Source organism: Amblyomma maculatum, chromosome 1 (assembly GCF_055883805.1).
Source record: "Amblyomma maculatum isolate TAMU_Amacu chromosome 1, ASM5588380v1, whole genome shotgun sequence".
NCBI lineage: Eukaryota > Metazoa > Arthropoda > Arachnida > Ixodida > Ixodidae > Amblyomma > Amblyomma maculatum.
In genome coordinates, this window is record NC_139344.1 from 415297516 (window position 1) to 415369604 (window position 72089).

Consider the following 72089-nt stretch of genomic DNA (forward strand, 5'->3'; position numbering starts at 1 on the left):
TTTTACTGTCATGCGTGTTGAAGCAAGATAATGAACGGGTACCAGACTGGGCGCAAGCGCACATATGCACGGCCGTACCCATGCCTGCGCAGTAGGCAGGCATGGGCCCTTACATCACAGCAAATAAAGCTACAACAGCACGTGTCTCGCACTTACTTTGCCATGTCCGGTTGAATTTGGACGATTATTAGGCGTAAACACAGTGTCGTGCCGTGGGCACCGCAAGTACGAGAAAATTATGCGACTGGTGTCAGCAGGCAATACTTACTGGTCCCTGGATACGAATCCTTCTTCGTTCTCTACTGGCATCACAAAGTGACCTTGTGATTCGTAATCGTCTTCTGCAGCCGTGAATGAGCTTAGATAGATTGATGTATTGAAAGAAAAGGCAGAGATCAATCAGCGTAATCTCACATGAAGGTATTGTTTGTTTTTTTTTTTTACATTTCGTACAAACTAACATATTCATTTATTTATACCTCAAATGCTCCTGGTGGGGTATTACATGAGGGGTGGGCTTTTACAGTTCATTGGCGAGTCTTTCAATGAATTCTTTGAAGTGTGCTGGATGAGCGAGATGAACTGCATCGGCAGGAAGGCGATTCCAGTCCTTTGCTGTCTGGACGAATAAAGCATTTAGATGTGCAGTGGTATTTGCGGATGGCGGGTATACTACTTTATTGTGATTAAGTCGATGGGATACGCGGTGACAAGGCATGATTGCACAGTGTCCTAGTGATGAATGGTAAAATTTATGAAAAAGGCACAGCCGGGCTGTTTTGCGGCGTGATTGGAAGGAGAGGAGATTAGATTTTGTCTTCAAATCAGTAACACTTGAGTGATATGAGTAGTCTGAATGAATGAACCTTGCTGCACGATTTTGGATGGATTCGAGGGGAGGGAAAGGTTAGACTGGTGAGGGTCCCAAACTGCGCATGCGCATTCCAGTTTGGGACGGACGAGTGTTAAATAGGTCAGCAGTTTGACAGAAGGAGGTGAAAGTCGCAAGTTACGGCGTAAGAAACCAAGCGTGCGATTGGCGTCTTTAGCAATGTTAGAGACGTGAGTAGGCCTAGTGAGGGAACGGGTAATGGTTACACCAAGATATTTATAAGAGTCAACTGCGGAAATTTTAGAGCCAAATATATAGTACGAAGGTGAAGGAAAGGACTGTCTACGGCGGAATGTAATTAATGACGTCTTATTTGTGTTTAGGGACATGAGCCATTTGCTACACCAGGATTCGATGTAATTCAAGTCGTTCTGTAACAGTTTAGTATCGTTGCTGTTAGCGATAGGTCGATATATTACGCAGTCATCCGCAAATAGTCGTATGTTAGAAGTTATATCAGTAGCCAAGTCATTAATATAGATTAGGAAAAGTAATGGACCGAGTACAGTACCTTGTGGCACTCCAGAGGCGACGGAGCTTAAAGGTGAGAAAAATTCATTAGCGTGTACGAACTGCTTACGGTTAGTGAGGAAGTGTTCTATCCAAGTTAGAATGAGTGGGTCAAGGTTCAAACTTGAAAGTTTAAGTAGAAGCCGTCTGTGGGGAACTTTGTCAAAAGCTTTCTCAAAATCCAAGAATAATGCATCAACTGGTATGTTGTCATCTAGGTTAGAACTAATGTCATTATTAAATAGAGCTAACTGTGTGTCACATGACATTCTTTTACGAAAACCGTGTTGGTTAGGGTGAAAAAAATTTACAGATATAAGAAAATTTGCGATGTGTGTGTAGATAACATGCTCCATTAACTTTGAACAAATGCTTGTGAGGGATATGGGACGATAGCTATGGCGTGAAGATGGCGAACCTTTTTTAGGAACTGGAATCACCTTGCCTACCTTCCAGTCTTGCGGCAACTCTCCAGATGATAACGATTGCTGAAAGATATGCGACAGAATGATACTTGTGATATGTTTGGTGTTTTTTAGTAGTTTTGAGTTGATGCCATCAACCCCGGCTGAGGAAGAGACCTTTAAAGAATCGATTAGTTTCGCAATTCCGTTGGCATGAAAAGTTATGGGAGGCATGACAGGGTGATTGTGTAGCGGAAAATCAGGAAGTTCATCTTTAGACTCGTTTGTATAAATAGATGAAAATACGGAGTTCAGAACTTCTGGTATATCTTTATCAGGAATAGGATTATTTCGGTCATAGAGCAGAGATAAGTGATTGTTACGCGATGGATGAACAATTTTCCAAAACTGTCTAGGATTTGTCCGCAGCATGTTGGGCAACGTGCTGTAATAAAAGCTTTTCTTTGTTTTGGCGGCAAGTGTCTGAAATGTTTTGTTGATGGTGTGATATTTTTCCCACGAAACTGAGGTGTTTAATCGTTTAGCTGCTCGATATTACCGTTTCTTTTTGTTGTTCATTCGTTGTAGGGTAGCGTTCAACCACGGCGATGTGAGTCGTTCCGTAGCAGTTATAGTGGGAATGTATGTGGTGATAAGTTCATGCATTTTATTCTTGAAAAGCGACCAGTTAGTTTCGACAGAGCGAGTAGTGAAGTCTGTTAAGTACCACGTCGTAAACTCTGACAACTTATCATTTATGCATTCATAATTACCCTTATGATAGAGCGTTAGTTTCTTTTTAGCCTTTTTTTGTGCAAGGTAGCTGACATTGGAATGAAGCTTGTAATATTTTGTGATCCCTAATGCCGGGTAAGTACGTATGGGGCGAGACGTTGTCGGGGTGGGAAGTTAGTACCAAGTCGAGTATATTCGAAGAATGGTTATCTTCCCTAGTAGGGGCGGAAACAAGCTGTGACAGATTGAACGTGAGGCATGCGTTTAAAAATTCGCTTTCAGTGTTATTTTTGGCGATTGTTAATGTGACATCAGACCATGTGATAGCAGGAAAGTTGAAATCACCCGAAATAAGAACGGAAGCGTGGGGATATTGCGAAGTTAAGGAGTGGATAGTGTCGTAGAAGTGATTAGAAAACGAGGCATCAGCATCTGGGGGCGATAGAAGGCTCCGATGATGACGGGAGGGTAAGACATGTTGCACATTATAAAAACAGCTTCTAACGGGAAATTTATGTTAATTACGGCACAATGTAGGCTATGATGAGCAGCTATTAGTACACCACCACCTCGTCTATTTACACGATCGCGACGGAAGATGTTGAAATTTGGACGAAATGTTAGAATCTCGGAGTCATGGATAGTTGTGTTTAACCAGGTTTCACTTAATAGCACAAGTTTGCTGTCTGTTGTGTCGATAAGGTAGCGAAGTTTGTCAAGCTTGGCCATTAGGCTCCTTATGTTAGTGTACAGAAACGGAACGGCTTTGGTGCTTGAAATTGGGTTAGCTTTGGATTCTAGTTATGGGGTACGTGGGACGACTCTCTTCGTGGCATGGTTAAAAGAATAAGTTTCATTGTTAATAATGAGTTTCTCATGACGCAGCTTGAATTTTTTCGGTTGTGCCTTGCCGTATTCAACAAGATGTTTTCGCGCGGTACGGGTGTTGGGTGAGTAGTCCTGGCTTATGCGGTAATCTGTGTTTTTCAGCTTATTAGCGCTTGAAAGTATGTTTTCTTTTGTCTTGAAGTGAGCGAATTTCACGATGATAGGTCTAGATTTGTTGGAATCAAATTTTCCTAGTCTGTGTGCGCGTTCAATATCCATCGGTGTTATATCGATCCCAAGTTCATCGCTGCAAGGATTTATGATTGCGTCTTCGGACTGGGACCAAGATTCGTTTTCTTTATCGGTTAGTCCAAAGAATAGGATATTAGATCGGTGCGCCCTGTCTTCTGAATCATCCAACCGGCTTGTTAGTACTGACATGTCGTGGGCATTATCTTCAGCCAGGGCCTGGACATCTTCAATTTGGGTTTTTATTACTGCGATAGACGAAAATTCATTTTCGATTTTTGATAACCTTTGCCTAATGTCATCTAATACGGCGTCGTTTTGGGTGAGTTTAGTTTGCATTGCCTTTACTTCGTTTAAGATGGAGGCTTGACCTTCACGAATTTCCTTGAGAGCGGTCAAGATGTCGCCAGACGCCTCGATTGAAGACGAACGCATGGGAGGGCCGGGATTTATCTCAACGTCGCCAGCTAGTGCGAGCAATTCCAACAATATGTCTGCACAATCACGCATAATGTCAATGCAACAACAGGGGCTCGGCAGCACTAACAAGGCAGGGTGACGGGTACGCCGTGCGTATAGTGAGTACCGATTCGTTACCTGAAAGGTGAGGAGATGGCGGGCGTAAGATGACCGCATCGTTGCTGTGCTGCCGAGCCCACTGAAGGGAGTGATGGGATGGGAAGCGCTTTTAGGCGGCTGTGTTGATGTTGCTTTCGATGCGATGGCTAGCTTTCGGGGGGTGGAGGGTGACAAGCGCCGCGCCGACGTGTCCAGAGACACACTGGGGCAGCAGCGCAAAGTTTCCGCTGCGCAGTCCGGACCAGATGACAGGCCGCGCGGCGAGGCAGGAACGTCCGAATCGCCACCGCTCAGATTGGCAACCGGCCCCGCATCAGATTCGCCGACCAAGCAGTCATCGCCAGATGCCGGCAGAAAGGCCAGAAGGAACACTTGAAAGGTGAGGAGATGTCGGGCGTAAGATGACCGCATCGTTGTTTTGCTGCCGAGCCCACGTGGCCTTTGTGGCCTTCGTCGCACTAACAATGATTCAATCACATCAAACATTTTTCTAACTATGCCCCACCAATTTAAGAAATTATAACGTTAAAATTTTTATTAATCTTACTGTTTTTTAAATAGACCGTACTATGAGAAAATAGGGCAATACAAATTGATTCGGCTAGTATACGCCGCATCATGCGCAGGTATTCGCTACACCGGTAGTGAATCTTATATTCAGACGGGCAATAGTAATGATGGTTATTATGATGATATTAGAGCTCAGCGGCGTTGCTTAGCAGCAAATAAGAGAGGCTAAAGTGTTGACGAAAAGTGATTAGTTTCAGAAAATGTTAAAACAGTCTCTGAGCATGCATATTATTGCAAATGGCGTTTCGAAATCTGGTGTTCGCGCAACGAATCAGGTCAATGATTGGTTTGGTTTGGTTTGTGGGGTTTAACGCCCGAAAGCGACTTAGGCTATGTGAGACGCCATAGTGGAGGACTCAAAAATTTGGAGGACGCTTAAGCTTCGCCTTCAAGAGTGGAACGCAATAGCGTTATTGCACCTCGTTCGCACCGCCTGCTCATTCGCTCGGTATGCTCTTGAGTGATCTAAAGAAAGGAAAGACGCTTGATTCTACAACCCGTGAGGGTGCACGGCGAAACGTCAGGGTAAAGTCCCTTGATAATTTGAAAGTAGCGACACCCTCCTCCGCGCTGCGCTTTCCTCCTCGATTCTCCTCGCGCGGCGGCGGCGAGAGCTGCGCACGACAAGCTTTTTCCCCTTGACGTCCGCCGGCCGGCCGCAGCAGTGAGTGAAGCGCGAGCTTTTGGGCCAGGTCTGCGCTTCAGGAGCGCACAACTTTTTGAAAAATTGCGAGAAAAGCATTGAGAATGCCGAAAGTAAAGTTCATGAATTGATTGGTTTCTTCTTAGAACTGTTTGAATGGGGAATACTGATAAACAAAGCTTTCAGGCGAGTTCTGTGCTACAGACACTTTTTAAGTCTCATGATAAGGTTTTACTTTGTGCGCTTAATCTAGTACTGCTTCTGATTTTGTGTTTGTTTTTTTTAGAGCGTGAAATCGGTCACCGCGGTAAAACTTCGGAAAACGATCCAGGCTGGTGCTTTGAACTTCAAGATCAGAGAAGGTCAAAGCAAGACTTTGCTACTGTCAATTTTGCTACTGTCATGCTATCTCTCTAAGCATAGTATATCTCACGTGATCAACCATGAGATCGGATTACTGGTTAATTGTACATGTATTTCAGTCAATTACTGAGCCAAATTATTTGATATTTAGTTAATTGCAATTAGAATCTAAATTTTAGCTGCAACATCGAACCGTATACCATTGGAAAGCTTAGGCCAAGTGTAATGGCACTGTGCTAGTTAGCGACCCGCGATAATCTGCGTTAATTAGTTAATTTTGTATAAAACCAAATTTTGAGCTGTTCCTTGCTGCTTCGAGGCAAGGAACAGGTTTGCCACGGCAGTCTTGATATGATGCTGATAGAGGAATGAAATAATTTTATGAGTACGCGGCCCCTCACTGACTTCGCGTGTGGTTAAAAGACAGCAGGGTACACAGGGAGAAGTGGTGGGCCCTATTGCCGACACACTGAAGTTCTGGGGCAAGCATGCTGTGGTATCATGCGCTATGTAAAAGAGCTTGATTTCATTGAACGCAACAATCAAATAAAAAATTACAAGATACACATAGATCTTCAACGTGCGGAAATGAGAAAGCATATAACTGCCAATTCATTAACTATCGCTATCCTATCTATCACTATATCTACTAATGCCAGAGACCTATCGTAACTGTCACTAATCCGCAACGAACACTATCACCTTACTATCCGGGCCTATTACTATAATTTACTATTATTATCCGTAACAGTCACCATCATTACCTATCACTATTAATAACCATCACTATTTAATCTGATGCCGCCCCATGACCCATTGATATACTTCAATTTTCATTGACTTACGTTGTCAGTCATATCTCTATTATCTCATAATATCTGACGAGACAACTATACATTGACTTTTAATTCTTATACTTTCTTGTTTTCTCATAAATGGAGGTGGGAAAAGAGCAAGCCACAGAAATAACTGACTACTATCAGAGCGAGGTTCAGGTCTCTGTCGAGGAGGCTTCCTTTACTTCAGGACAGGTCGGTGAGAGAAAATTGATGGAACTGCGTTTGGCCTGTTTTTTTTTTCGAGTTCGTGTAATATTGGCGGCTCAAACTGGTCTTCAGCGAAATGTAGCTAGAACATAGAGCGATGAGTTAATCACTCAGGCTAGGTGAAAAAAAAAATCTTGCATACAATTGAAATGAGTAATATGTTACAGTGTTAAGAATTGTTGCTCACAAAATGTTCCCTTATTCATCATAACTATAATCCTTATTGATTGTTTAAGTTTCGTAAATACAGAAAATTGATGCAATGATTCCGGCTGATTTGACATCGATGGGATAACTTTTCTCGCAATAAATGAATACGCGGAATCGCGGTTTTAGAGCTCCAGCTTTCAAAGCGAAGGTAACCTGCCAACGCCTAGTAGTCATGTTCAAAGTGTAGCGTGTGTGATCATATGAACACCTCCTGCACATTGGCCGTATCCCTGATAAAACGAACGCATATTTTTTTAACCCACGCGTGCGTCGAAGCATGGCAACACGTTCAAGAATTTAAAAAAAAAAAAGTGCCGTACGACCTAACTAGTGCAGATTACCCGAAATACCTCGGGTTTACTTGCTAAAACGTTTTTCAGGGCCGGCATTAATTGCTCCCGAGTAACCGACGCACACTACAAGTACAAGCTGGAAAGGCTAGCTCCTCTACAAGCCCGAATTTTGATTTTTAGTGAAGGAGGCCAGGGATCCTAGCATAATCGCGACAAACGCAATCGAGAGACTGTAATTTTCCAGTTATCTCTGACCGCAAAAAGCAGATTATAGCGCCCTGTTTCTGACTGTACAGAAGTCGAAGCGTGTTAAATGATAGAGCCTTGGAACCTCGCAGAATATTCAGCATGCTGCAGAGGACAACCTTATTTTTATACAATGAACATGTTGCCGCCGCAAAAATATTGAGGAGCAAGCATGAATAAAAAACGCAGCGTCAGGTGACGCGTTAATACGGGGAGTGAGAAAGGCACTCGACGTCGCAAACAACTCTGTTCTTTCTAGGAATAAACGTCTTTCGACTAATCTTGTGAATCCATTGACTCGTGCGCAATCCGTCACGCTTGCCTTGAGATATCACGAATACCGCATAACCATCTTCAGGCCGCTTGCTGCAGTTGTACGCGCAACAGCACGGCATAGAGCTTGCACGCTGTAATAAAAGCACAGTTCGCAATATTCGCTCGCCGAGACTAGGAGAAAAATGGCGCGAAGGAAAAAGAAAACGAGGAAAACGCCGGACGCGTGTCGGTTTCCAAGGGCAACGGCAGGGAGGCCAATCGTCGTTCAGGAAATCGGGCGGAGAGCCGGCCTTCGGCGAAGGGGCGCGCAAGGGGCGAGGAGGTAGCGCGGCGGCGGCAAAGTTCAATCATTGGCGTAACTTTCAAAGTATCAAGGGGTTTTACGTCAGGGGCGAGTGGCGCGCCACGTGTCGGGGCAGCGCCGCACATTGAGAGGAGAGGTTCTTCTGTGTCTGCCGCAAGATGGCTCTGCATGTGCGAAGAGCGCAGAAGAAATGTAGCGGAAACGTACTTCGCTACTCGTGTAACTGCGACTTCTGTAAGTAACATGCTCATAATTACCGATATACACCGCAGTATAACGTTCTACGGCACGTTTCTAAGGCAACACCGCATTCACTAGAAGCGCTTTTGCACCGCTTTCAAGCATCGAACTCGTGGCTGAGTTCGATGCTTGATGAGTTCGATGAGTTTTACAAAGAACTTTAAAAAAGGAATTTCCATTAGACTCGCATGGTATTAGATACTTGCCAGTAGAGAATGAGTATGGGGTGCCATTCGACCTTATTATGCTAATGGCCCTCCACTGTATTTGGCGTTCGAGAATGGCAGGATACCATTACGATCCTGACGCACGGCCAGCACGGATCTATTATCGGGAAGCCATGAATAGATATATTGAAATTCAGAAACTTGCTCCTGAAGCTCCCGAGTGGCTCGGAAGATTGGAGCCATTAGTGACCCTGAGAGAATTTTAGCACGACGACGCCACAACCCACCTGGATGATTGTTGTATTAATGAATGCTCGTTGTGCCCTGTAAGTGGTTTTGTGTATTGTGCTACAGTGTACTAATTGTGCTGAAGTCAGGCAATAAAGAAAAAAAAAAGAACTCGTGGCTGAGTGGTAGCGTCTCCGTCTCACACTCCGGAGACCCTGGTTCGATTCCCACCCAGCCCATCTTGGAAGTTGCTTTTTATTTATGAAGTGCATGCCGGGATTTATCTCTCACGGCCGACGCCGACGACACCGGCTTTTCTGCGACACGAGCTCATTAACGCTACCGCGTTAAAAAGCAAGGCGATCGTGTGCTGTGCGATGTCAGCGCATGTTAAAGAACCCTAGGTGGTCGAAATTTCCGGAGTCAATGATTACACTTCTTTCAATAGGTAAGGCTGATGACAGGGAATAATACTTCGTTTTAAAACGTTCCTTGCCGTTATTTTGGTCAATAATAAACGCTTGGTATTATGAAATTCATCAGTAGCATGGTTTCACAATGCTGACACCAAGCGAGATGTGTACGTACATACATACATACACATCTATACAAACAAGTATGTATGTATGTATGTATGTATGTATGTATGTATGTATGTATGTATGTATGTATGTATGTATGTATGTATGTATGTATGTATGTATGTATGTATGTATGTATGTATGTATGTTGTTGTTTATGGGGTTTAACGTCCCAAAGCGACTCAGGCTATGAGAGACGCCGTAGTGGAGGCCTCCGTAAATTTCGACCGCCTGGGGTTCTATGTATGTATGTATGTATGTATGTATGTATGTATGTATGTATGTATGTATGTATGTATGTATGTATGTATGTATGTATGTATGTATGTATGTATGTATGTATGTATGTATGTATGTATGTATGTATGTATGTATGTATGTATGTATGTATGTATGTATGTATGTATGTATGTATGTATGTATGCATGCATGCATGTATGCATGTATGTATGTATGTATGTATGTATGTATGTATGTATGTATGTATGTATGTATGTATGTATGTATGTATGTATGTATGTATGTATGTATGTATGTATGTATGTATGTATGTATGTATGTATGTATGTATGTATGTATGTATGTATGTATGTATGTATGTATGTATGTATGTATGTATGTATGTGTGTGTGTGCGTATCGCAAATTATTCTAATATTTAATTGGTCATTCTTCGACAGCCGCCGACATGCGGCCTTATCACTGATTCTGACACGCGTATCAATTTTGTGTTTGTTTGACCATGGTCGCTGACGCGAGACGCAGCTTGATCAGTTTGTCGTGCAAGATGCGATGAGCTGTGCCTCGATTCCCGTAACAGGCGAAAGGCTTTAATGCCTAGATGCTGGCGGCAGAGGGTGTCCCCCTTCCTAAAGACATAGTTACAAATAAACATATAAATAAATATAAAACCCTTGTCTCCACCAGGAAGCGAACCTCTATCGCTTAGAGCCCCAACAGTGCAGTGGTAAGACGCCCGACTCCTGTGCTGGAGTTCCCGGGTTCGAACCCAACCACGGCGGCTGCGTTTCGATGGTGGTGAAACGAAGTTGCGTCCGTGTGCTGTGCGAAGTCAGTGCACGTTAAAGATCCCCAGATCGAAAGTACTCCGTAGTCCTCCACTACGGCTCCCCTTTCTCTCTCTCTCTCCACCTTCACTCCCACCTTCCTCCCTTCCTTCACGGCGTGGTTCAGGTGTCAACAGAGCAAGTGTAACAGATACTGCGCCTTTCCCTTCCTGTGAACCCCTTGGATCCCCAGCTGAGCGCTTTGCCAACTGCGCCACACCCCGGATCGTAAACCGTTGATCATAATTCTCCTTGTCTAACATAAGGATAGCTTTTAATTTTCTGTAAACGAATTATAGAACGCCGGTGGACTTTGATTCAGTCAAGGGAATGCTTGTTTTCGTCAAGGGGCGCGCCATGCACCGCCACGACTTGCCATGACATCACCAGGCGATTCATGCCTATACGTCGTTGATCCCGCTGAGCGTCTGATGCAGGCGTTTCAAATTACTTACAGGAGAGCAAAGGCGCAGTATCCCTCACAGTTCTCCACGGGCGCATCCACCACGCCCTAAAGGAAGTGAGGAAGGTGGAAGTGATAGAAGAGAGAGAGATAGAGGCACTGTAGTGAAGGGCTACGGTCCATCGTACTATATTGATTTTCGCCTCATCGCACTTTAGATGCCTAAAGTGCTTTTTAAAATTTTCTAGGCTGGCCTAGTCACCGTTTGCGGCTTTATCTGGATATTTTATCGCCGAATATATATTGAGCGTTTATCGGTATAACTCAGTAGTATATCGACGACAGCTGAGCACGATAGCTGCTACTACCACCACCGAGTTCAGTTCTTTCGTAAGAGCAAATCAGCCTTATAAAAATTTGATTGCTGTGAATGAATGAATGAATGAAAACTTTATTTCCACCGAAAAGGAGCCCTTCATCTCCCGCCCCCGGCACGCAGGCCGGGTAGCGGGTCAGGAGGGCCCCGCAGGCTGAGATCAGGTGAGGTTACAAGCACTCTTCCCGGCCTCAGCCGCCAGGCGGGTTGCGTGCCGCTGAACGGTGGGATCTCCGCTCCGCAGCCAAACCTCCCATGCTTCTCTACTATCAATGTTAATGCCGGCACCTGGGGAATCGGTGCATTGCCATATTATATGATCTAGCGTGCCTTTTTGTCCGCAATTTTTACATTTAGAATCTTCTTCCTCCCCGGTCTGTGTTAAAAAAACCCAGACAGGGCAGATGTAGTTATCGGCTTGTAATCGCCTCCAGATGCGTGCTTCATTGTTAGTGAGAGACCGATCTGGGGGAGGGTATACTTTTCGATCTAATTTGTAAGATTCTGTGATCTCAATGTATGTGATAGCGCAATCTTTAATTCCCTTGCATTGATTGCTGTGAAGATCAAGTCTCCTAATTTGTTGCCGACTGCATTGTCACCAGTACGTGACATCTGGTGGAGGTGCTGTCCTTCGTTTCCCGTTTTACCACTTCAAGCCAAGACCACAACCCTGTTCCTGTTACCCTGGAGTACCAGCCAATAGAGCAGCGAACCAGTCTCCGACTTCAAGGGCTCGAAGCCAAGCACGTTCTTCTGCTGGACCCTGTTCGACTCTGGAAAGCATCAACTTTTGCAATGGCCCAGTCAACAGCACCGGTTATTTTTGTTACGCCATGCGAATACTCCCCCGTCTTCCAAGGACTGCCCACTGAAGATGCGGAAGGCTGAATTAATGTTTCGACCTTTTAGCAGAATTCAATGGCTGGAGCGACAATGCGAAACTCAGGCAAGTCTACTTGCTCTTCAATGGACTGCCCGAGTCTGGTTTGAAAATCATGAGACTTCTTTAAAAGTATTGGGAGATATTTAAAATAGATTTTTTGACTGACTTTGGAAGTTGTTTCCGGAAAGAAAGAGCCCAGGCCCTTCTCCACTCAAGAAATCAGCTCCCAAATGAGCCTTTCCTGGCTTATATTGAGGAGAGAAAGCGTCCCTTCCGCCACGTTCCGATCCCAGCATGACAGAGGGTACCACGGTGAACCTGTTGATGCGCGGTGTGAAAGATCAGCGTTTTGCAGGTCTTCAGCGCCAGCTGCCAAAGAGTGTTGCAGAATTCTGAAGGAAGCAGCGAACATGGAAGGTACCTCAGAAGCAATTACGCGACTCTACAACAGGCCTCTTGAAACGCTGAATGCAAGCCACTACGACACCATATCGACATGTGGAGACAACCTCCTTGAAATGATTCGTCAAGTCCTTCGTGAAGAACTACGCCGACTCCTGCCGTCGAAAGCGCAGCCGCAGGTTGCGTCACTCACGGATGTCGTCCGTGTGGAAGTCCGCCAAGCATTGTGCGTTCCTCAGGCGATGGCTCCAAAAGCTCAAACGCAAGAAGGATCTGACATGCATTATACTGCTGCATTACGGGCTTTATCATTACGTCGTCCTGTGCCCCGACGTGACCTTCCAAGCCCTCGCCACTATTGTCCTGTTCCCGAAAGCCGCCCCTTGGTCCCCACCCGCCAAGCCTCCAAACGACCCTCAAGCACCGGGAAATGCGACGCCTGGAGGACTTCCAACAACCAACTACACTGCTTGCATTGTGTTAAGGCTAGACATATCTTCCTTCACTGTCCGTAGAGTGGTATCGGCCTGAGTGGTTTTGTTATCAACACCCCACGACCCTGTCCTGGCGAGCGACCACACGAAATCGACTTCTTGCTAAGCAGAGAGCACGTAGCTTCTGTGACGCTCCCCATCACCGTATCGGTCTCGCTTTGCGACTCGGAGGCGAAGCTACATGCAAGCAAGGTCTAGCCAGCACAGCCAGAGATGAGGTGGAAAACACGAAGATCCTTCGCCGCCGACGGCAAGTGACGACCAAGTAGCCATTAAATCGCTGCTCCACATGGCGGCAATAGCGACGAGAACATGACCGGACTACAAATTGACGCCGCTTTTCAGCGAAGTGACAACAGTGTGCCCCGGCCTGCAACCTTATCAAACGATGAAGCCGAGATCGAACGCCAAAGCCCACATACAATACGAGGACACGAACAAGTGGCCTCGAAGCTGTTGTCGACGGTCGCACGGTTACCGCCTTAGTGGACACCGGAGTCAAATATTCTGTCATCAGTGGGTCGTTTTCCTCCCCCCTCAAGTGACGACCCCTTGGGATGGTCCGCTAATCCGTACAGCTTGTGGTCGCCTTATTACGTCGGCGGGGCGATGCTCTGCAATGATTAGAGTAAATGGACGAACTTACCCTATCAACTTTGTCGCCCTACAGCAAGGCTTGCGCGACGTGATTTAAGGCATGAATTTTCTGAATGAACATAGGGCGATCATTGACCTTCGCTCAAAAATCGTCAGCCTCTCGACGGACAAATCTTCGACGGGTCACGTCGCTCTCGACATCTCCGGCGAAGAATTGACCTTGCCTTCGCGATGAAGTGTCATTGTCTCTGTGAGTACAGAAGTGGAAATCTCTTAAGGGGTCATGGAAAGAGACACCCAGCTGGTACTGGATAGGAGAACTTGGCAGCTCAAGACTCATCGCCGATTTTAGGAATCGACATGTTCAGGTGCTGGTAATCAACTTCACCAAAAAATAGCGGCATCTCAATAAGGATACAACGGTCGCCTTCTTAGACGAATTAGGAGACATCAGCGATGCCATAGCCCTTAACAACGAGCCCACGAATGACAAATTGACCAAGGCCACCATCCCAGCTTCGATAATAACCCAGCACTACCACGAAGCCACTTCGCCTACGACGAACTGCGGTTCCTAGGTCACGTCGTTAGCCAGGATGGTGTTCGGCCTGACCCGGAGAAAAAGCTGCGCTGGCAGAGTTTCCACAGCCAGCCGGCAAGAAAACTGTACGCAGGTTCCTTGGGCTGTGCGCTTACTAGCGGCGATTTGTCAGGAATTTTTCGCGCATTGCTGAACCGCCGCCGTAGCTTACAAATGCTGACTTACCTTTTAAATGGAAAGCACCGCAATATGATGCTTTCAAGGAACTTAAGCGCTGCTTACAATTCTTTTCTGTATTCGGACACTCCGACGAAAATGCGGAGGTCTAAACGCATACCGACGCAAGCAACGTTGGACAAGGCGGCATTCTTCAGAAATTTGATGTACAGGAAAACGTTATCGCATACGCTAGCCGTTCTATGTAGAAGCTGAAGCCAAACTATTCGACGACAGAGAAACAATTCCTTGATATCATTTTGCCTACATCAAAATTTCTCCCCTATTTGGGCGGCAAACTAAAAGATACACCCGCCCGCCTTGCACGGCGGAGCCTGCGTCTTCAAGATTGCGACATTACAATCGTCTACAAGTCTCGCCGCAAACAATCCTGTGCAGACTGCTTGTCAGAGGCCCCCGTTGACGCACCGCCGTAAGAAGATGCTGGATGCACCTTCTTGGGACCGGTAAGCGCAAGCAGCTTTGCACAGCAGCAGCGCTCGGGCCCTGAGCTGAAAGCCCTATCTGATTACATCGAAGGAAAGATAGCTTTTCGTCTTGCTTTTCTCAGGCGTAAGTTATTAATAACTGGCGTCTGAACAAAGCAAGACGAAAAGCTACCTTTACTCTTCACGATGACGTCATCGTTTAGGACAAATGACAATTGTGATTCGTCTTAAACGATGACGTCTTCGTGAAGATGAACATCGCAGAGAAAATAGCCACGCAGCTTATTGCTGTGCCCAAATACCTCAGACAGGAGATTCTACTCGCGCAACACGATGAACTTACAGCGGCGTCTCTCGGGTTTGCGCGCACATTGCACAGGATACAATAGAAAGATTACTGGCAATGGTTCCCTGCCGACAGTGCTCATTATGTGAAAACGCGCCATGAGTGTCAGCGCCACAAGACGCCCCCAGTCAGACCTGCTGGTCTACTGTAACCAATAGCACACTCTATTAAGCCCTTTCAACAAATGGGGATGGACCTCCTGGCCTCTTCTCAACTTCATCAGCGAGAAACAAACGGATCATCGTGGCAACCGACTACATGACCCCTCACGGCGAAGCAGAAGCCCTGCGAACTGTACCGCAGCAGATGTTGCTAAGTTTTTCGTTGAGTGAATTCGTCTGCGACACGACGCTCCTGAAACTCTCATCACGGATAGAGGAATTGCATTTTCGACGGAGCTGCCGCAGGCCATCTTGCACTACAACTAAACCAGCCACCGGAGGGCAACTGAACACTATACCCAGACCAAAGGACTTAAGGAGCGCCTCAGGAAAATGATCGCAGACATAATCTCAATGTTAGTCGACGCCGAACACAAGAAATGGGATGTCATCCTGCCGTATGTGATCTTCGCGCATACCACGGCCATCCTGTGACAACCAGATGGACTCCGTTCAAGCCTGAGTGCGGCATGAGGCCCACGACGGCGCTAGACGCAATGCTGCCGCACGTAACCGATGAGGAGAGCCTGGACGTTGCCGCCTACCTTCGCCGTGCAGAGGATGCCCGACGGCTTGCCCAGCTGCGCATAAATGAGCAGCACACTGACGCCTGACGTTACAACTTGCTGCGGCGTGACGCAGAGTACCGGCCGGAAGACCAAGTGTGGCTTTCGACGCCGATACGGCACCGCGGACTGTGTGAAAATCTCTTTTGGCGGCACTTTGTACCATAGAGTCCTTCGACGCATCGAAGAGCGTGACTACGAGGTCATCCCTGAAGGCCCGAGAGCTTTCCAAAGGCGCCGGATGCGCCCAAGGGCATCCATGTTATGCGCCTGAAACCTTCTTATGCGCGCAAAATTTGTCTTAAAATGTTGTGTTTCATTCACCTTTTTTTTGTGTTTATTTCGTAAGGACCGGGTTAACGCCTTTTTAAGGAGGGAGTAATGCTACAAACCATTCAAAAGTTTTTGTTAATTTTTCAACAGCCGCCGGCATGCGGCATTATCACTCTGATTCTGGCACTCGTATCAATGCTGTGTTCTTTTACCGTGCTCGTTGATTGAGACGCAGCTTCATCTTTGTCGCAGCATTTGCGCCGAGATGGGTCTCGAAGATGCCGCCCACTCTCGTGTTTCTGCAGTGTTCGTTGGTGCTACTCACCATTTCCAGCTTTATCTAGATGATTCCTTATCGCCTGTATATTGATCGTTTGCCGGTATGACGGAGCAGTAGATCAACGACCGCTGAGCTCGATTGTTGCCATCGCCACCGCCGAGTTGTTCTGTTCTTTCGCAGGCTAAGGTAAGCCCAATAAAGAGTAGACTCCTGTTAAGATCAAGCCACACAGATGAGCTTCAAAGGGTGTCTGCAACGCTATCTCCTTGATGAATGCTGATAAGGCTTTTGTAACTTGCACAGCCAAAGACCCATCCCACCGGATCAACGACGTGTTTTTACACCCAGAATTAAAAGCGGAAACATTCTGGTTTCTCCCCTGTGCCTATTTGCTGCTAGGCAAGTTGCACGAATATAGACAAACAAGGAGGCGCATTGTAGTTCGACATCAGTGGCCTTCTGAAGAGCTAATTACGCGGCCATTTGAGGCTCTTCAGGTAACTAAAGCGACACTGATGTGTACGCGCGTGCTTTTTGGGTTGATCATGAGGGTGGCTTCATTGTACCAATATTTATTCGCCTGGAGGTCTAAAAAAATGGCAAGCATCCTTTTTGCGTCCTTGTTGACCTACAACTTAAAGCGCCTTTTTGACAGTGCCAAGCTGGACTATGCTGCGCCCTCCATCTGTACGGCGATTTCGATTCGTGATAACTAACCGCAATAGATTTCCCTAGCTGCATAGCTATAAATTTTAGTTTCATTTTTAATTAGAAATATGTTTTTAATTTAACTGTCCCAATAACCACTGCAGAAGGCCGCCCCCTCAAAGGTCAGTCAATCGTCCATTTGTCGATCGTTTCGCGGGCTAAAACATTTCAAAGGCGCAATTGTGACGTCCATGTGTGCCGTATAATCCGTTTCAATCGCTCAAGGGTAGGCTCTTCAGAGAAACTCAAAGCATTGTGCTTTTACCTTTAGTGGAGAGCATTGGCTTCCTTTTATTGAGCAAAGTGTCGGGGTACTGCTTTTTCAGGTGGATCAACCGTAACAATGCGGGGAGGATGTTCGTCGCGATTCCGCCAGGGAAAAGCAACGCGAGCCGGAGGAAATCTTTGTTGCACAGAACAGATCGGTGATCGGCAATTTTTGAATGTAGGCCCTCAAAAAGAATTTGGGAAGTGTGTGTAATGCTTTCACTAACTATTAATTTGCCTTTGCTCCAGAGTGAGCCATGCGGTAAACTCTCGTACTGGGCTGGTTGTGCCGAAAAGCAATCACCAAACTCAAGAAGTGTAAGTGGAAAAACTTTGCATCCTTCCAAAGTCCTAAAAAATATCCAGGTAATTTTGTATCAAAATATGATGCAACCGTAAGCATTAAGGGTGGTGGTATACCATTTCGGATACTATGTAGCATCTGTCTGCTGCTGAAGCTGGAGACACGTTTCCGATTGGAATTTGAGCCATGACATATGCACATGCCATCAATCTTAAATGTAGGTCCATATTTAAACGAAAGACACAAATTTTGAGTCTTCCTTTCACCGAAACCTTGCCTAAAACAAAAGTGTATCAAATTGCGGAATGAAAAGACGAATATAATGGCGTTATCTCTCTACTTAGGGAAAGCTTGAGCATCCTGGAATTTTCCACGTATGTGGGCCTGCAGTGTGCTCCATTTAATTGCGCTTCCTCTATGTGCATGCTGATCACCTATGTTTGAACTACACCAACACTTTAGTTAAGTGATGGAAATAGGTGAGTAAAGTAAACCAACACAATATTTACGCAGTACTCTAGTTTCTAATAACACGTCTAGAAGACGAGAGGCGATTTCGAGTTCTTTCAGTAAGCAACTATTGCAATGAACATGTATACGCAAGCGTTGTTGCTAGAGTTCAAGCACGAGAGAAAATAAGAACATATTTGGACATTCACATGTATTTAGATATGTATGTCGGATTTTATGCTTTACCTTGAGCCCTGCAAACTACTCCTATGAGAGAGTAGACGCCTGGATGAATGACATATGTTTGGGATGCATTTAGTAGGAGCTATACGTTAGCGAAAAAAGAAGCGACGGGGCGGCGTGGCGACGGCTGCCGTAGTGATATCTGTAGCTCAGTGGGCAGCCCCCTTGGAAGTGAAGTCGAAAGCGATGCGTACAGTGAAGTGCTTTTTCGATTACTGTAGCACTCTCATCATCATAATCATCATTAGCCTGACTATACCCACTGCAGGGCAAAGGCCTCTCCCATATTTCTCCAATTAACCCTGTTGCTCTACGACTTCCTAAATAGCCCGCAACTTCCGCTGTTTTTTTTTTAAGTCTTACGAGGCTGTCTATTAGCCGAGAGAAAAGAAATATATTCTGCGGGGTAGTGGGGCAGCGGCAGCGGTGTTGACAAAGCGCTTGATTTTGCGGAGGCGAAGTAGGGAAGTAGGGAAGAGGAAGTAGGGTAGCGTACCATGGCTTAGTATAATACACCTGCAACATGTTCTTTCATCTCGTTGTGAGAGATCAAACTTTGTCTGACTTAAAGGTTGAGCGCAGCAATATTGAGAAACGACCACCCGTACCGCGTCGACTTCCATGTCATGGTGCACATGTACGCTCCTACGTAGCCCGCTATGAATCTCCTGCCCTCCATTGCTGAATGGCATACAATTTAATTTATTTGAATTTTGTGACAACCTGGAAGTGAACACAAAATGTCTACGGCAGAGTTGCTGAACAAGTGGCGATGAACGACATGATCTATTGCGCTTATTAAGGCGAAGCAGGTGGCTATGCCACAATACGAAAACGGCCAGCAGAACTTCGGCTGACTGGTCGGAGGGGGAACGTTCGGCCAACGAGTGGAATTTCTGAGGCTGGAGATTCGAGCGACGAAGCAAGCGACGCGGGCAAATACATAACACTATTGCCGTTAGCATCATCGTCTTCACGATGGCGAGTGCTTTCGCTAACTCGGAGCTCAGCCTTTCCTTGCACGCGTTCTCTATCTGGTGAAAAATAGCATCATTTGCGGTTACAACGTCTCACTTGGAGTGCCGTTCTCTTTAAATGACTTTTAACCAAATCAGATAGCCACAATATCACAGCCTCGAAGCTTGACACCACGTCCACTGGACGTCCCGCTCGACAGTATATTTTAAACGCTGCCGGACTAAGGCTCAGGAAGCACGGGCACTGTACCAGCGACTATATCGAAATAATGCATTTATGCGTGCTTTTTGTGCCTTTGGATGCTTCAGTGAAGCATTCATACCAAAGTCTCGAATATATTTAGGCAGCTGGATGCTCGGTTACAGTGAACATCTACCCTGGGACACTTGGGCTCACTGAACCACGCCATTCCTGAAGCAAGTGATTGAACCAATCTATTAGTGATGGTGAAGTGGGCTGGAGTTCTCCCTTATTGTCTTATGAAATAATAAAAAAAAACATTCATTCGGGGCGGGGAAGGGCAAAATATCTCTTAATATAGGTTTTTTTTTTGCCCAGGCTCTGCGTAGCTCATGGATGGCTACGCCACCTGGCAGAAACTACATATTATACTGTGCTGAGAGGAAATACCACAAAGCACAACTTCCATTGATATGCTTTTTATGAGAAGACATATCAAGCGTGCCTGCCCGTAACAACAAATATTTGAGCGTTTGGTGCACGGTTCGCTAGAAAGAAGCGCAATCTTGCTTTACTCATTTTAATTACTTTGGTCATTATATTTTGTTCAGAAATGTCCATAGCGCGCGTTTGCCTTTTGTGACGGGCTACTAACAGCAAGATCGCGACATCAAATTGTTTCCCTGCCAACGGTTTCTCAATGGAGTCGGAATGCAAAGAATGCTCCTTCGCTATTCATCGTGAGCATAACAGAATGCTGGCAAATCGTACGTATATATGCAGCTGAAGATAGTGGACAGCACAAACTAGTATGGTATTTCCTTTATCGTTACTCGTTCTGCTGTTGTTCTCCAGATATACGATGTCCTCACACGCCTCAGAATCTAGGTGGTCTGAATTAGTTCGCAGCCCAATAATGACTGCCGACTACCCTTCCCTGAATTTGAATCTTTAAGCCGCGCATACCTCACTATTAATGTAGCGTGACACTCGCGCTACTAGGAAAAAGGCGCGCTGCAAGGGGAGGCTTAACTAGAAATGGTTGAAAGTGTTCTACAGAAACCAGATAAGCTATAGTAAATATATTAGCAAAACCTGAAAAGGTCATTCAGAAAATAACACCCAACAAATTAGTAGATTCTTCAGGTTGCGATTATTGAACGGAACCTGTCTGCGCTTTCAATATCTGTGCGCAGTCTATAGGACAAGATGCACAGGAACTTAATTCATGTCAGATATGCACGCCCATGCTTTTTATGAAGACAAATTGGAAAGACCAGTTATATAATCTGGATTTATTATTCGGGTTTATGCGAATATCGAAAGCATGGACTATGTTTGCTGACATGTATAGGTGTTCAAAGTCCATAAGTTTACCAAACCTTGCAGCCCCTTGGATTAAATTTATGTAACGTTGGCTTTCATTATTTACTTCATTATTACAATAATATTTTAATCTCGTGTATGTGGACTATCATGGGTATGAAAGACAAAGTTGATGTTTTCATCAAGGTGATACTGGCTTGTACATATGGTTATCCGCCTACTGCTCTTTGCTATCAATATCTTCTAAGCGTAAAGAGGCACGTTTGTTTATTTCTGAAAATTCATTCAGCATCTGTCTACTTGAAGCACAGGAAAATGGGATGGTCTTCTCTTTCGTCTAAAAGTGGTCGCTTTACTTTCATTTTGCCCAGAAATCAAAAGCCATCAAGAGTGGCCGAGCCGCGATATTCAATGGTCTCCTTCGAATAGCCAGGATTCTGTCTTGCAACTGGCCACTCTTCCCCCTCGTCGTCCACTTCAACTGCCACAGCGGCACCAGAGGTCACATGGTTCATATTCAGCTGGTTGGCAGGTGTATTCTTGTATGCATCAATTCTGGGACGTGTTAATCCCAAGCGGTCTAAAAGGTCCTGTATACCTGCAAGAGTTTCGTTTACTGCGTCACTCTGTGTCGACGTCCTAATGAATGTTCCATTGATTTCATGGCGGTGACTTTGCCGCTGCCGTTCAACCGGCGTCGCACTTCCACGCATTAGGCGTCCGAAAGCGGCCATGTCAATAAAGCTGCCAAAGTCGATCATATCATCCGATGATTCTTCGTCAAAAACACCATTATCCCAGCTAGTCTCGTCGCTATGATTCAGCGAAACAAACGACGGCACCACCACATCAAAGGAGGAATGGGGAACATCCGAGATGAGTGGATTTTCGACTGTCGTCGCTGCAATGTTTGTAACCTGGGATGAAGCTTCCCCGACGCCGTCGTATTCCGCATCCAATGCACGAATATCGTCCTGCGGCGAATCGGTTAAAGACAACCCGTCGTCATTGTGATGTACGTCGAAGATGCTCCGACCCCATTCCGGTTCATTCGGTACCTCGAAGAACTGAGTTCCATTTGTAATGTTGAAGCGATCAATTTGGTCTGGATCATTCAGGCCCCGAGCTGTTCCAAATCCTAAGCTGCCTGCGGAAGAACAAATTGTATAGTTCAGTTTCTTTAAAAGCACCTCAATATCAACTTGGTCTGCAAAACGGAGATAAGTGCCTTGAAGAAGGGATGAAGCCGCAAAGGTATTAATCTTCTGTAAGCGCGGTAGTGTAGATGTTTTTGACTGCGAAACAGTTCACGTTGCCACTCTTACTGCATTTCTGTTGCCTTCTGAGGTGAGGGCCCTATCGGGATGACATGCTTCTCCCTTTTGCCTTCCTCTAGGGCATTTGCTACATTCTTAAACCAATAATTATGCTTACATTTGCAGTAACAATAAATCACTGCCCTAAGCAAAGGCAGGCGGGCTGTACAGTTGATTAAGTTCGAGCATTGTATAAAAAGCCACGAATTTCAAAATGCGCATACTAAGATTTTCACCGTACAATGTCACCTAACGTCACCGAAGCCATAAAAATCCAATCTGATGTAAATGATTATTCACTCCATTATGCTTGCAAGATGCGCCAATTAACTTGAAATTATCAAACAGTTTTCGCACTTCGAGTGTATAAAATAGACAATAAGCGATGTGCTAAAACATGAAAAGGTATTCGCTTTTTATCCTAGTCTTTAGTTAGCCATTTATTTAACTGCTGGGCGAGTCTGGGGAGCAGAGGAAACATCTAATAACAGCTGCGATCAGTGTAGTAACAGCATGCCTGTGCTATGCGCGACACAACTCGAGTTCGCTGCCTAAACGCCGTTAACAGGATCGCAGCTGCAAGCAGTAATATGGATAGCTAGAAATAAACAGAGTTGTGTACTCTACAGAAGTAGGAGTGCCCAACACTCCAAGGAGCAGGGCACCAGCAGGGGTAGCAGTACTCACACAGGATGTCCGCTACGCTGTCTGGAAAGAGGAGGTACGCGGCAGCGAGAGCAAAAGCGGTGAGCAGTAACAAGCACCAAAGCACCAGGCAACAACAGCAGAGGCTCCGTCCACTAGCCTCGCCTTTAGACGGAGACTCCTGTTCTTCTTCCTCTTGCGGACTTCTGGGCGCGAAAAAAAAGACAGACAGCTGTACACCATCGTGCGTCACCGAACAATGAATCATCGATCGTACGTGATCGAATATCATGGTATATAATATAGTTTTGCAAGAATAACATGAGGCTATATTTTATAAGATTTCAGCTTCTATTCGGCATCCATTTGGCCCTTCGGCATTATTTGAGCCCCGAAGCCACGGCTTTCAAGAGTCAGAGGTAAGCGACAGCATCACTGGCGCTCTACCGACCGCTCCTCATTTTGGCTGAATGACGCGGTCGTTGGCTGGCTGGTGTGTGCGGAGGAGGGCGATCGTTATAATGATGTTAGGTCTCGCCATTTGATGACATTTCTAACAAGTCGAAGGCTTTATACTTTCTTCTTCCTCCGGCATGGTGCCATCCGACAAAATAAAATTATAAATGTAAGTTTATGCAGCATGCACCATAGACAAACAATACAACCATAAAAATGCAGTATAGTGTTTTTGGAAGTATATGTGCAATAATTGTGACGTATTATAAGAGCTATTTCATTTCATATATTAATAGAACGAATTTGGGCTTCCAAGTTTTATTCAAGTTTTGTTTCTGCAGATTGTCTTGAGCTTACGGGCAAATGCGATGCCTTTAGAAAACAGACCTATGCGCTTTTTTTTTTTTCAGGGCGGCTCCAGAATAATTTAGAGTACCGATGAACAGAACGATAGAAACGGTATAAACTTTGACGCGGACAAATTTTGAACCGAACGTTGTTCTGCGCAAAGATGCAAAAATAAGTTTCCCACAGAAAACAACGGGATGAGTCATCGTCATCATCAGCCGGATTGTACTTACTGCAGGGCGAAGATTCCTCCCATATTTCTTTTTTATAACCCTCTCCTGTACTAGCTTCATCCGTTTGACCTTCTGCGATCTTTTTGCCTTCATCCGCCCAACTAAGTGTCTTCCGCGCCCTGTTACGCTTACCTTCCCTTAAAATACAATTGGTTACTCTTAGAGACCATCGGTAATCCTTTGAACCCCATGCCTTGCCCATGCCTATTTCTTCTTAAATTGGACTAAAATGTCAGTAACCTGTGCTATTTCTCTGACGCACTCTGCACGCTTCCTATCTCTTAACGTTACGCTTTCCATTTTCCGTTCCGTGGTCCTCTGCGTTGTCCTCAACTTAAATAGAACCCTTTTCGTTAACCTCCATGTTTCAGCCCCATAGGTCAGTACCGATAGGATGCGACTGCTATACACATTCTTCTTAAGTGATACCGGTAAGCTGCTAGCCAATATGCTTAAGTACTTTCCAAATGCGCTTCATCCCAATCTCCTTTTGCTAGTGATTTCCCTTTCGTGGTCCGGGTCTGCGGTCACTACCTGTCCTAAGTCGACATATTCGCCTACCACCTCCAACGCTTCGCTACCTATTATAAACGTCTGTTTCTTTCCCAAGCTTTTCAGCATTACCTCGGTCTTCTGCATATTAATGTTTAGGCGTACCTTCCTGCTTCTCCTGTCTAGATCATGTATCATTAGTTGCAGTTGGTTCCCTAATTTGCTTAACAAGGGACTGTTCTCAGAGAATGGCTTCAAATACGGGGTGATAACTTGAAAATAGTTACTGAGAAACAGTAATAATTGAGACAATACATTGATGTTTATGTTATGCGAGCACATTTGTTTCTCGAAACGCGGTCACAAAACTCGCCCAAAAATTATTGGTGCGTGACTTCTACTGTCTATTCAACAAAAAGTTGTCACAATTTCTAGAACAGTCTTGAACACAGTTTTCCGTATATTAAAAACCAAACAGTATATTCGCAGACGTAATATGGCCAGGGTGCTCGATTTTCGCTACCAATCCTCGAGCACGTGCCTCATTCGTTTTCATTTGACCTTTTCTGAGTACAAGACAAATTTCGGAAACGAAATTTTGGCATGTAATTGAAACTTGCGCAGGGTAGTATTAATTTGTTGTTAAAAGCTTTTTGCGTCTTTCCACATTTTTTAAAACATGTTCACAAACACACCCCATCGGTTTTAACTGCAACTGATTAATTACTGGTGAGCGTAGGAGAACCTTGAGAGGCATTGCTTCTCTAATTATCTCAAGGTTTCCAAACCAAGTTATTTCCAAACGAATATTACAGTATTCCGCTGGCAATTAAATTTAAATCCCAAAGCACCGATTTTCTTTGTGTGTTAACTACACGCTGATAGCACAGGGAAGATTTAGTAAATAAAGTTTGCGGGGCCTGTAAGCTTAGACGAATGCCAATAAAAATTCTGATTGCAGTATCTTATAGCATCCTCCAGTTGCCTGAACTTAAATGTATGTACCACAAACGTGGTGCCATCAACACTAGATGGAATAATCTACCAAGTAGCTATTAATCTACTTGTTTCTCATGTTGTTGGTCTTGTTTTTCAAGCGATTAGCAAGGCAAAATCCGAGTACGACGCAAAACAAACACCTTTTTTCTGCTTTTCCCTGCTTTTTCTAAGCACTTTAAATGTATTTAATGTTTTTTTCCTGTTTCAATACCAAGGACCCGGATTAGCCTCTTTTACACAGGCGGTCACTTACTCATCATCTTCCTGTTCTGGAGATAAGGCATCATCTAGCATCTTGACAACGTCGGCACCTTTGGGGCTGATGGCCGCCACAGGCTGGCCCCTCTGGTTAGCGCTGACATCGCCAGCCTCCTCGTTTTCTTTATTTTCTTTGTTTTCAGCTTTTTCCTTTTTGTATTTTTGCCTGCTCTCCTTCGTGTCATCCGTGGAAGGCGATGACCCACGAGTTGGTAGCGGTGTCACTGGAGACCGCGGCAGCGATGACAGCCCCAGGTCAGGGGAACCCCTGTGCAACTGCGAGTAAACAACGTTTACACAACCTCCGTGATATGCGCCTTTTCTTTGCATAATGAAGTTCATGACCGGTTACGTGTTATCAGGAATTTGAATTTCTCTACGTGTTGTGACCATCCTCATCAACACACTCTTGCATGCTCTTTTCCTGACTATCTTCGCCATGCGAGGGAAATATTTTCTTAAATCTGTCACAGCCGTTTTGCAGAATTATTCGATGAAATTAAGCTTATAATTATGCGTCCACATGCAGCGCTACGTTGCATGATAATTACATTCTTGCACTGATTTGTATTGTTTCCAGAGAAATGTCCTCCCTCTATTACTTCCTGGAGAGGGTAACCGACGTTCTTTGTAGTTGTGTAAAGTTGGTTGTTCCACACGGCTGAACAGGTCCATAAACAGAGCCTTGATAAAAACGACTAGTCCATCAGGACACATATGACGTGTCCAGCAAGAATACCTAGCAGGTTTTTGGTTAAGCTATTATCACATATGTGTTACAACACGTGTTACTATGAGCGGAATAAAATTTGCTGTTTAGAGGCCTGTCACGGTGCTTGCGTTTTTGAATGAAGTGTTGAGTTCTGCTTTTGGTCGCCAATAAAACACTGCAGTGCAATACATATAAGTCACTTGCGAAGGTACGAATAGTGCTCTTCTGTGTCAATGTCCAATGACCAAGCAAACAGATTAGATTCAACGTGAAGGTTTTATCTTACTAGCAGTCAAGCTGCTCTTATACGTATGTCAAGAAGTTTATATACTGAATACTTTGGCGCTAATTGCTCCCCTTGAAGCCGTTTAAAATGAACTGAGAATAGTCTCTAATAGACTCACGAGCGGCCTAGCTGACGACTCCCGGTGGTCGTCTGCGAACAAGCGCTCCAGGTTCTTGTCCATCCTCCGGCGAATGTAGTCCACCATGGTTAGCATCATCATGGAGGCCACCTCCTGCGCGGCGCTGGGCCGAGGCTCTGGAGGCGGAGGGGGTGGTGGTGGAAGCGGCGGAGGTGGAGGGGCGGCTGGGGCGTTGATCACGATTGGCACCGGCGGCCCACCCCCTCCACTTGGCATGGGCATCGGCACTGAAATCGGGATGGGTGTTGATACGAGCGTTGCCTGCAATATAATCATGAGCAAGTTGAGAGCATATCAACGCAAAAGAGAGGCCCCAATACTGTAGCCGTTAACCTCGTTTTCGATTGGTGTCATGAACAGAAAGAAAAAAAATGATATATACCAAAATAAAAACGTCTGAGTTCAGCGGAACGAGAAATCTCGGAAGAGGCAGTAGATTAAAGCATCACGTTCGTTATCAAGAGACTAAGCAGCCATTTAGACATACAGGAAAGTGACCGTTATTTAGTAAAGGCAAGAAGTGTATTTAAATTTTAGATGATCCTGATTTAAGAACAGGACTTCATAAGATTAGATTTTAGTTATTTCTAAACTTACTAAATCATTTATACACGATGCGGAATTCCTGTTCACTTCATATAGCTTATAGCTTATACTGAGCAACTTTGTAGGGCCATCCCGCATTACTCGGCGGCCGGGGGTGCTGGTAGAGAAAGCGGACGCTATGAAATGTTTTTAGCTGCAAACGAATAAGCTTACAATTGGTAAAATAAATATTCCCATGGGTGTATCTAGGTCTACTTGAGAGCAGTAATGGGAAAGCATTTTTCTTACTGCAGCTGATTCTGTTGCTGCATGTTCGTTTCGTTATCTTTCCTTTTTCTAACATCATTTTGCGCTCCAACTCAATGTTAATTAAATGCTCGACGCTATTTTTTTCTGCCCTCGCGACTGCAGCGTGACACTGCTGTGCTGGGGTGCTCTGTGTCGACATGGATTGATGGTTCCACGCATCTGGTTAATGTGAGACTCAAAGTCTTTGTTGTATTTTGAATTTTGCACGCGTTGGTTTCGAAACTATTTGTTTGACCACCATAAACTATGCTTAGAAAGAGCATTATTAAGTTTGTTCATTTTTTTGCAGCCGCTTTGCGGTTTCCCTCAACGCCCTTCTTTGTCGTTGCCCTACAGAAAAATCCAAGGTTCTCTCAGTAAGTTAACCTAGACTAGTGATTTGTACGCTGCAAGTAGTTAACCTAGACTAGTGATTTACACGCTCGTCTAAAGAAAGGAAGGATCGTGGCTTGTTCCAGGTGGTGACATGATATTTTTTGGTATTAGACACCTTTAGCAGGCCGTGTTGCGAGTTGCCGTCTGCGTTACTGCAGTTGCGAGATCCCTCCCACTGGAAATGCACGCGCGCTTCATTGGCCTTGATGCGTGGCAGCTCGCCTTAAGGGTGCCAGATGGCGCTAATTGCCCGTCAGCTAAGAGCATGTCTACTGTATAGGAATGAGTGCGGGAGCACAGCCGGTGGGAGGGAATCCGCAATTCCAGCAACACAGACCGCAACAAGCAACACGACTGCTAAAGCCATCCGCTAATGAAAGACAGTTTGCGCGGACGTGCTCTTCCGATAGTCTAATGAAGACATGCTCTGACGACACATCCGGTCCACGTCACTCACGAGAAGAGACATGTTTTCGCAATAAAACAAAACGATATAACTGAATCTCGACAATTACATTGAAAGCCTCACCCGAACACGCTAACGATTCAACACGCCCAGCATTGTTAACAGCATCATATCTTTGGTAAAGACTCTTTTTAGTAATTGTATTCTTGAGTGCAAAGAATGGCGGGCGTAGCTAGCCGACTGCTCTACGATCGTTCTCAACCCTTTCGCTGGTTTGGAGGAGGTGCAATCACAATCAGCTCTCAGCATTCTATAGAGAGCATCGCGTGCTTCCAGAAATATCTCAAAATATCGTAATCTATGTGGGAATGGTGCATAGTTTCTCGTCGTCTAAGAACGAACATAGTTGGTTTTATATATACAACACTTTGGTACAGCATACTTTTGTCTCCTTTAGCTTAGCGTGCTGCTGACAGAACAGCAACGACGCGATAATGTACATCTCAAGAGGAGTTTTTTTATCACTCAGGATCTCCATGCCGCCGTTCGCCAAACTTCCCGAGGCCTCAATGTTTCTTATGACCAAGGAAGTTTTTCCGGGGCGTTTTTCGTAGAAATACAGGGCGCTAGATAGCGATACGTGTAAAGCCCCTCAATAAATTAACTTCAAAATGTGAAGATTACCACCCGTCTCCTCTCCAGCGCTTTCCTTTGGCGTTCGACCAGCCCTTTGGCCGAGTGCCATCAAGTGTCTCCGCGCGCTTTGTTCTTGATTGTTGCGTGGGTTCTGTCTTTCCCCAGATGCAAAGGGACACGCACGCGGCACATATCGTCGCGTGTTTTGCTATGGCTCCCGCCTCTTTTGCGCTGTTTCTTTTTAATTTCTTCGTTTCAAAATGCCATATTGCTGTGCTTTCTGGTGCAGCACTCGTAAACAGTATGACATACGGTTGTTTATATTACCGTCCATGAATAGAGATGCTGCGCAGTGCAAGGTTTCGCCGCACCGAATCCGCAGGGTGCACTTCAACTTAATGCTATGGTAGCGGCTCTGTGAGCTAGGCGATCAATTGTTCATCTCTAACCTAATACGACGCCACACACTCTGCACGGATTTGTTAATTTTTTCGCCTTGACAAGTACCGCAAGCCCGCGCGTCATATTTGTCACTCTTTTCGCGTTAGCCATTGAGTAAGTATAGAATAAAGCAGTTGGCATTTAGCTACTCAGCCATGATTTCTGAGTTGTTGTCCTTGTCGCAAATGTAAGCTAACTGCATGTTTTGAGTGCGTCACTTCATTTAACGACACATTCAAAGCTTTTAGACGAACGGATAAAGCCACATATTTCGTGCTTTGCATTCGATTGGTGTGCTGTAGTTCTCGATTTCGCAAGCCACGCATGCAAGGGCTGATAGACCTACAGCTCAAAATGTAAACACATGGAAGACAACTGCTGCGCACTTCCGACGTTTACTTGTAGCTCGCAAGCCAGTCAAAGCCGCAAAAAAAGATATTCACAGACTGTTGCTAAATAGTTCTCGTCTGCCACCAAGTTACAATTTATTTAAAACATGCCACTCAGTTTGACCAATGGGTAACGGAAGCACGGAGGTGAAGACTTTTTGAACTGAGGTCAAAATCGCGTGCTTGTAGCCTAAGACACTGACAAATGAAACTTTTATCGAAAAATCCCTGTTGACATTCTCAATTGATGTTTCAGGAGCGAATATTATTTTAACGTGAGCACATTGCGACGGAATGCAAGCTCAAATGTTCTGATGAGACCCGGCGCCTCCTCCGGAGAGCATGCGCTAGCCGTGCACAGCGTAGGGGGAGCCACGGTCAAAATGCGAGAGGAGGAGCAGCGGCGCGGGAGGATGAGAGAGGAGATGGCGCTACATTAAGTTTTTTGAGGGATTTTATATATGTAGGTTCCACGGGGCTCCTGTTAGGTTACGACATTGCGGGTGATAGAGGAGGACGAACACTCGGATACAGTGCCACGTGGGAGAGCTAAGGAACGTCGGTATGCGGCCCTGGAAAGGCAGCGTGCCGAAGAGGCCGGTGAAGAACGGGCTGTACTTTCTGGCAAAACGCACAATGTGATTATTCGTAGCTTGGCAATTTGCGTAGCTTTCGCGTCCCGCCAGTGTTAGCCAACGTTCAATCACCAGCTAATGTTTTCTGACATTATTAATGTTACCGGGAAAAGGGTGCCCGATGAAGTGGTGTGCTCACAGACGATGACGACGACCGAGGAACGCGTGCATGACGAGGTGTGCTAGAAGATAACGACGAAGACAGAGTGGATGGTGGACGGTGCCTGAAGTCTTGGCGCCGAGTTCTGCCCATCGCAGCACAAGTTCCAATAAATAGTTCCCCGTAACATCTTGCTGGAGGTTAACAACATTGTTACGTGGTGACAAGCAAAGAGACGGCAAAACATGGTGACAGGATGAACGATAATTGTATGTCTCGCCTAGCGCGAGGGCTCCTCTCGCGCCACTGCCGATCTTCTTGATCGCAACACTTCCCGGGGCCACCGAGCGATCGTCCGGATCGTTTCGTTGAAGTCGATGGGGACGTGATGGTGTAGATGATCAAGAACAGATAGAAGAGAATGATGTGCTTGTCACCATGATAACGATGAACATGATGCTTGGGTGATCTGCATCCCCTGGAGCTGTTCAACAATCTGCCATCAGAATCCATGGGACCGGTGGCTCGAGGTCGCGACGAGCGGCTGGGCGGGAGTTGCGTGTACAGGTCCGGTTCCTGTGGGTTCTTCGGGTTTTTCGGGTCCCTCGTCTCTTGTCTGGTTAGTCTGTCTGTTCTCCTTGTCTTCAGATCCGGGCTGGGGGATGAGCTGTGGTATTTGATCAGGCCTGGGCAGGAAGGGCATGGGCTAAGCTTCTCGGCGATGTCCCAGGGCCCTCGGTTGATGGTCCTGGCTTACAGATGACGCTGATGCGCCAAGGAGAGGATGGAGATGACACACCCCGCACCTCCATCAAAATGTTACGCGGTGACAAGCAAAGAGACGGAACAACATGGTGACAAGATGAACGATGATTTTGTCTGGCCTAGGGCGAGGGCTTCTCTCGCACCACTGCCGATCTTCTTCACAATAATATTAACGGAACCCTCTTCCCTTATGCCTGGCCCCACGTAGCCGCGTTGCATTGAAGTGCTTAGGTCATTCAACTGCTGTACCCAAGAATGCGGAATCAAATGCCAGCCACAGCGGTCGCTTTTCGGTGGAGATAAAAAGGCGCCCCGGTGCTGTGTGTTAAACAGTCCTCTGCTGCCTTGTCGCGCATACTCTGAGTCGCTCTGGGACGTTAAATGCTATAAATCGAAGCCAGCCAAACCAACCACTTAGCGGCGAAAGGTATCCGATTTTGATTAAATGAAAGGCGCAACGAAATGTCCTCATATGTCTTGCGCACGACTTGCTGCCGGGTATCATCGCAGTAACAAGCGGATATATATCCATGTGATATCTACCTTAACGCACTTCATTTTTCTTAAAAAGCGCAAATACTTTAACCGATCGTTAACTTATGAATAATCGGTCGTTAGAGCGCGATTCACAGTGAAGCAACAATCAATGCACAATGCGAAGCAACAAACACAGGTTTGTAATTTTATGTTTAACATTACATAACTGTGCTTAAATCAAAAATCCATTCCTTATGCTATCCGTTATCTGAGCGACTATGGAACTCTTTTTTGATCTCATAAGAAAATCCTTAATTTCCTTACAATTCTTTCTTGGTCGGTTCCGTGAAATTTGCGCAATAAGATCTAGCGTAGAAAGCGGCACTAAAGCTATGATGCCACTTCATCAGGCACATTTTCTTAAGGCGAAAGCCTTTCTAGGCTCATGGATTGCCCCGTGCTCGTTATTTCTACGCGCGATCTGTGCTATGATGTGTCACTTGTCATTCATCCTCACGATGTCATCAGAAAGATAAAAATCATGTCTGCACCGGAGATCGCACCACCATCCTCCCGACACGCAGATGTGCACTTTAACCAATTGCGCCACGCTTCGCATTGTGAAGCACACATCATGGTTATCCTTGTCTACCGTGAGAATGATAGCAGCGATGACAGTGCCCCTGCAATTAGTGATAATGACAATGATGACATTAGTTATGTTTGCGACGATGCATTTAGTTGATGATAACGAAAGCTAGCGTGATGTACCATGTGCAGCAGCAACACTCCGGCTTTCGCATTTCTGCAGTGTAGATTCCACAGTGCTTTCTAAAATGTTTTAAGTTAATCAACACAATCTGCGTACTTTACCAAAAAAACAGGGAAGGAAACAACGCCAACGTGGATTGTGCAGTTTTAATGTGCAGTAGCGAATGAGGCTAACATCGACAGCATAGTTGGCAGCTTGGATTTTTAGATTTAGCACCAGGCGATATTCCAGAAACGTTTTGAACAGGATGCATGCAATAATTACAGCACACAAAGTGGCTAGAAATGAAACTTTATCAGCGATTATCACAATATTCGCTAATCAGCGATACGAGCGCAGAGCTTGTGGCATAAAACCTGGCGTTTTTCCATCAGTAGATAAAGCGAAAAGCATGCATCCCTTTTCTCAACGGTAATGGCCCTTGCCTCACAAGGCTGCTCGGTAAGCAGTGTCGCCTATCGGCCGATTAGAGCATTTTTATGAAGATGAGTGGTTCCTCGAAATTGCGTATAAGCAGCGGAATCAAATCGGAGAAATCTTAAGACCCGAATGAAATAGAATGGCGCGCACTGGTTTTCTATTTCTCAGTGCCGCAATATATCAGCACTGCATTGTCGTAGGCGAAAAGCAGCATTTTTTGTCCATTTGGGCTATTTCCTTATACTCTTCTTTTCATGTAATCTGCCGGATATTTTGCTTATTGTGCAGCAAACTTAGGGCGGACGCTTAAGCTTCAGTGTTACGAGCAGGACACGGTAACATTAATAGTTCCTTCACGATCCCTTGGCTACCTTTCGCGAAAATGTCCGAGACGTCAGTGTTGTATGACATGGAAAGTTGCCCTTCATCCCTCGTTATGCGGGAATCATCCGGGGACCCCGTTTTTGGGTACACTTAAGCTGCACCGTTAAGTGTAAGAAGCGACAGCGCTATGGGCTCCCTCAGGAAACCAACATTGCCGTTCGCCTGACCGTCCGCGACGCATGTGCTTAATATCACAGCTGTACTGCAATGGTGCCATCATGAAAACGTTCAAGTTTAAACCACCAGGCCGCAGCTACTACTGAGTCAGGATTATTTTAATAGAAATTTGTACCATATACAGAGTACGCGGTATCGTTCACCTGACTTGCTGGAGCTGCGGGTGGGCAGCACTGGTGGCGTGCTTGCGCAGAGTGGTTGCAGCATCCCTGACACTGGTCGGGCTCATGAAAAGGGAAGGTGCTCCCGTAGTGCACAGGAGATGCCTGCCCGCTTAGGTAGCCTGAGGGGTGTGGCATTATGAGACACGGCCCAACATTATTAGCAGTTCCCCGTGATCTCTATATGTGTTCAAATAAAATTTATCTACATATGCCTAAAGGATCAAGAACTATACAAGAACGTAAAAAAAAAGAAAACGTAATATGAAAACACACATATCGAAGCATGCTTCTATAGCAGAGAAAGTCTGCGGAGTTTAATAACAGGAAGAAACAACGTTCATGCTTGCAATCTTACTCGATGACTGCTTAAAAATAGCAGTCGCTTTTTATTGCTTTTTGATTTAAAATATATTTCTGAATCTAGTGGTTTCTAGACGCATGGTTTAGGTTAGGTTAGGTTCGTTCATAGGAAGGGAAAGGCGCAGTATTTGTCACACTTGCTCTGTGGACACCTGAACCGCGCCGTAAGGGAAGGGATGAAGGTGGGAGTGAAAGTGGATAGAGAGAAAGGGGGGCCGTAGTGGAGAGCTACGGAGTAATTTCGACCACCTGGGGATCTTTAACGTGCGCTGACATCGCACAGCACACGACGCCTCTTCGTTTCGCCTCCATCGAAACGCAGCCGCCGTGGCCGGGATTCGATCCCGGGAACTCCGGCACAGTAGTCGGGCGTCTTGCCACTGCACCACCCCGGCGGGGCACGCATGGTTTGCCTAATGGATTTTTTGAATGCTATGTTTCGTTCAGGTTTATCGATTTCCAAAGCAGACGTACTAGATTTAGCGTTATACCATTTAGCTGTTGCCATTCCTCTGAGTATATCGTATGAAAACATGCGCTTTACTGATATTTGCATGCCCTCATCCCACTTCTCAAAATCTGCAAATATAGTAATAACAACCGCTCTAGCATTTTCAGCTCGTCTTTCTCTCCATGCAATCATCATTTCATTTATTAGAAGCATGCTGATTAAACAAAACTTTTATTCTCCTTAATTCTATAATACTTTACTTTTATTAGGGCGTACGTCTTTCAGTGCAATTCTGCGTCGCGATGATATCATTTCCCGGTATTCATTTAAAATCGAAATAAAAAGTTTGAAAAGAGACAGACTCTGTTACAGTACTTAATGACATACAGCTTTCATTAATTACTGTAACAGAGTCTGTCTCTTTTATAACTTTGTTGTTTCTGTTGTTAATAAATCCCCGAAAATGGTATCTTCGCGACACGGAGTTGCACTAAGGATTTCATACCAGTTTGGGTGAAACTTTCATTGAATTTAGAAGAAAAAAAGTAACTTAAGTAGACCTTCAAACTTGGTAGATAAAATCGTGCATTGCTTTGCTGAGCACATTCAGTACTTAACATAAAGTGGGGAGGAGGGGAAATTATAAGGGTTTGTTTACTATTACCTTTTTTTTTAATCCCTGAACTTGGTTTCAGCTGTAGGCGGCAATGTTGCCTGGCTTCACCTATGAGAAGTTAAATCTGGAGTGCAATAAACAACGCTGCGACGCACCCTCTGGCAAAGCACCACTGACAGTGCTACGCATTCTCATTTGAAATGGCATTTTAATGTGCTTTTACGATGCACACGACATCAGAAAGAAAAAATACGTTCCAAGCCATATCACCACATTCAATGCTTGTGCTACACAGAGCAACGATGATGTTCGGGCACAACCGCCGCTGCTAGCACTCATAAATTGTGCACGTCAGGTTGAAATCGACTTCGAAATGTTATCGCGCTGTCCACGCTATCCATATTTTCTGAATTTGATTGCATTACAGTCCACTTATTAAAGATTGCTCACACACTCGAAAGGACGTTTGTAACATTTCGCACTTTTTAGCCTTTGAGTAGCGATGCGGTATTTCTTATCACAAAGCTGCACGTTAAAAATTCCACTCACGTTATATAAGTGGTTTTTAGCCTCTTTCAATCGGCCGGGCAGCCATTCGTAATGACGGCGTTCTAATGGTCACACTCACCGGGCGTGACTGCTTGATGTGACTTGGAGGACCGTGCCCGCGAAGGAGCTACCTTCGCAGCTCCTCGATGCTCCTTGCAGACCAATGGCTTTAACAGAACGCCAGCAAAGATGGAATAACAGATTAGAGAATCGTGGATACCGCTCTACTCTAAGGCAAAGTGAAATTCCGCGCATATCTGGGACGAGTTCGTGCAGACTAGCGTTACCTCATTTGCAGGCATCTTGTAGCGGTTTATCAGTCGTTTCGCTTCTAAGAAACGTCACAGCGTAGCTGTCCTGTCTGAACTGCAATCGTCTTCTTCTCGTGTCGCTTGCGCGTGTGCTAAAACCAGGGTGAATATTTTACTTCTGATTGAACCGGTAATTTTGTACAAAATTAATTTGGACAGAGGAGCTAAATACGTAACGTGTTACAAGCAGTGTTTTAAGTAGGGAACAATTTTTATGGGCTCAAAGAAAGCAAACACCAGAAAACGGGTGTTTTGACAGTTGTTGTCGCTGACCTGAATGTGGGCAATTCTGGCTTGAATGATTATCTTACACCAATTTAAACCATATACTGTCATTTCGGAGTGAACTCGCTGCTGTTACTGCGTTTTTGGACACAGTCCATAAGTCAAGCTCTTACTTGGTTTTTCGTGCGTGTACAACTCGGATGGATTTTTTTGGAGCAGCGATGAGTAGAGCAGTAGAGCGTTAACTCTACTGCTCCCATTCGTCAAGATCGCGTTAAGCCGTAATTTGACCTTGAACTCTCGCCCCTGAGAGAGAACATTGCCGCTGCTTCGTTTGCAGTCTTTTCCATAACGAACAGATCAGCTTCCTTGATCCAGGCAGGTGAGCATTATGCCCTCATTTCTAATGAACCGTGAGCTAATGCTCGATATTCATTTTCGGCAGCGTCGAATGGCTTACATTTCTCACTTTTGACTTACACACTTGGCCCGATGAGAAACATTGGTTTTTGCATAAATAGTCGACTTTCTGGAAACCAGATTATGCGCTGTCTAATTGAAACTTGCATCTGAATTATGTTTCCGAGTGCTCAGGGATGTGGCATACAGCATCGAGTCCCACAAACGCCAGTCAGTCCTCTGTGAAAGCGTGCATTCGCTCTTCTACATAATGCTGTTCGAGAGTATTGTATCATTTTCATGCATGCGTCTTGCACCACGAACCCGTTCTTGATATCAAAGCTCAGTCGAAAGTGACGTGTATTTCCTCCTACACAATACAAACGGTTCACGATAGTGTGGTGCCTTGTTCTCAATTCAGCTCGCTAGTTAGCTCCCAAATTAGTTTTATCTTTACGGGCATGAATGACCTGAATTGCGGGAGGAGAGTCTACGGCCACGTCAAAGCCTTCCTGTCAAACAGAACGGCAACAATTGGTCTGGGGTACCTCAGATCAGACAAATTCCTCACGCCAAACAAAGGAACACCTCAAGGATCGGTCATCTCTCCTACACTCTTCAACATAGCCATGATTGGCTTGGCAAAACAGTTGAAAGAAATCGACGGCATACACCATGCCACGTATGCCGACGACATCACCATCTCGGTCAACACAGGCTCGCTCGGAGAGGAAGAAGAGAAATTACAAAAGGCAGCCACCTGCGTAGAGAACTACGTCAGAGCAAGAGGGCTAGCATGCTCCACCGAGATATCCTAGCTCTTAAGAGTTTGCAGAGGAAGACACAACCGCACAGTCCCCACTAGCGACGACTTAAAGCTAAATGTCTACCTCGAGAGGAAGTCGATACCAGAAAAAACACTAATCAGAATTTTGGGGATATGGATACAGTCAAACCAAAGCTGTACCCACACCCTCACCCTACTCAAGCCATCTACTCTACAAGTGACCCGCATGATCACGCGCATCTCACGCAGACGTCATGGCATGCGAGAGGAGGACACACTCAATCAAGCTGGTTAGAAGCCTGGTGGTATCTGAGTGACATACAGCCTCCCCTACTACAACCCCATCAAGAGTGAGGTACAACAGGCGGACGAGATTCTACGCAAAGCCTACAAAACCGCACTCCACCTTCCTCACAGCACTTCAACCGAAAAGCTCCTAGCCCTAGGACTACGCACTTTCGATGAATTGAGAGAGGCACAAATAGTCTCCCAAGTGCGCAGACTACAGCAGACCCCACCTGGCAGGGAGCTGCTTAAGAAACTGGGCTGCGCCGATCAAATTCAAGAGATACAGAGGACACAAACAATCCCGGACGAATATCGCCACACACAAAAAGTAACGCCCATACCCAGGAATATGGATCCCAACCTACACAAAGCACGCAGAGAGGCAAGGGCTGAATACCTACAAAAGACATTAGCACCCCGAGAAACGACGGTATACGCGGACGCAGCCACATACACCAGAACAGCGGGGCAGCACAACAGGAATGTGGTCACAACGGTGATTGACTCGACGCTACGCGAGATCACTAGCTCATCACTACAAGACTGTACGATAGTCGAGGCTGAGGAAGCGACCCTCGCTCTAGCGGCAGCGGAGGGCTATCGATCTAAACAGTATCTAACAATCCCTACAGACTCACAAACAGCGTGCCGCAACTATCTTCGAGGCAGAATCGGGCACAGAGCGCTCCGCATACTCCGCTCTGGGGGCCACATAACACAACGACAACCAAACGGAGTACCAATCAAGCATACGATAGTATGGACGCCGGCACACGTGGGAGTAACAGGGAACCAAGAGGCGGACAGGATAGCTCGAGGTTACACTTATTACCGAGCATCCAACGTAGGTGACCTCGAGGGGAACGAACCTGTACGCCAAGATTAGTTGGCGATAATAAACCATTACAAGGGCTGCAGAAAGCGATACTCACCACCGCACAACTCCCTTAGCAGAGAGGACTCAGTCGAGTGGCGGCAGCTGCAAACGGGCTCGTACCCGAACCTACACCTACTTAACAAAATGTATCCCACAAAGTAAACTGACAAATGCCCTTGGTGCCAAGAACCGCCCACGCTGTACCACATAACGTGGGCATGCCAGAGGATAAGCGTGGTACCCGTTATAACAAACTCGAGTGCGGAGCAATGGGAGGGAGTGCTCTCCAGCGATCGCCGAGTCGACCAAGAAGGTCTGATTCGGCGAGCACAACTGGCAGCAGCATTCAGCGGAGTCCTGGACTAATGGCAACCGACCTTTGTCTTAGAAGATAGACGAAGCTATCTGAAAACCGCAGAAGACAAGCCAATCTAGACCTTAATAAAGTTTTTCACTCACTCATTAACTCACTCACACAACAGTGGGCGTCCGTGTGTTCGCGCCAGGCAAACCTACCTTCGCCTGTCAAATTTCGCACCGTGTGCATTACGAGTCAAACTGGTAAACATTTGTAGCTTCTTGCTTCTTTTTTTTATTTATTAATTTGATGTTTATTTACTGTAGAAAATATAAATTAATAACGGTGGTACCGAGTGGCTATTGCAGCTCCCGCATTACAAATCGTAAAATACCGTCAAATACAGCATCAATTTACTTTGAATCGAAAACATGCCTTGCCTTGGCTTGCTTGTTTCGCCGGCTACACACCGAATGACATCAGCTTGAGGTGCGCGCAAGCAGCGGGAGTCGCGCTTCTTCTTCTCCACACGTGCAGTGCTCGCTTTTTGTGCTTCGCACGTGCGGCGCTCGAAGCCTTTGGTCCTCGCTAATATGTGCTGCTTCCTTTCTACTTCTTACGGCGCTGCAGTCGACTCTTGCTCCTGGCTGGGCACGTCATCTGCTACACGCGGCGCGGAGAAATGGAGCGGCCGGCATTCATGCAGCTGTTATGTGCTGCCGTTGCACTCTACACGGCTGCAGTGCAGTTATGGCTGCATTATGACAGTTTTGGTTTCCAAGGCATGCTACCTCAGAGAACGATTTTGTGTGATGCAAAATTTAATGCCGTGGAACAAGTGTGACAGCGTTGTCGACTTGATCGCCAGAACCAGCGTTCTAGTAACGTTGTTTGCTCTTCGGTTTCATTTCTTTCTTTTACGCGATATCGTGACGTGCAAGTAACTTTGTGGTAAATTATGGCGTAGCCGTTCATTTCGCAGCGTTCAGCGTGATGTCATGTATTTTTTCGCTTCTTATTTAGCATCCACCTTCTTTTCTAGCGTCAGTCCAATCTATGACAGGAATTCAAGCCGCCGACACGTGTGCCTCATTCGCTGTAAACGTAGGGTTTGCTCCGAGAAGATCCTGCGTCTTTACCCTAAAATCAAAAACAGATAGACGTACTCTTTGCCAACTACGTTCCAGTCTCTAGATGCCTAAAACTGGCGGAATGAAGAGACGACTTTAAAGGCGCTTTCGCGTCCTTTCTTAAACGAAGCTTTCTGCTGTATTTTTTTAAGCAGTACGCCTCTTTATGCTGGTCTGCATTCTTTGCACCGGTGTCAACGAAGCTTATTGAAACCATTACTTGGAAGTCCGTCATTTCTTCGTGTCACAGATCGACTTCCTCGATATTAAAAGGTAGGCACAAGTTCTGCACATCAGATAACATTGAAGTGAACAATTTGTTATCTGCAGTTAGAAAAGGAACTATATTCAAGTACTCTAGTGATAGTTCGTGTAGTAAGGCTCTTTATGTTCTCGCTGGCACATATTTCGAACGCAAAAGGCATTATATATACCGAAGATAAAGCACCCTAATAATCGCGCTGCCCCGTGTGTTTCGACAGCAATGCCAGTAGAGAACATGCAAAAATTCAAGAGCCTATCAGTGTACATAGTGCAAATTGGGCAGCTGAGCTGAACAAATGGATTTTGATTTAGATCATTTTGAGTTCGTCGCACTACCAGCAATTCGAAGGAATTTTGAGTATTTTCGCGACGAGGAAATAGACGAGCCATGAGGGCGAGGAATTCTGTTTGTTGAGAAGACTTTTGTCATTCAGCGGTTAATTACCACAGCAATGATATGTTGCACATAAAGTTCTCATATCAAGCGAATTGAGCGTTGATTGCGTAAAAGCTCTTCTGAAGCATGTCAATGAAATGAAATTGTGCACGGGGCTTCAAACTCACTGCTAAAGACAAGAGAGGAGACTTCAAAAGAACTGTAGAGAAATCCAACAAGCCAAATGATCACAAAAAAATAGAATATCCTAAACATAACGGACCATGCGGCGTAGAAAACGCAGCAAGCTGCGGCAACTGACAAGAAAAAAAAAACGATATTGAATGAAAGCATTTATTTGATTAAAGGCATGAGCCTCGATCGCTGTTTGGGTAAATAGGAGGTTAGGAGGGATGGGAGTGTAGCTTCGCGCTTCTTCACGGTTCTCCAAGCGATTTCTCGTTGTTAAAAGAAAAAGCTCAGAAGAGGACCTTGACCAGCATCTATACAAGTTAGGCTCTCCAGACTTGCAATAGCTGTACGTTAAGCTCCAGAGAAGAAATTTCGACGAGTCGGTACTGATCCATACTATACCAGGAGCGCAACACTAGGACGACAAAAAAAAAGGGGAGAGAACACACACCACAACACAGGCCCCAAGTTCTGACTGACGAAGAAAGCTGAAAACAACCATGTTGAATGGAACCTGAGCAAAAGTTGCGCAAGCGCTGACCAAAGAGAAAAATAAAACAAATTGGAAAAAAACAACAGAAGGTAATGGACGGTGTACTAACACCGTTATCTTGCAAGGCAGCAATCTGTGCAGCTTCCGCAATCTCGCAAGTTAGCTTATCTCTACTCTTGGCATCGACTCACCATTTATCCAAAACAGGCACGTATTTGCAATATTTGCCATACAAAGCTAAATGGCTTTCGGTATATGTCTTCATGTTGTTATTGCGCTCCCGAAGCCTTTCCTTAGTACGCCTGCGTTAGTACACTCTCCATTCTTTCTATAATATACAGCTGACGTTCTTGGGTTGAAAACATCCGTGATCTCCATTTTTTTTTATTTCGCATCTTTTTTCAATTTATCTTATTTTTTTTTAGGTCAACGCATGCGCTATTTTTGTTCAGGTTCTGTTCGACGCGGCTGTTTATGGCGTTTTAGTAACCAAATAACCTATATTCCATTACTTCGAACCGTTTTTAATTAATATTTAATTACATACTGTTCTGATGCTAAAACTTTTTTTCTATGTGCAACGCCGTCTGGCGGAGTTGTGAAACCTTGTGTCGAGTGTTCTCTTGTATCGAGTGTGAACCTTGTATCGAGTGTGAAACCACATTGTGTCGAGTGTTCTCTCTTTATATATGGTCGCCCATGTGTCTTCACGGCCGAGCGTACGCCGCCGAAGGACCGATATCTGGCGAACGCCCGATCACCAACCGTCGTGCTACCATTGCGGCGAAGCTGGACACCTGTGTCGCCGCTGCCCCTACAGGGAACTCGGCCTCCGTGGCTTTTCTTTTGATGCCCGTCGTCCGTTGCCTGGTCAGCAGCCACGCGAAATCGCAGAATACATTTCGCGTTCCAACACAGGCCCAAGCCGCCTCCGATCGCCGTCGCCTCGCCGTTACAGCCGGATCGTATCACGCAGCGATTCTGACGAAAACTGTACGGCTTCACCTGCACTCGCGGCGTTCATAGACACTGTTGTGCGCTGGTATTGCCGGGCGCGCATCTCAAGTGCCTTCTCGATGGTAGACGCCTCACTTATGAATTCGGCGACAGTTGTTGGTGGACTTCGCACCAGGCCTGCAAATAACTGCTCTTTAACACCTTGCATCAAAAAGCGCACTTTTTTCTCTTCCGACATGGTTGGGTCCGCGCGTCGAAAGAGTCGCTTCATCTCTTCGGCGTAGGCCGTAACAGTTTCATTCGGATGTTGTATACGGCTATTTAAAAGCAATTGCGCTTTTTCCTTGCGAAGCGTGTTGGTAAACATACGCAAGAATTCTGCCTTGAATGTATCCCACGTTCGGAGTCCGGCTTCTTGATTTTCGAACCATGTCCTCGCAGAATCCTCCAGTGCGAAGTAGACATGGCGAAGCTTCGAGTCAGCGTTCCAGGCGTTGAAGGCAGCCACCCGGTCGAACTGCTCCAGCCAGTCTTCAGCATCCTCATGTGGAAGACCGTGGAAATGTGGTGGATCCCGCTGGTGGTTGAGCAGGACAGGAGTTGTCAATACCGGGGGATTCATCGCGCTGAGAGAAACGCTCCTTGTTGGTCTGTGGTCAGGGAGAGGACCACACTCGGGAGGCAGACCTTGCAGTCGGCGGCTGCTCTGGTGTACTGGGGTCTCCACCTTAGGGGTGCGTCCTGGGCTTGTAGGGGGCGTCCGGCTCATGAAAATCGTACCCCGCACCTCCACCAGATGTCGCGTAAACAGCGACCTTTACAGTTGCGTCCGAGGTCCAAGGCGTGGCAAAGGTTCTACAAACAGCGTCAGAGTTCAGGCTCGAGGTTAGCACACTTCTTCCTCTCACACTTCTGCGCTTCTTTGTCGTCAACGCATGCTACAATATATGTTACCCTATGACCAAGCCACTATCAGCGATAAGCGACGGGCACGCCCCCGCACCAATCTTGGACGGTTATTTTTTTCCAGCTGTTACACTGACAAACAAAAAAAGAATAAAAAGCACTAAGTTGTCTAATTCAAGGCTGGCTCCGATTTTTATTTTTGTATAATGGTGCAGCACGTAAAACGAGGGGCGGCACGCGATACTTTTGGCTCGTGCAAACGTTGTTGGGAGCGCTGCAGTATTATAACTCATGGCGCGTCACGTGACATTTTAAGAATATTTCACGGGCTTTTTTTAAAATGCCTGAATAAATTGCCACGCCATAAAACGTTGGTAGAAAAAAAAATTATTTTGTTTCCGAGCTCCTCCACAGCTTGATAAAACGCACTTGGCCCCAAAGGGAGTAATAAATAGTTTGCAAAATTTATCTTAATGAACTGATTGAGCTGGATGTAAAAATAATCTGAGGAGCCCTAAATGACGGAAGACTATATGCAGTTGATTTCACCAAGATTCGTTCCACCGTTATTTTTTAATCCTTGGTTAAATTTTGTGAAATACCCTGTATATTGACGCAGCAATTTATACCGCAATTTATACTGCTTTCCACAAGCAGACTGAAAGAATAATTTGTGCTCTTCAACACCACGGCCTCGAGTACCCACATTTAACCATGCGTGTGTTTGCCGTGTCCGGGAAAGAGGGAATCCTTGTGGCTTAGCCGATGCCGTTCGTTTCTAACAGTGTGTAATAATATTTAGATGGGGACACAGCACGGGCGAGTCACTGGGCGAGGCACTCGACGCAAGTGACGAAAAAATGTACCAGCCACGCACCTTCGAACTGTGCCGCTAATGGCATCGTGAGCGGTGATGTACCTGTTAGCCGCAAGGAAAACAAAATCACATACATGAAAGGTGTGATTGCGATAGTAATCAGCTGATACCGCCCGGCGCGTTTCTGCCGTGGAAACCGTTCGAGTGGCCTGACTGTTTCTCCGTCATCATGTATCACCGTAGCACTTTATTTTTACATCATGCGCAATGCATCAGTGCAGAAATGAAGTTGAGAATAAATTGTTAAGTTGTGAATGCTATTGACGCAATTTATATTCTAACAATACCGCGAAGAAAAGTTTATAGTGGCACTGCATGTTTAAATGCAGTGGAGTGGGCGGCAAATCACCCAGCCATTGAGTAATGGTTATTTTATCGAAGGCGATCGGCTAGCATAGTCTTCTCGCTTCAGATAACGTAAATAGGGCAGGGTAAAAGAATCATATGTTCAGTAAGGCGAACGAGTGAAGAATATGGAAAGGAATTCCTTGCGAATTCTTAACCACATACTGAACGAAAGAAATTCGACAGCGCCCCCTACTGTTTATGTATCGCAAAGGTTATATATCACAAAAAATTACAAGCGTGCAAAAAAGATTGAGTGGACGAATGGGATAAGCAAGCGAACAAAACTACGGACGAGTTTGGTTGGAAGAAACGGGAATAAATGCTGAGCTGATTTAAGTTTCCTTTTTTTTTTGGCCTCGATCAAGCCCAACAGCCATCAATATTTGACGAAATACGACTGCACCAACGCCTGCACGATCCCCACACCGCGTAGCCAATCGCGCCCGCCATGCCCCTTTTACAAATTTTGTCAGGGTTGTATACGCCGCCATGCCCTTTTTACACATCTTGTCAGGATTGTACGGTAGTGGGGACGGGTAAAACAATTCCAGGTCAATCCGAACAGCCGCGGAGAAGTTGCTCCTCTCTATCGCTGCGCTGTTATCGCACGCGTGCCTCACCGCGCTCGGGTGGCCAGGGTATACGCTGAAAAGGCCTCCCTCTTCCTCGCTCTCCTCGATAACGAAGGTGGTGAAAAGATAATGCGACGTGAGCTTCGTGGAGCAGACGAGTTGCCACAAAATAACGCGATGCCAGCGGCCATGAAAAGTTAGCGTCTGCTTCACCCTACTTCGGCTTCTTGGCGGACAATATCTTGCGTTTACTTTCACATAAACGCGTCATGTGGCTCTCTGGGTCAGTACTTTAAATTTTCACAGGTTATTATGCTATTATTCTTTTATTTTCTTTTTGTCTAAAAATTTAATACATTTGTGTCGTCGTCTTCTGCGGCCGGATTACGATGGCACACTCAAAACATGTCAGAGGATGCATACTTAGCTTGCATGTCTAACCGCTTTTATTGCTCCGTTACTGCGAGGTTGCTGTTGCGAGTCTTGAATTAATTAATGAGATAAGTGCTTTTGCCCAGATAGACTAAATGAAGTCCCTCGTGTGTAGCGCAGTTAGGACATGTTGCGAAAGGTTCTGTGGGTATTTCGTATATTTCTATGAAACATATTCTCCAGATGTCAGGTCTACATGTCCGGCCTTAGCACGCGTCCGTTCGAACTCAGCAGAACCGAGGAGTATTTTGCTATGATGCCAGAAAGCAAGCCCTAACGTCTAGGCTTTTGGACAAGCCGTCATATGACCAGTAAAATGTGTTGAGATTAACTAAGGTGAGTGCACGTCGTTCCTACGCAATTAGGGGCCGCGCTTCTCTTAGAATCACCGATATACATCGTCAACTCCGGATAGGCATATGTAGAATTTGGGACTACCTGCCTGTGTCGGGATGCATTTTCGGTTGGCGATGCCTCAGGGCTGTCCCCATCTCGGCGTTCAAGCTTTTTGCATTCGGCTCAGTAATAGGAGAGACTAATATCGCACCTGGTCCGCAATACACCACATCTCTACTATGCAAGCACGGCAGGCCTGTCAGAGAACTTTCTCACTTTTACATCGTTACTTTTATGGTGACGAGCAAGAATAGATATAATGGCCAAAGTTTTACCTAAAAATGAGAGGATATGTTTATGACAGTGTTTGCTCTCCATTTGCATGCTATGACTGTTCAACAAAGAGTTTATTGCTCACCATTTCTTTCTGAAGGCATACGTGTGTATATTTTCGCTTAGCCTTTTCCGTGGCAAGAAGCAAAATTGCTATGCGGTCTCTGGCTCGGTATAGCACATCACATGGGCCTGTCAAAACACAGACGAGGACCCTGAAATTCGAAATTCGAGTGCGGAGCAATGGGAGATTCTACTGTCCAGCGACCGCTGCGAAGACCAGCAAGGTCTGGTACAGCGAGCGCAACGGGCGGCAGTGGCCCTCGGAGCCCTGGACTGAGGGCAACCGACCATTGAGTAGAAGTGGACGAGGTCGACGGAGAACACTCCTAGGGATGCAACAAGGAGACACCTCTGAAGACACCCCAAAAACCGCCAAAACAATATAGGGCTAAATAAGGTTTTTCCTTCCTTCCTTCCTTCCTTCCTTCCTTCCTTCCTTCCTTCCTTCCTTCCTTCCTTCCTTCCTTCCTTCCTTCCTTCCTTCCTTCCTTCCTTCCTTCCTTCCTTCCTTCCTTCCTTCCTTCCTTCCTTCCTTCCTTCCTTCCTTCCTTCCTTCCTTCCTTCCTTCCTTCCTTCCTTCCTTCCTTCCTTCCTTCCTTCCTTCCTTCCTTCCTTCCTTCCTTCCTTCCTTCCTTCACCACCTTCGTTATCAAGGAGAGCGAAAAAGAGAAAAGCGTAGAAATTAACCAAGAACAAATAAGTTCTCCATGGGCCGACGAAATCAACTACCACATGATAGCACATCTTTACGAGCTGTCACTTCTGAAATGTTTTAGCAAAATCCTGGTAGTAAAACATTATCTGAGTCCTGAAAGAGCCCCTTTTGCACCGTTCCTGACGCCTGAAAAGCCACCGACCTCACCTAGTTTTTATTGGCCTAAAGTAACTAGACGCTGTTATTTGAAATCTTTCGACAATCTTCTGAATATAAAGCTATTACCTTTCCTCTACTAATAAGCGAACTTCTTGATATTCAACAGCGTGCATTTAAAAACAGACCATTTGTTTTGACTTTGAACTGCCGTCCGAATGCATTTGTACAATGACAGTACTGACTTGCCGTCTTCTTCATGCTAAAAGCTTTCAATATGACATAGAGGTTCGGTATTCTCCCCAATCTAGCACAAATATGCTTCAGCGGAAAAGCGTGAACTGCCTTAATTCCTTCAGCTATAACCGTTCATTTGAATTATTTTAACCTACACCTTCGCAAGGAAATTTGTTCAGGATAAAGGGGATCCTTATGCGTGTCTCATAAGCACTACAGTCTTTGGTTAAATCACTTTCCGTCAAAAATACCTTGTAAATACATTACGCATTCGTTTATATTCATAATCTCAAATTATATAGTATGCAAATCCTCAAAAATGTAAATATGTGAAAGACAATAAGAGCTAACACTAAGTAAACTGAGACAACAGGAGAAAAATGGGTTCCAGTTTCCCCACAGAAATCTGTTTCTGTCGAGTTCTCGATCAAACGAGAATTACATATTTAGCCGTAAGCTGCTCCTAAACTAAACTGTGCTGCCAGTAAAGAGTCGTAGTAAATTTACGTGGTATTATTTTGATAAGAAACTGACATTTGTAAACGGCTTGAGGGGCTAGTTGGTGCATCATCGTATTCAGATATGTGGCGCAAACAAACACAAACACACGAGAAGATACACACCACACGCGCACTACCAACTGTAACAGTTGGTAGTGCGCGTGTGGTGTGTATCTTCTCCTGTGTTTGTGATTGTTTGCGCCACATATCTGAATACGATGACGTTTGTGCTCCGTATAAACAATTTCAAAAGGCAGGCATCATGATTCCGGAACCCTATGTATTGTCACAAAAACACTAGGGGTCTGACAAGGCAGGACACTGGAACATCCTTCGTTATATAGCCTGCTTAGCTTATATTATGGTACTATGGCATATCTGTCACCAAAATCACCATACCAAAACGATTGTATCAAGTAGAAAAGCTGAGTTCGCGTCTCCCAGCTGGTGCCTACAGATCATCACTTATAAATTGCTTTTACGGAGAAACAGATGAACCACTGGCGGAAGATAAAACCATGCTTACTTCTGCATGTGTATTCAAATTAGAGCGCCTTCCAAAACCTCTCTGTTATCCTGACATCACGAATTCCACACCTAGAACACTGTTCGAAGTTTAACCCAAACTGATCAGGTATTTGCTACCCTGTTTCGAAAAATGTAAGTAGTGTAGGAACATTAGATAGGGTTTCTGGTATGCCTTATCAGAGCTATGGCAATTTCTTGAAGAAACATGAGAGAAAATAGCACGACTCCCGAATTAGGAATCAAATTTTACTGCCTAACTTGTCTGTTATATAAGCCATGGAGAAATTAATAAACGCAACTTTTGAAAGCAGCAGATGAGAGACTTATTTATTGTAGCAAATCGCAGTCCTACAGTATAAAAATGCTCTTGAACATTCAGTAGGAAACGTAATAGAACGTCCGAAAGCCACTTAGGCTATAAGAGACGCCGTAGTGGAGGACTGCGGAAATTTATACTACCTGGGGTTCTTTACCGTGAGCTGACATCGTACAGCCCAAGGGCGCATTGCTTTTCGCCTCCATCGAAAAGCTGCGGATGGCTAGCCACCGCTGCAAGCAGCAAGACATAAGCTAAGATACTGTTAGATAGTGAGCAATGCCATAATAGATGCTAACGAAAGAGGTGATGAATGTGCCACACGAGCCGGAATTAGTGAAATTAAAAAAGTAAAAATAACCCAAAAAGCGTGTATGAAGTTATTACGTAGTACGTTGAAAGACAAATGGCACAAACGTCATTTCATGAAGTTCAGCTTTGAAGAAAAGAAATTATAAAAATACCAGTTGAAGTAACATTATGCAGCCTTTTTATTGCACACACACGCACACACGATGCACAACTTCCTGCTGACGAAAAGTGGAAATATAATTTTGAAAGTGTATACAGCGAGCTTACGACAAACCATTATTCATATTCACGCCCAAAACATGAAAAACTAAGGCAAAATACTTAAATGAATTTTACAGAATACAAGTCCCACTTCACCCAGTGTTCTCTTAAATGAACACGAACTTATTAGATTACTCATGATTTCAGATTTTTAAAGAAAGAAAATGTCTTAACCAAAATAAAGAGCAAATATACTGCAATAAAAATACCACTGGATTGGTAACCTTCTGCGTGGCACATGATAGACTCAGTTGCTTATGCGTCATTAAATCCACCATACAGACTATGCACGACGCGATAACTTTAAATATAAAGGCCACAGCAGTTGAGCACATTCATTCTCCGTGCTCCCAAGTAAATATCCAGCTGAGAAGAGAAGTGAAGACTGCCTCCAATAACAGGAGGGCAAAAAGAAATGAATCTTTACGTGCTCATCCCTAATAAAGAAGCCTGTTTAAAGCAGACCAGTATCAACAATGCGGCATCCTTGTTACTGAAGCAGGAGGCTGACCTTGGCGATGCTCGAAATGTACACGGGGCAAAATACGCTTCCAGTCATCACTAAAAAATGGCAGCGGTTACCATGATTCTTGTTCTGTTTTTGGAAACGCCGACTGCATTCATAATGTTTCCAGCATACGCAACACAACGTAAGACAAAAACTAGGGTTATGTTTTTAGTAACGAGAGCAGTGTAAAACTGTTAGTACTACAGAGCTGCGTGGTGTCTTACGCAGTAACCAAAGAAAATGGGCATGACAGATCGGTCAGCGCCCGAAGCTGGGGGTGCTGAAAATCGGAGGATAAAGGCTGCAATCAGGTGTTTTCTGGATATTTTACAAACTTTCTTTAAATTTCTGAAAAAGAGTGAGTATCGCAGAAAAAAATAAATCTCACCTTTTGTGTCTGCATGTCCTCTACAGCCTGCGAAAATGCATTTGTTCGTAAATTGATTATTTTGCAGTTTTGTGCCATTCGTCTTGATTCATTGATCGTTTAGGCTCAACTCAAAAAAAAAAAAAAATATTGTTTGAATGTCCTCGGCATGATGGCATGACGGGAACCTACTTTACGAGCTGTGTTTTTATTTATTTTTAATTATTCCTTCAGTGCACAAAACACATTAATGAGAGGACGGACAATATACAACAATAAAGAAACAAAATTGAAATTTTATATAATAGAGAAAAATAGAAATAAAGTTTTCATTGTTATAAAAGTTTTGCAACAGGAACCATTTCATGAAAAATATTGTTGTTACGCGGCGGCAACAGATGAAGGAAGGAGACGGAACATGACCCACGGCAGTGGTAGATGACTTTAATTGAAAGAGTGCTCACCTAGCGTGAATCGCCAGCCCACGCCAGTTTCCGCTTCTTTTTCGTCATTCATAACACTACTCGGGGCCACCAAGCGATCGTCCTGATCGATGGACGAAGAAAAATTAAGGTCAATCAAATTTATGATTTGACGATGATGTGTGGTTCGGTGATAACAGAAGAAAAAGAAGGTATACGGCTTGCCGCCATGATGAGCGATGAAGCCTGGCCCAGGAAGATTTTGCTGCAAATTCCGCCAGAATTTGAAGGATGAGACCTAGGCACGCATCAACCGGCACCGGAGAGGCTGATGTCTTCACATGTACTGTTGTATTGGGTCAGTGGGTTCGTCGTCTTGTCGGCGTCTCGGGTCGGTCGGGTCCTTTGGTCATGTCTGTCATGCGCTGTGTGTTTTGATGTGTTTTCGAGTATTCGTAGCCGTCCGAGTCGGTGGGGTCTTAACGTCGGGCTACTTGTAATTCTTTGTTTCTTTCGGTCAGGGCGGGGGAAAGAGAGGAGGTGGAGAACGGGGATGTTGCGTCAGGTTCTGCTGGCTGGGGAACCGCCAGGCGATGCATCGTTGCAAGGAACCCGCTGTCGACGGCGCAAGAACGCACAGGGCGCTGAAGCTCCGGGCCAAGAGGATGAGTGATGATGATGTATCCCGCGCCTCCAACCAAAATACTACGGGGTGGCAACCGATGAAGAAAAAAGATGGAACAAGGCCGATGGCAATGGTAGATGACGTTTAATGAAATATAGCACACCTAGCGCAAGCTTTCCAGCCCACGCCAATCCCCGTGGCTTCTTCGTCGTCCTTAACAATATGAATTGGTACATCAAAATAGCATCGCATAGTTAATGAACACAATAACAGTTTTTAGTTAGCGTTGTAAGGAGCTTTTTGAACTGAATGGCATCACTGATGCAGTTTAATAATGCGGCTAAGAAAATGCATTATTTACAGATTCATGGAAAATATTATTTTTCGCATGTGACTGTATTGAAATGGGCACTGAGACGTTTTGTTCTTCATTACAGCGGTGAGAATGAAGGGTGCTGGATGAATTCATCCAGAGCGATGTTTCGCAGTATGGTAGAAAATATTTTGGAACAAAGAATTGCGGGTGTGCTTTCAGTAGGTAGCTAGTCACATGAGGAGTAAGTATTTCATTAGGGTGGTGCAAGCTGAACTATGGTAGAACACGAAACTAAAGCGTGAAGCAAGATCATGCACAGGTTCCTGCTTGTTTTGCTGTATGACGTGTTCAAATTTCCGCAAGGATGAAGAATAATTCATATATGGTTATATGGCAACATCGGTGGTGTACAATACTGATTTCAGTGATGATGGAGCACGAAAGAAGTTTATCGAAATTAGCCTACGGTTTTGTGCGCTTTGGATGCTATATATATTCGGCATGTAATTTCCAGGGCACTGCGCTACTTATATGGAAGCCGAAAAACTGGTAAGTTATACGACGTCTTCAAGGGGACGACTACCAAGAAAATAAGACGGACATATTGTATTAGAACACAAATTCCTCCATGACTTCCATTTTTAATGCTTAGTTCCATTTTGCAAGTATGGCACCAATGTATGTTATTTGGATCTGTAAGCAGATAGTTAATATCAGGTTTGTTAGTTATTTTACAGTACCCACAGAGTTATCGGCAAAGAGTTCCTGAAGGTAACAACAGCAGTTAAGACATTTATCTAGATTAGCAATAACAGCGGGTCAGGTATTGATCCTCTAGAACAACATAAACACCTGGTATAAGGGAGGAATTAGCATTGTTAGTGCGAACGAACTTAACTGGAGAGCAACAGAGTTATTTGGAACAACCTGCTTACTACATACAACGTATCTACAACAACTTCATATACTTTCGCGTAGGCCAGGAAAACGAAACTGTTCCACCAAAAGAAAACTCCGTTGTCTCAAGTCATTTAGCTTATTACGTCTAACAGAAGAACAGAACGGATTGTTACACCTGTGATGCACATATTCTGCTTCCACATCGCACGTGCAGCCTTTCATTCGATAGATATCTCTTGACACGACCAATTCAACGTATCGTGACCAGCTGGAACACGCACCACACCTGCGCCGAAGCAATCTCAAGTGGAGTTCATTTAATTTGACGTCGGAAGCATCTGCGAGTATTTTTGTGGTGCTTGTGATTTGGGAAATTCGGCTTGTTTATACTTAGTTTTAAGCGCTTTTGCAGCAGCTGCCCGTCTACTGGGGTCTTTTATGAAATGCTGGCGCTCATTTGTGCTGTCATGCAACCAATCGTGCTTAACTCTATATCGCTGGAATAATAATTTACGGCTCTTTCCTCTGAATGTCTAAATTCTCTTCGTGGAAACAAAAGCGGTCAAAATACCGACCCAATAATGATGGTACAGTAGACAGCTTCACTTCTTTGTGCTGCTCTCAAATCGGAGTGGAGAAAAACTCAGTCCTTCTTTAGTTTCTTCCTTTTTAGCCGGAGGGAGAGGGGCGGTTGGGGAATTACTTGTTGCACGATCATACTGGCATGCGCAATTCGTGCTACTTGAACCGTGACACGGCTGTAGCGATTGCGAGCTAACAAGGTTGTCGCTTTCGTGATGAGTGGCTTTCTGCAGGAGTACCTAATGGGTTGTTCTAGCGAAGCGTCAGACGAGGCACGAGCATTACAGTGGTCTGAAGCCAGGAAATGTCTTCTATACACCATGTAGCATTCGTTTTCATATTCATTTACTTGAAAGGCAGCAATGGATACGTGGCACTAGCGCCGGTTCAAATTTCAAATGGTGAGTGCTGAATTTTTTTCGCAGATGACTTTTCATTTTGTGCAACATGGGAGTGTCAAATTGACAGCTTGGAAGGCTTCTTAGTAATCATCGAGGCGTTATTTCATACTACTTCGAAATGAGGCATAACATGGTTAAAGATATTATCCATGTAATTTTTATATTCAAGTCTTTTTCTCACCTGCATGCTGCAGATATAGACACACGAGAGCACAAGTAATCAGTGCGCCTTTAAAATTCTGGCTTTTTCAATTCCGTCATATCGACCATTATCCACCGCCCATGGTATTCTTCCTAAAGTAAACTACGCAGAAGCAGTTATGAAATGCTGCACTTGTGCAATAAAATGGGCTAATTTCCCCTCCGTCTAGCGCGATATCATTATCACTGATTGTGACCTTGTGACCGCTAAACGGTGATTCATAATTAATTTTATAATCACGCAATCATAACATTCTCCATACAAGGAAATTGTTATAGTAAATTCTTTGAATATCAGTGCGTTTTGAAGAACGGAATTTCTCGAGACACACATATTCGCCACATCTGAATAATTTCTTTATCACTATCTTTTTCTAATAACTAAGTCTTTTTATCTTGAGCGGTATAGATTTAACAAAAAGGTACGCTCTTTCTAGCCATCTATAAATTTCTTCCTGTGCCACAGAGATTAAGGTTTTAAGTATTAAATACGAGGACATAAAATAAAGTCAACAAAAACTGGCATAATCTATTTGATCGAGGTAATCAATAATCTGTAGTAAAACTGGCATCATCTATTTGATTGAGGTAATCACGAATCCGTAATGTCTATTTCACAGGAAAAATATATTTGTTGTATACAGTGTGCCAAAAAATATAGTTTTCCTTTTACTAACTTCTACATTAGCGATTGGTTTGGTTTAATGTAATGGAGCTTACATTTTGAGGTTTCGGAAAAATTTCATTCGCATATGTCAGTGGCATTTTTAGTAGAGTTTTCAAAATCGCACTTTTAAACTCTTCTTATCACAAGCGTCGTTGAACTGCACACAGCTGGAGAGAAATCTTATTACAAGTGCCGAAAACAACTGAAATTGATCAAAATACATTACAAAATATTTTTGCAACACTAAAGAGAGCTAAAGAGCTTTCAATAACAAATATTTAAACAAACCAGATTACTGCAATATCCGCTTGTCTAGTTAAATGTTGAAATTTTTGCTATCGTGGTTAACTGCAACTAAACAGTTATTACTGATCATGATGTGAATGAATATTTCTACCAAACAAACATACAGCTTAAATTACGCAGCTTTCTCCAGGACAAAAAAAAAACTCTTAACCTAACATTTACGTATCTGCTACTAATATCTTCGAAATAAATTTTTCATCGCTCATGCCGAGCGATTCGCCGCCATCTATGACTCACAACAGTGAGAATATGGTTAGATAACGGATCTTTTAACGCCCGCAACCACAAAATAGTGCATTGCATTTTATGCATAATTCGCCACATACTGGACCTTCATGCTCTTGCAAAACCAATTTACCTATTTTTATCTTTATATACGCAATGCTATCATACGCAGGTCCTCAGTGCTGCCTGTTATGTTGATAGCAGACGTTCAATTTATTTTTAGTTCATTGAACAATTCGATTCCAAAATATTTGGCAGATATTTGCAGCCCTAATTGAATAATGTTTGGTTTATTCAGTTCATTTTCATATTTTGAAATTACCGTTGGCTCTGCTGTAATGTCATCTTTTAGGGTACAATTAAAATTGAAAAACAACGATAGCGCAAGGTTTTGTTTTTTAATTTTACCAAACTATAAAGATATGTGCTAGTACGTCGGTTCTGCCTTCGGGTTGGATTACGTAGCAATAGCCTGGCATACTATGTCAAACAGTAACCGACATTAATATGATCCAGCTCTTTAACTCTTTTGGAACTTTCAAAAATATGCGCGCTTAGTAGGGGCCTAAAAAGACATATTTTGAGAATGATGTTCATAAAAGTAAACCATATAGTACAATTTATCAAGATGCAGCAATGTAAATTTTCTATCATACAACAATTGTTTGACATGCGTCATGCATAGCATAAAAAAGAACTTTCAGTGGGAACTCTTGGCAGACACTGGCCCTGATGGGGCAGGGACAGGTAGGTCACCGCCGCATGTGGCGGGGGCTAGCTTCCACTGATTTTTTACCTGTTGTAGGCCATCATTGCACCCGCCACCGCTTCGGTGGTGGTGGACGACGGATGTTGCTGTGACGCGAGTCTTTCTCTCCCTCTTCTTTTTCTTTCTTCTCTATTTTCTCTTCTGTCTGCACGAGGCAGCGGAGTTGGCTCAGCGGCAGAGCCAGTAGCAGGCCCGTGCATTTTTTTTTCTTTCTTCCTACAGCCACAACATCAAACTTTGAAAAATTACATATATATATATATATATATATATATATATATATATATATATATATATATATATATATATATATATATATTGTGAGCCTTCCGTGGATTGGTTGGTTGGTTGGTTCATAGGAAGGGAAAGGCGCAGTATTTGTCACACTTGCTCTGTGGACACCTGAACCGCGCCGTAAGGGAAGGGATGAAGGTGGGAGTGAAAGTCGATAGAGAGAAAGGGGGGCCGTAGTGGAGGGCTACGGAATAATTTCGACCACCTGGGGATCTTTAACGTGCGCTGACATCGCACAGCACACGGACGCCACTTCGTTTCGCCTCCTTCGAAACGCAGCCGCCGAGGCCGGGATTGTTCTTTAATTTGTAGTACATGCCATGATCTTCTTCTTTCATTTGTACATACCATCATCATCGTCCCGCGGCGCCGGCTCCGGGACGCGCCTGGGTTTTGTCACCGGATTAAAACGCTAGACAAGGCATCGCTGGCCTTGCCGTCACGACCTTGCCCTCTAAACCTAGCCTTCTTTCACAAGTGGTGGAGGTCGAATTCGATCCCCTTGCTGCCTCTCGCTGGAGCTACGTCCCGGTCGCCGTTTGGCAACTACCATCATATTCATGTCCACCGAGAGCAATCCCGACCCGGCCGGACCCTCTACCTCAGCTGCACCGATGCCTCCGACTCTGCCCACACGTCAACGCGACCCACCGCTGTTCGCTGATCGTCGAGACGAAGACGTGGATGACTGGCTTGACACATATGAACGCTGCAGTGCCTATAACCGGTGGGACGATGCTTTAAAATTCCTCAACGTTTCGTTCTATCTAATTGAGGTCGCCAGAAACTGGTTCATTAATCGCGAACCCCACGCTACTAACTGGACCACTTTCAAACAGCAATCCCGACAGTACTTCGCCGACCCGGCAGTTCGGACTGAGATCGCGAGAAACAAGCTCGCTTCCCGCCTTCAAGGTCCCGATGAATCATATGCGTCTTACATAAAGGCTGTTCTTGCACTTTGTCGGCGCATTAGTCCCACCATGACGGAACCCGAACGTGTGCACCACGTCTTAAAAGGAATCAATGCTATGGCATATCACACCTTAGTTGCCCAGAATCCTTCAAGTGTTGATTCAATTATTACGACCTGTCAACGCCTCGACCAGCTGCAGTCATCTCGATTACAGCCCGGCTTCGCAACTGGTCAGACCTCTGCTGACCTTGATCTGCGGGCAATGATTCGAGCAATCATCCGCGAGGAGCTTCAAGCCCTCAATCCTTTCTGTCGACATGGGTGAGGTCATTCTTCCGCACCTCCTAATGACGCCGTTCTCCGCAACATGATTAAAGAAGAGTTAGCTACCATCAGCCGCCCTATGACATCCGAACCTTCTGCAATCCGCCCAGCGCCGACCTACGCGCACGTCGCTGCATCCCCCCTTCCTCTGTGAGCCTTCCGTGGATGTTCTTTAATTTGTACATGCCATGATCTTCCTCTTTCATTTGTGCAAACCATGATCATCGTCCCGCGGAGCTGGCTCCGGGACGCGCCTGGGTTTTGTTACCGGATTAAAACGCTAGACAAGGCATCGCTGGCCTTGCCGTCAAGACCTTGCCGTCTCAACCTAGCCTTCTTTCACAATATATTTACAGAGAACAGTAATAAAATTGTTTAATATTGAAAATGTAACAGTAGATCTTTGTTTTGCGTGCGAAGATATAGCTCGCGTATCTCTATGCGTTCTCAGCTAGTGCTATTCAGCACCAGTGGCCCCCAGCTTGTTCTCTCAGGAGACGAGCATCACCTGCGGCTATTGTGCTAGTTAGGGAGATTATCACACCTTTCGTTGTCCTCCCATGTATGTACCACAGTGCGTGTGTGTGAATACACAAGTACCTATGTGTGTGCACTACAATATGTTCCCTCTGCTGTGCAAGCCGACGAAGGTTTCGTTCCTGGCTATTGTCAAGCGCAAGTAAAGTTTGAAAACATCGTAAAGATGTTTATTTTTGATACCTCATTTTTTTACACATATCGCACCTTGGTGTTGTTAGGCTTTCAAAATTTTGGCGGCTCATATTCAGGAGGTTTTTCAAAACAGTGTTTAGTTTGAGCTGGGGTTTCCTCGATATTGAGAGTCTGGTAAGAAGCTCTCTCTGAATTATAGGTTGTCATTTCATGCTTTCTCAGAGGTAACAAAATAAACCAACAACAAAAAAGTAAAGGCCTCACAGAAATTTACTTGACCCACTTCTCTGTGCAAGGCTCCTATTGATGCCCAAATGGACATCGGACTCTCGAACTGTGAAAACGCCACCTGTTTTTGGATCAGCCGAAGTTGGTCTCAGTTATAGTTTTTTATTTTTTTTATTAATTCATAGGAAGGGAAAGGCGCAGTATCTGTCACACTTCTTTGACTGGACGCCTGAACAGAGCCTTATGGGAAGGGAGGAAGGTGGGTGTGAAAGAGAAAGAGAAGGTGTAGTGGAGGGCTACGGAATAATTTCGACCACCTGGGGATCGTTAACGTGCGCTGACATTGCACAGTACACGGACGCCTCTTCGGGTTAGAACCCGGGTACTCCGGCACAGTATCCGGGTAGGGTAAGAACCCGGGTACTCCGCCACGGTCGGGTTAGAACTCGGGTACTCCGGCACAGTAGTCGGGCGTCTTACCACTGCACCACCCCAGCGGGGTATGCTTTAAACTGTAACAGCTATAATACAGTAATACAAGCAGGCAATACCTGAAACCTCTGAACAAGCGAGCTCAGGTCGAAAGTACCCTCATCTTGGACCAGTGGTTGGTGTTCCCTGCTGACGGGTGCTAGAACTGCCATCCGTACTGTGTACAGAGCTCGAGATGTTCCTCTCAGGTTGTTCCCTACTGCTGTTTTCGGGGTAAAACAAATTTGTAGCAGCGGAATAACACAAAAGAAGCAAAGTACGTAGCCCACCATGAAGCGAGCTTGACGCCATTGTCGATGTAATTTGAGACGACCTCGTACCGTTAAAAATATATTCTGTTTGTCGTTGTAAAAAAAAAGGCGTTAATTATGTTCCTAAAATAAAGGTACAGTTGTCATGCTAATGCATACGCCCGTGGTTACATGGCCTGTAGGCGATCCGAAAGAGTTATTCAGTTCCGATAATCATGACGTCACGGCCTTGCAGTAGCGTCTCTGACTCCGGGTCCAAAGGTACCGGTGGATTCGAATTGCATCTATAAGATTTCGCCTAAGTTTGCAGCCCCTTACTTTCAGCCTTCACATGCACTCTGATAACGTAAAATAAAACTGCTGAAACAGCTGTGGCTGGTCATGTCACATGCTGACTACTACCTACTAGAGGCATGCGCGCGAGGAGAAGCGGAGAGGAGAAACCAACATCGAAGAAAGATGCAAGTGGGAGCCTTAGTGATGGGGCACTAAAACATAGCTAGCTACGATTAGCATACATGCAGACAGCTGTGCTGGTTTGTGGAACCACCGATGAAGCCACGAATGACTCCCCTTGGGATTCAACTTTTCCACGTCTACTGAAAAGCGAGTGAACAAACTTAAATACCCGCATAAGCCTACTAGGGATGGTGCGTATTCGTAGCTGAGATGAGCTGCAGTCTGCGTTGCCGGTGAGAGTAGTCTGGGCAGACGTGGCCGTAGAAGACGTTATGAGGACAGAGGGCACCGAATGTACGATGCCGGGAATCACGACTACATGCTAGAGCTCCCAGATATACATTAATCACAGCGTTAAACAGTGCCCTAGACTCTATACCTGCAGCTCCAGCATTAAAACATCACTGTTAAACATTTCGCTGATTAACAACATAGTAAAGTGCGTATTACTTCACGAGAAGCGTTTGTTCTCATCTCGTTGCGTTCCACAGACGTTGATCCCAATAAAACACAGTGTGCTGCTCACTATGAAACATCGACCAACAGTTAGTTAATGCATAGCTTTTTTTTACATTTCGTAATATTTATAGATATTTTAAACATGTAAATCACTAACTGTCACTGCTATGCGCAGGAACGTGAATACATACTTCTTTTATCGCACATCATTTCAGAGCCCTGCACGGCTCACGACCGCATTCTGTTAGACCATGGCCACCTTTGCGTAGGGACGAAAATGATCGTGCAAGTATTCATGCAATTTGTTTTTAATCTTGCCATCCAGTTTTTCAGAAAATAACAAAAATTACACGAAATTGTATATACTGAAAAAGAACTTAACAACATTGGTAAGCGATTTGCTCACCAATACACGCTTCGGACTCGAATTATTTGCTCCCGTAATCGTATTATACAGCAGTAATTGGAAACATTTTCATATTGCAAAGCATCGTTTCTACACCCCACTTCTTACAATCGAGACTGATTACTCCACAGGGGTCGGATGAGAGTAAGAAAAAAAGTCGAATGTCGCAATAATATTACTAACTTAGCTGAGGACGGCATAAGAGGAACATTTATTTAAATGGTGTTTTATTTTTTTAATATTTTGTGTGTGTGTGTATGTGTGTGTGTGTGTGTGTGTGTGCGTGCGTGCGTGTGCGTGCGTGTGTGCGTGTGCGTGTGTGTGTGCGCGTGTGTGTGTGTGTATGTGTGCGTGTGTGTGTGTGTGTGTGTGTGTGTGTGTGTGTGTGTGTGTGTGTGTGTGTGTGTGCGTGCGTGTGTGTGTGTGTGTGTGTGTGTGTGTGTGTGTGTGTGTGTGTGTGTGTGTGTGTGTGTGTGTGTGTGTGTGTGTGTGTGTGTGTGTGTGTGTGTGTGTGTGTGTGTGTGTGTGTGTGTGTGTGTGTGTGTGTGTGTGTGTGTGTGTCTGTGTGTTTCACTGCTTGTGTTTTTGGTTGAGGGACATCAAACTTTGCACTTATTTCTAGGCCGAAAGGGGCAAGCACTCTTAAGGAAAGTTATATTTAAAACTCATGTTTTAACGTGTTTGTTGAGCACTGGCTTCATTCACATGATTCTGGGTTCATGAAAAAGTTAATACTCTTAGACATCCAAAGATCTTTAGTACCGTCTTGCATCCAAGCTATCTCGTTTTGTACTTGAAAAAAACCACATTTAAGTGCCTTCCCATTTTCTTCGTTTGTTTTATATTGTTTCCGCAGTACCGTTTTGACGCGTGAAAACCTAAGATAGCTTTTGCTGCCTTCGGCAGTTCGCTGTCATTAGACTACACGTACACCCGCCGAATAACACAACGACCTGAGAAGTTACTACCTTGAAAATGCGAACAAATATTTCCCTGATATATACACAGATCTGAGGTTGTTAAAGATCCACAATGACGACAAGGTGGCTAAAGTTGAGAGGATTCAGGCGTGAAGCAAATATGTCAGTCTCAGTGTTCCTTTAACGCAACAGCAGTAAAGATAATCGAGTTTAAAGTTGGAATTTCTTTTTCGCGAATACTGGGCATTGCGAGACTTTCACATACTTTGGCAAAGTGTTAAACGGCTTCAGTCGGCTTGGATTTTGGAGAAGAAAAGGAACAGCATCTGTATCGCTTTGAGATGGACAGCTGCACTAAAATGAACGGCGTGTCATTTCGTCCCTCCACGGAGGCTCAGTAGTTAAGACACTGGGATACTAAATCAAAGTACCTTGGTGTGAATCCAATCTCTGGAGACTGCGTTTCTATGGAGCCCAAACAGAGAGGCCTCCGTGCGCTGTGCGGGCGCGGTGTTGGTTTGGTTTGTTTCGTGGGGTTTAACGTCCCAAAGCGACTCAGGCTATGAGAGACGCCGTAGTGGAGGACTCCGAACATTTCGACCACCTGGGGTTCTTTAACGTGCACTGACATCGCACAGCAGACGGGCGCCTTGTTTTCCGCCTCCAAGGAAAAGTGGGCGCCGAGGCCGGGATTCGATCCCGCGTCATTGGGAACAGTAGTCGAGCTCCGTAACCACTGCGCCACCCCGGCGGGACATGTTGCTGTTGTTGTTATTGCGACTGCAGAAGAAAGGAAAGAAAATGCTCAGGTCTCCTACTGGCTCTGTAGCTGAGCCACCTCCGCTGCCCGATTGATTTATAGGAAGGGAAAGGCGCGGTAACTGTCTCACTTGTTCTCTGGGGACACCTCGACCAAAGCCGTAAGGGAAGGGAGGAAGGTGGGAGTAAAAGTAGAAAGAGAGAAAAAGGAGCCGTGGTAGAGGTCTACGGAGTAATTTCGACCACCTGGGGATCCTTAATGTGCGCTGGCATCGCACAGCATACGACGCCTCTTCACCGCTTCCTGATACGGACAGAGGAGAAAATAGAAAAAACAGGGAGGAAAGAAGGGGGAGAGAGAAAGACGTGCGCCACGACAGCCGTCGTTCGCCACCGAAGAGGCGGCGGGTGCCATGACGGATTACAAAAGGTAAAACCATTGGTAGCAGGCTAGTCTCCGTTAAAGTCCCTTGATAATTTGAAAGTAGCGACACTCTCCTCCACGCCGCGATTTCCTCCTCGATTCTCCTCGCGCGGCGGCGGCGAGCGCTGCGCACGACACGCTTTTTCTCCTTGTCGCCCACCGGCCGGCTGCAGCAGTGAGTGAAGTGCGAGCTTTTGGGCTAGGTCTGCGCTCCAGGAGTGCACAAAATTTTAGAAAAATTGCGAGAAAAGCATTGAGAATGCCGAAAGTAACGTTCATGAATTGATTGGTTTCTTCTTAAAAGTGTTTGAATGGGGAATACTGATAAACAAAGCTTTCAGGTGAGTTCTGTGCTGCAGACCCTTTTTAAGTCACATGATAAGGTGTTTTACTTTGTGCACCTAATCTAGTACTGTCTCTGACTTTGTGTTTGTTTTTTTAGAGTGTGAAATCTGTCACCGTGCTAAAACTGCGGAAAACGATCCAGGCTGGTGCTTTGAACTTTCAGATCAGAGAAGGTCAAAGCAGGACAGTCTATTTCGCTACTGTCAAGCTGTCTGTCTAAGCATATTATATGTCACGTGATCAACCATGAGATTGGATTATTGGTTAATGGTACATGTATTTCGATCAATTAGTGGGCCAAATTAATTGATATTTAGTAAATTGCAAATAAAATCTCAATTTTAGCTGCAACATCGAACCGTATACCGTTGAAAAGCTTAGGCCAAGTGTAATAGCACTGTGCTAGTTAGCGATCCGCAATTTCGGCGTTAATTAGTTAATTTGATATAAAACCAAACTTTGAGCCAAGGAACAGGTTTGCCACGGCTGTCGTGATATGATGCTGATGGAGGAATTAAATAATTTTATGAGTACGCGGCCACTCACTGACATCGCGTGTGGTTAAAAGGCAGCAGGGTACACTGGGAGAAGTAGTGGGTCCTATTGCCGACACACTGAAGTTCTGGGGCAAGCATGCTGTGGCCTCATGCGCTATGTAAAAGAGCGTAATTTCATTGAACGCAGCAATCAAATAAAAAACAGGGGCACATAAGTCTTCAACGTGCGGAAATGAGGAAGCGAATAACTGCCAATTAATTAACTATCGCTATCCTATCTATCACTATATCTACTAATGCTGTCAAGTGACCTATCATAACTGTCACTATTCGCAACGAACACTATCACCTCACTATCCGGGCCTATTACTATCATTTACTATTAATATCCGTAACAGTCACCATCATTAGCTATCACTATTCATAACCATCACTATTTAATCTGATGCCGTCCCATGACCCATTGATATACTTCAATTTTCATTGACTTACGTTGTCAGTCATATCTCTATTACCTCATAATATCTGACGAGACAACTATACATTGACTTTTAATTCTTATGCTTTCTTACTTTCTCATAAATGGAGGTGGGAAAAGAGCAAGCCACAGAAATAACTGACTACTATCAGCACGAGGTTCATGTCTCTGTCGAGGAGGCTTCCTTTGCTTCAGGACAGGTCGGTGAAGAAAATTGATGGAACTGCGTTGGGCCTCAGTTTTTTTTTTTTCGAGTTCGTGTAATATTGGCGGCTCAAACCGGTCTTCAGTGAAATGCAGCTAGAACATAGAGCGATGAGTTAATCACTCAGGCTACGTGAAAAAAAAAATTTCTTGCATACAATTGAAATGAGCAATATGTTACAGTGCTAAGAATTGTTGCTCGCAAAATGTTCCCCTATTTTTACATCATAACTATATTCATTCTTGATTGTTTAAGTTTCGTAAATACAGAAAACTGATGCAATGATTACGGCTGATTTGACATCGATGGGAAAACGTTTCTCGCAGTAAATGAATACGCGGAATCGCGGTTTTAGAGCTCCAGCTTTCAAATCGAAGGTAACCTGCCAACACCTAGTAGTCATGGTCAAAGTGAAGCGTGTGTGATCATATGAACACCTCCTGCACATTGGCCGTATCCCTGATAAAACGAACGCATACTTTTTAACCCACGCGTGCGTCGAAGCACGGCAAGACACATTCAAGAATTGAAAAAAAAATGCCGTACGACCTAACTAGTGCAGATTACCCGCAATACCTCGGGTTTACCTGCCAAAAAGTTTTTCAGGGCGAGCATTCATTGCTCCTAAGTAACCGACGCAGACTACAAGTACAAGCTGGAAAGACTAGCTCCTCTACAAGCCCCAATTTTGATTTTTAGTGAAGGAGGCCAGGGATCCTAGCATAATCGCGACAAATGCAATCGAGAGACTGTACTTTTCCAGTTATCACTGACAGCAAAAAGCAGATTATAGTGCCATATTTCTGACTACAAAAGTCGACAGCGTGTGAAATGATGGAGCCTTGGAGCCTCGCACAATATTCAGCATGCTGCAGAGGACAACCTTATTTTTATACAATGAATATGTTGCCGCCGCAAAAATATTGAGGAGCAAGCAGGAATAGAAAACGCAGCGTCAGGTGATGCGTTATTACGGGGAGTGAGAAAGGCGCATTACGTCGCAAACAAACCTGTTCTTTCTAGGAATAAACTTCTTTCGACTAATCTTGTGAATCCATTGACTCTTGCGCAAGCCGTCACGCTTGCCTTGAGGTATCATGAATACCGCATAACCATCTTCAGGCCGCTTGCTGCGGTTGTACGCGCAACAGCACGGCATAGAGCTTGCACGCTGCAATAAAAGCACAGCGCGCAATATTGGCTCGCCGAGACTAGGAGAAAAATGGCGCGAAGGAAAAAGAAAACACAAGGAAAACGCCGGACGCGCGTTGGTTTCCAAGGGCAACGGCAGGGAGACCAATCGTCGCTCAGGAAATCGGGCGGAGAGCCGGCCTTCTGCGAAGGGGCGCGCAAGGAGCGAGGAGGAGGCGAGGAGGTAGCGCGGCGGCGGCAAAGTTCAATCATTGGCGTAACTTTCAAAGTATCAAGGGGTTTTAGTCTCCGTGCCCCGCCGCAATCGCGGGGTCCTACTAGTCGCAGCCCAGCAGGACCAGGAGCTTTTCTAAGATCCCCAGATGGTCGAAATTATTCCATGCTTCTTTACAAGGCACCTCGTCCTCTCTTTTGACTTTCCCTCTCAACTCCTTCCTTTATTTATTTATTTGAAAATACTGCTGGCCAATATTTTGGCTCGGGCAGGAGGGGCAACAGAAGACATTCAATGCTTCACAGATAAAAAAAATGATACAATAAAGAGGCAGTTCAGGCAGTTGCAGTTAGTAACCAAAAACGACAAAATACAGCGTTTGTTTACTCATGAAAAATTCTCCCCTAGAGCTTTACTAAAATTAGGAGACTGGAAAATGTTCTCAGGAAAACAGTTCCAAACGGAAATGGTCCGAGGAAAAAAACTGTACTTGAGAGTGTTCGAGCAATTTATTTCGTGAATGATGTGTTCGGGGCTACATCTCTTTGAGAATTGTAGGCCGTGGTTCTTTTTTTTATGTGTCAAAATGTTATGCATAAACAATAAACGGAACATTTTTATGCGTAGTTCAAGTAATGGGATATGGCTGGCTTTCATTCGAGTCGAGGGTGAGTCTAATCTCCTGTATTTGTTATAAAGGAACCTGACAGCTTTCATTTGCACCATCTCTATTCGGTGTACGTCTTTCTTTATAAATTTATCCCATAAGACCGAAGCATACTCTAATTTAGACCGAAAAATGTTTAGCATGCAAGAAGTTTTACCTTACTTGGTGCGTCTTTAAGCTTCCGCCTTGGAAGCTTAAATCTGTATTACTTCCGCCTTGGAAGTAGTACAGCTTGGAAAATGTCGAAGAACATATTTAATTTATTTGGGCAGTCCATGTTACATCATGTGTTAGTGTAACTCTCAAGTATTTATAATGTGTAACCTCCTGAAATAAGGTTTACCAAGGTGTAAGGGAAAGAACTAAAATGTTTTTTACGCGTAATGCGCAAAAAGACAAGGTTTTCTTGGGTACATTGCTTGTCCCATTTAATACATCATTCTTGAACCTATATGAGTGAATTTTGCAAAATGTAGTGACCATTCTGTTCCTTTTTGCTCTCAAAAAGTATGCAATGGTCAGTAAAAAGCTTTAAGGAGACATTCTCGGAAATGAAACCGGCAGATCATTGATATAAATTAGGACGTATTATTTCCTATATTTAAGTTAAGCAGAATTCCAGTTAACAAGGCAAATAGAGACGCAATACTTTCTAATTTAAAAATGAGCTTACTATGGGGAACGTTGTCAAATGCCTTCTGAAAGTCTAAAATAAGGACATCAGCCTGCCCTGATTTGTCAAGAACTAGTCGGAATTCATTAACTGTAGTAATTGAGTCACAGTAGACTTGTCTTTTATGAAGCCATGCTTCAAAAAGAATAAAATGTTATTTTCAGAAAGGCATGAGTTGAGATAACCAGAAACTATATGTTCTAACAACTTAACACGAAGACGTGATTGAAATTGGTGGGTAATTAGAAATAGTTAGCTTATCGTCTTTTTTACGGATCGGTACAACGCGAGCTATTCTCCAGTCTTCCAGAACATCACCAGAAGTTAGGGAACCTAACAATCTTGGTTAAGAACACAGATAACTGTGCAGCAAAACGTTTCAGGAAGGCATTGAAAGCCCGTCATTACCGGCGCATTTTGTATCGGCGAGTTTTCGCCGCATAGATAGAACACCATTTACAAAAACAGTTGGAACATAACCACGATATTCACAATGGATTCTAGCTGCAGTAGCCCCCTCAGTCAGAAATACCCTTTGAAAGTACTTTTTATATCATTGGGCTATTGTTGTATGGTCAGTTACAACTTCATTATTAATTCGAACCTTGCTCAACTGATCAGTCTTGCGACTTAGAAAATTCAAAAATTTTGGAGGATAACCTTTTAATGAATTCGTAAAGGGGCTTATTAAGATAATAATACTTCGCTAATTTTAACTTTGTGGTAAGTTTCTGTTTCAAAACTTAAAACTGTTGTAAGGAAGGTATTTGTTTCTTCCTACATCGTTTAAATTTACGTTTCAGTTGAACATTTTCACGCATTATCGAAGGATTTCTGTGGTTGATGTGTACCTTTCTAAGTGGAACAAAATGTTAGGTACAGTATTATATTGCAGTCTTAAAGTGATGCCATAAACTATGCACGTCATTGCTGTAAGGTCTATCTAACAGTGATTGCAAGGAATCGATAACTGAATTATCATCAGCACGAACATAGTCTCTTATAATTTTAACTGGATGCATCGCAGAAGTAGCCAATCACAACAAATGTCTAAAAGCCGATGTTTTGATATTCCAGGCTCAACCTCAAGCACTCGGTCGAAAAAGGTTTGGCTAACAAAAAATAGATCTAGAACAGATGACTGTCTGCTGTCTTAACGAACAATTTGCTTAGGTTTTAGTGAAAGCAACTGGTCTAAGATAATATAAAATGAGTCGCACAAAGCATGGTTTACCCAGTTGATAGCCGGCAGATTATAAATCACCGGTAAGAATTAAATGTCGATTTTGGTAATGTAGAGGACGATCGAAGAGACTAGATATAAAAGAGTCCGCTGCATCAGGAGCACGATACTTTGCTCAACAATAAAAAGTGAAACCACACGTCGTTACACGCACAAATAAAGTTTCATGCTGATCAATTTGATCAAGGCGCCTAATGTTGGCTTCCTGCTTGAAAACTCCGGTGACGCCTGCACCACGTGAGCCGCGATCACGTCCGTATAGGACGTAGCAAGTGGCGCAATTTGCTCATCAAAAATACCAGTGTGCCACCAAGTCTTGCTTATCACCAGTAGATGCGGATCGTAAGACAAAAGCAGTAGCTCAAGGCTATCTATTGTACTCACAATGCTTCTGGCGTTCAAAGATATGACACGTAGCTGGCTTGTTTCTTGTGGTGGTTTCGTCTTACTGCCAAAAAATTCCGAGCGATAACCACTGCAGATGGTGGTGACTGTTTACTTCAGGGCTCTGTACAAAGTGCGGTAAAAGAAGGCCGCATTAAGTTTGAAGTGGTGGCTTGTCAAGTCAAAGCAACGTAGGTGCATTTCCTTCGCGGACGACCTGCACTTTTTTCAGGTTGAGAGTCTGTTTCTACATTGCTTGGCGAGTTTTTACCGATATCACGTGAAACGTCATCGCTTACTTTGTACCCCTAGTTCTTTTTTTCGTCCCATGCGTACATCACTTTGTTGGCGACTAACGTGTCATACCTGAGGTACACTTTATCCTTGCGCTTCTTAAAATTTTTATGTAACCCAGAGCAGCTTTCTCATTTCACGAAACCTATGTGACAATTCTTCTAAAATGTGCGTTTGAGAAGTTTTCAGTTCTGAAGCATTTCTGAGGACCTCCGCCCTTTCAGTGAAATCAGAAAACTTGATAATCGCGGGGCGCTTTTTATTTTCAGATTTTTTCCCCAAGCGGTGCACCCTCTCCAAACTCCCTACTTTAATTGCAAGCTTGCTTTCAAAGATTTTTGTTAGGACATGTTCCTTAATATCTTCTACCGTTTCGACTTTTCCCTCTGTAATTCCACAAATTAGCACGTTGTTTCGGCGGGAGCAGTTTTTGAGATAGCCCAGCCTTGTTCGTAACGAAACTACTGATTTATTCAATTCTGCCATGGCTTCCTCACATGCTTGCACTCTTTCAGGTGTTTGCGATAGTATTTCCAGTTTGCCTTCAATCGCTGCCAGCCTCTGATTTGTCTCTGATATGTGCACGTCACGTTTTGCTCTGATAGACTGGCGCAGTGGTTACGGCGCTCGACTACTGTTCCCAAGGACGCGGGATCGAATCCCGGCCTCGGCGGCCGCTTTTCGATGGAGGTGACAAGTAAGGCGCCCGTGTGCTGTGCGATGTCAGTGAACGTTATAGAACCCCAGGTGGTTCAAATTTCCGGAGTCCTCCACTACGGCGTCTCTCATAGCATGAGTTGCTTTGGGACTTAAAACCCACAAAACAAACGAAATCTATTTCGCGTGTCGAAACCTTTTGATTCTCGATGCTTTGCTCGAGTTCCTCTTACTCTACAGCTCGGGTCAGGTGTCCAAGGAAAGTGTGATAGATACTGTGTTTTTCTTCCCTAGAACACATTTTAATTAAACATGATATAATTACAGGTGTACTTGTGGTCGGTCAGAATGCCTATTACAGTACCTGCATCCAGAACACCGCCCAAAGAACGGTTAATTGAGTCGCAATTTTAATATGCAATCACGTGTATATTCCACGCCATTACGTTGGCGGATAGGTTGACGCCTATCCTGTATCTGTTAGAGAATAAAGGTTTACCGTCCCCCCCCCCCCCCTCCGCCACACCACCGACGCGATTTCTTAAAACTAGTATGTGGTTACGGTGACGCGTTTTCTACAAAACCAGATTTCTACGCTATCAGCTAAACCATGGACGTCCCTAAAGTAGGTTCGACGTTATAAGCTGTTTAGCTGCTTATCGTAGCGCCCGAGAGGCTAACTACTGCACGATGTTGATGACCTCACGGACAAATTGACCGGTAGAGCCGTGATGCGTGAGATGACAAATTGCGTGACAAAAATCTCAATTTTGGATAGTTTTGCTTTTTGTTAGGACAAACATGCCAGGTTTCACAGGTTTCACATTACAATGTGAAACCTGTGTTCTATCTCAATAGGGTTTCCGCGGTTAAGTTCGAAAATCTACTTTTTATCGCACAGACGACCTCTAAATGTTTGTCGTTTCAGCATACGTTCATTCCTTAAACTTTCACTGCTCTCTCGGCGAACTTATCAAGCTGTGAATCGATAGACTGGACATTTTGTCTAAGGTCCACTAGAAAACAGGCTGCGATTTGTTATTAAGGCGAAAGTCTTTAATGGCTCATGCTGTAGTGGACAAAGTGTGTCCGGCTTTTACGACGTTCTGATTTGCCGAGGCGGAATGCGTCTCTACCATCTGCAATGCCACGCTTAAACACGCACCAAAGAACGACACGCGACAGGAGCGGTGGTGTACCGTCAAACCTCACACTTGCCGGATAAAGTGTGACAGATACTGCGCCTTTTTTTTCCTGTGAACCAATTATAATTATATGTAGCCCTGCAACGAACGCGGGTGAGTGACAAACGATGAGAGGCAAATGATAGAAGTGTAGGCTTTCGCCATTCTCCTCTTAAGAGACATATAAGAGACCCTCTATATTTCGTTTCTCCCTTTATTGCGCGTAAATGGTCCCCTAAACATACGTGTTCTTGTTATTTCAGGTCATTGCAACTACGAAGGAAGGCGGATTCCGGTGAACACATCAATAAGCCTAAAAGCGCCCTGTGAGGAATGGGACTGTGACGGGCTGTCCAGTGCTGTCGTGATTACAGGGTACGCGGATTTCCCATTTTTTTTTTGCAATTAGACGTCAGATCACGTAGACTGTGAAGTTATTCACGAAGTCGCGTTGAGCCCAAATATCGAAACAAAAGTAACAGGTAATAAAATAAAAGTATTAAATACGGAAGAAATTTGCGCTCTAGTCACAGTTGTAAAGCGAGAATAAATTTTTGGCATGCCCTACAACACCAAGATAGAGATGAAGGCCCAAAGTTCAGTTCTGAATTATTCACAAAACTCGATCACACTATCTAGACGCTGAATGTTGGCTTTCTTTGTGAATTCCAGCATTTTAAATGCAAGGCAGCGCTACTATAAAATTTTCTGGTGTCCGCTTCTATAAAGAAAAAAAACTGAAAAAACAGACAGGAACAATACCAGTTGTCAATCCTATACAACTAGGATGATATTGTTTAACCGAAGTAATAATTACTACCAATCGAAACATCATAATGCCGATGTTAGTAAGTAGCCTCCATAATATTAAGATGGCTAGGTCGTGCTTATAATCAGTGCGTAGAGATATATTTCGCCTCAAATTTTATTATTTAGCGGCTCCATTTCTAAGTATCAAAAACGCATTCTACGATATTCCCCTAAAGTCAAATTGAAATTGCGCTAACCAACACAGCAGGTACGAATGCCTGACTTTCAGAGCAGTACACATAATTGATATCTAATTTTTCAAGTATATGCCACGGTGAGATCTTCGAAAACATCGATAACATGTCGGGTTGTAATTGCCGGCAAAACGATCATTCTCAAAACTTGACTGGCGTATCTTGCGTGTCTACATGAAAACTCAAAAAATACCTTCCACTGCCTCGCCGTGGTGAGTCTAGTAATGCGCTCGACTACTGATCCAGCTACACGGGTACGTTCCGGGCTGCGGCGGCCTTGTTTTTCAGGCGCCAAACGCTGTGGGCCCTTGTAAAAGAAGTATTCAAGTGACGTCATGGACGCCGTTTTGTGGCGCAGTACAGAGCTTCAACAGCGTAATCCGGAGCAGGCAATGATCTTGTGAATATATCTGTCAGCGTCCATTCGCCACTAAATATATCACCAGGAAACGGTCGTCACTGGGACGTAGTTGCATAATCATAGTACTATGTGACGTCAGTGCATGTTATAGTTCAGGTGATCGAAACTAATCCGGAGACCATAATGCGCCATCCTTTACATCCGACGTAGGATTTTAATTTTTTAACGGCGTGCCATACGCCTAAATTGCATCCAAATTCTTATCCATTAAAATCTTGCAAAGCCATATGCTTCGCTAACGGTGAATGCATGGAGAGCAGGGGCTGCTTAATCGCAGACCACTCCTGGTAAATAGTTTCTATTCGAACAGTGTCGACGACTTTATGTGCCAATCGCACTCTACCCGTCAGTTCTGAATGCTTAGAATAGTAGCTGTGATCGCCGAATGTTTCGCTTAAAAACAACGGCAAGTTGGTAATAATAAATATAATAATTATTTTAATGGTGAGTGCATATAAAACAAATAACACAAGTTGAAGACAATCAATTAGGGTCCCAAAAATCAATAGTGGAAAAACAGTTTGTTAATACTATATACCACTGCACTAAAGTTGCAACTGAATATCTTCCTTCTGAAGAACTCTGAATACACATAAGAAAATTAAAGTTGATATAGT

The 72089-nt window shown here is 44.7% G+C and overlaps 1 protein-coding gene across 1 annotated transcript; it reads right to left on the reverse strand.

Moving 5' to 3' along the window:
• Nucleotides 1-20845: 20845 nt before the first annotated feature.
• On the reverse strand, nt 20846-27065 carry LOC146208981 (uncharacterized). The gene is made up of 4 exons (XM_084587345.1): nt 26740-27065; nt 25619-25899; nt 22880-23043; nt 20846-22023 (listed from the first exon to the last, which is right to left on the reverse strand). The coding sequence occupies exons 1-4, from the start codon at nt 27034-27036 to the stop codon at nt 21251-21253; spliced, it is 1515 nt and encodes a 504-aa protein (XP_084443471.1). The 5' UTR covers nt 27037-27065; the 3' UTR covers nt 20846-21250.
• Nucleotides 27066-72089: the final 45024 nt, after the last annotated feature.

Bases quoted from the DNA above. Each gene is read 5' to 3' on its own strand.
- LOC146208981 (XM_084587345.1), bottom strand. From the start codon at position 27,036: ATGATTATATTGCAGGCAACGCTCGTATCAACACCCATCCCGATTTCA. The intron at 25,900-26,739 runs GTGAGTCTATTA...GTTTACTCGCAG, and splicing joins AGTCGTCAGCTAGGCCGCTC to TTGCACAGGGGTTCCCCTGA. The intron at 23,044-25,618 runs GTAAGTGACCGC...TTTCGCGCCCAG, and splicing joins CCAGAACAGGAAGATGATGA to AAGTCCGCAAGAGGAAGAAG.